This window comes from Aquila chrysaetos, chromosome 14, assembly GCF_900496995.4.
Source record: "Aquila chrysaetos chrysaetos chromosome 14, bAquChr1.4, whole genome shotgun sequence".
Classification (NCBI taxonomy): domain Eukaryota; kingdom Metazoa; phylum Chordata; class Aves; order Accipitriformes; family Accipitridae; genus Aquila; species Aquila chrysaetos.
The window spans coordinates 14,315,730-14,387,818 of NC_044017.1; positions in this window are offsets into that span (position 1 = coordinate 14,315,730).

The window sequence follows — 72,089 nt, forward strand, 5'->3', positions numbered from 1 at the left end:
CTTCTTGTACTTTACTGCAGTACATATTCCTTCACCAAAACTTTTGGAACTAGTACCTATACAGTTACAAGAAAGAAACTGAAAAAAATAGGATCAAAACCATACAAAATGTTTGCTGTAAAAATGACACCTAAGAGACTCTTCAGTTATACCATATGATTTACTGACATTATTAGAGAACTCTGGAATGGTTAATAGCAGGCTAAAGTCAATGAGGTCTGGTTTTATTCTTAGGGCTCCTTACATATTAAGTCATGAATAAAATAGTTTTACTTCAGTCACATTTCTAGGGTTATTACACTTATGATACATTTAGTCATTCATTTTTCAGATTAAGGAGTTAATCTTTAGAACATTTAAATTAGAAATTAATTATATTAAATCTTCATATATCAAATATGAAATTTTGCATTCCAAAACTGAAAATAATACACTTAATACATTGCTATTTCTTAAGAACTTGAATTTCACTACTCTTCTCAACACCGAGTAGTAGATCTGATTTTTTAATAGGCCACTGAAATAAACAACTCCAACATAGTGAACATTTGCTTAACAATGTCATTGATTATTATTCAAGCATTACTTAAACATATTTATGTATTATAAAAATCCCTTACTATAAAAGAGGCAGAAGAAAAAAAACAATGTCCCCTTGTACTAGCTTATATATTCATTAATTTAATTTAAAATAAAAATTTCAGTTTGTTAGTAGCCTGCTTTAATGAAACAAATGAAACATAAAGGAACCGAAACCTATACTCATAAATTAGGTACTTACAGTGAACTTTACTAGGTATTGGATCTTATCTGTTTACAACATTAGTGTTACACAGTCTCAGGCAGTGCTTTGGTTATAACAGCTAGCATCATCCCAAGAAACTCCCAAGTGTGGTTCAAGAGTAGCAGACAGTGATCACTGTGCAATAATGAAAAGAACCAGGTTTATTTGAGGCAATATCTAAATGAGAAAGAGTACGTTTTTCATCAAGAAAGCTTTTCCTACGAGCAAGGTGTCGAAAACTGGAAGGAAAAAACAGGGCAGTCCCTTTTCCTGAGTTCCATTTGAAAGAATAGGAAAATAAAAGCAAGCAGAAAATAAGAATTACTCTATGACAATCTGTTTATTTTATAGAGGAGGTGACAGTTTCACCACATCTTAAACTAAGCTAGACGCCACCTACAAAAATTGTAAAACCATTGTAAGCCTATCTGCAAACCCAACGTATTCCTTGCTTTACCTCAAAACAGAAGCTTTACTAGGTAGTAAAACCTGTCTTGAGTAAGCTCATGTTGAGATAATGATACCCTGTCAGACCTTTGACTACCCAAACTAACTATTTGTATTATGATGGCTGTTGTGGTTTAACCCTGGTAGGCAGTGAAGCCCCATACAGGCACTTGCTCACTCACTTCCCCCACAGTGGGATGGGGGAGAGAATCAGAAGGGTAAAAGTGAGAAAACTCCTGGGCTGAGATAAAGACAGGTTAATAGGGAAAGCAAAAGCCACACACACAAGCAAAGCAAAACAAGGAATTAATTCCCTACTTTCCATCTGCAGGCAGGTGTTCAGCCATCTCCAGGAAAGCAGGGCTCCATCACACGTAACGGTTACTTGGGGAGACAAATGCTGTAACTCTGAGCACCGCAACCCCCCTGCCCTGCCCCCGCCTTCTTCTTCCCCAGCTTTATATGCTGAGCATGACATCATACTGTCTGGAATATCCCTTGGGTCAGTTGGGGTCAGCTGTCCCAGCTGTGTCCTCTCCCAACTTCTTGTGCCCCCCCAGCCTCCTCGCTGGTGGGGTGGGGTGAGAAGCAGAAAAGGCCTTGGCTCTGTGTAAGCACTGCTCAGCAGTAACTAAAACATCCCTGTGTTATCAACACTGTTTTCAGCACAAATCCAAAACATAGCCCCATACAAGCTACTATGAAGAAAATTAACTATCCCATCTAAAAAACAGTGCAAGGGTATATAGGATTGGAAACAAAAGTTGTGATTCTTTTCACTAGTGACCATCAAAAAATACAGTTGTGATGAGATTCAACATCAGAAATGGAATTTAGCTCAATGTTAAGGCACTTGCATTTAGGTGTCAGTATTGGTGATTAGGTGTCCAAGTTCTTGTTATAGTCAGTGGAAATCTGAGCTCAGTTCCATCATCCATAATGCCCTTTCAGATGCCCTAGGGTAACTGAGACATCCTCTTAGGGCTGATATATCAGAGCCTGCAAGGTGACTTGTACCTTTTCAGAGACATAAAGAGTTGAGACAGGTTACTCTATGGCTGTTTGAGTCACTCATCCATTTTGTCACTGGACCCCAAATAGGTCAAATGACCAAATGCTGGGATAGGACACAGCTGTCTAAACAATGACATTAATGCCATTTTAGATTTCATTAGATAATCCCACCTAATCCCCCGATGATTCTCTGCTAAGACTTATGTCTCCTTTAGGTGCTGTCTTATAACTGACAGCCCCAAACACTTGTCTGGGATAACTTAAAACATCTCCAAAACCACTAGACAACATTATTAAGTATCTAAATTGCATCCCAGGTGTCTGTTAGTATGAGATGAGTCCCATGAGGAATTACCAGTCTGCAAATGGGTGAGGTTGAGCACAGCCTTGTGACAGTCTGATGAGGGTTTATAAAGAAAGTTGTCCAGACAAAGCACAAATAAAGATTAGGACACTTATGCAAGACACCTTTTCTATAGAAGTAGTATGATTGTGGGCCAAGAAAGCTTGCCTGAATTCAGGAATGTCCCTCAAATTCATAAGTGTGTGGACACACACCCAAAACCTCTATGATCTGGGGAGCTGAACTGAAAGTAACACTATGCAAATATTTTGTAGAACTCTTCCAAGAGATTCAGATATCTCCTGGTCAATGTTTTACCTCCCCTCTTTTGGATCAATCTGGTCACTTTCAGCCTTGAACAAAGACAGTCTGGCAGGAGACTATACTCAACTGAAAAATATAAAGGAATTATTTATTGGTTTACATGCACAAGAGATAGGTAGTATCTAATGAGCTACTAAAGTAAACTTTGGTGTGCTTACCACTTTTGATAAGACATCTGAGTAACTGTTGGCCTCTACAGCTCCTAGGAATGAGTATTCTCAGTGTTAGTGAGTTGCCATCTTCCATAAACACCAGCACGGTGATGACAATAATGACTCAATTTTCTGATAACTCAAGCCAATGATCCAGTGACTCCTGGCTTACCTTTGTGTTGGCTTGTTTGGGTTTGAGGATTTTTTTTTCATTCATTGGGGTTTTTTTGGTTCATTGGTTTTTAGGATATTATACCTTTCTTTCCTTCTTAAGTCCTTGAGATACTAACAATCCCAGGTCATCTATCGAACCTCTGTCTTTAATTTTGCCTTTCTTATCTCTACAGATTTCCTTGGAGCTCTTTCTCATAATTTAATGTTTTTCTCAGAAGACTGGGCCAGAAGCTTGCAGTAGTGTTGTATCAGATCTAGGCTTTGTATTATTGGAGAAGAGGCAGCTCCATCCCTAGGAGGGAAAAGGAAGGTTTCAGGGGGTCTAAGAGAAAAGAAAGGCTACAGATGGTACCAGGGAGCCAACTGGTTTCTGAAGCTCAAAAATGATAAAGCGGTAACCAAAAAGAAGAGTTCAGAGCTTAAATGCCCAAAGAAATTGTATGTTTATTCTGCAAGGACTGAGTACTTCATGTCATATGAATAGAGTGAAAAGGAGGGGAAATGCAGGATAGCTGAGAAAAAGCATTGGAATAAAAACCAAGCAATGAACTGAAGTCAAGTGGCTTCCATGCTCTGCTGCAGAATGATTTGCCCTGTACACCCAATAATGTTTTGGAAGCCAGAAGAAAGAAGCAATGTTAAGGAAGGCAAAAGCTGTCAGTAGAGAAAACAGCATCAAATGAAGATGATGTCATGGAAAGAGCAGACAGATACCATAAAATGTTAAGGATAGTGAAGTCTGTGATCCCATTTTAATAAAAGCTTACTGATTTCTGCCCCCCTTAAGGTACATTGGAAAGAAGAAATTAAAAACACTGGCATAGGATCTTATTCTTAGGAGGTTCTAAGTTCATTGAAACAGAAAGGAGAAGCTGTTGGCCTTACAAACAAAACAGAAGTCAGAAAAAACAATTTATAGATGACCTATACCGCAGATTAGAGATGCTCTGCAAGTGTTATTTTGAGTTTGTAAGAGTCAAAGAAACTGTATGTTTACACTGTGGGAGTTGAATAAATCATGTTTTATATGTTAGAGAAAAGGGTAAATCCTGGATGCATAATTCAATAACAGTTTCTGTATAGTTGATGAGCTACAAAGGAAATAAGGTAATTTCATTTTCCTTTTAGAGATGTTTTCCCACCAGCTTTTCTGTATTCATGCATTTGCTTCTGCACATAGGTGAGAAACCAATGGTAAAACCGTGCACTTGGGGTCCAGGGAAGAAGGAGGTGAAGATTTTGGCTGGAGAAAAGATCCTGAGAACAAAAAGCTGCATGAAGACTAATGCCAGGGGATGCCCAGGGACCTTGGCCGGTGACACCCAAGACTGGTAACTGTGAGCAGTTCCACAGCAGAGTGACACAACCTTCTGCCTGACCTTCCCGGAGCAGCAGTGATGTCCCTGCAGCAAAGGGAAGTCAAGATCTAGTGAATGTAATGCTGTGAGAGAGAGTGAGCAAGCGAGTGTGTGATTTAACCAAGCAGGGTGAAAGCTTTAATCTTGTTGATTCTTAATTAAATCCCAGTATTCAGATCCACTAAAGGTTTTCATTTACTCTGTCTCACTTGTGACAATAACACAAGTCACATTCTCAGTATAGTATAATTTCTGAAACTAGCATCTCATTCTCAGAAAGTTTAGAAATAAACTAAAAAAAATTATAAAAATTAATCTACAAGAAATATCAACTATTAGTGTTACTGGATGCTCAAGAGACACATTTTGGTGATTTATTTATCATGACAATTAACAAGATTCACACCTGTTTCCAGTTGCTAATATTTTGTATAATTTTCCATTACAATAATTATGAGACTAAAGAAGAAAAAGAAAAGAAGAAATAGATTATCTACTGGTCTTAGGCAGACCACCAGGAGATATGGTTTACTTTTCGTCTTTTTTTTTTTTTTCTTCTTTTACTAATGAAATGTTGATATGAAATACCTGCTAGGGGATATTTCTGCTTGTCACCCTTTACCTGTCAGTACCATTCTTTAACAGTAACTCAGAGGAATATGGTAAATCTTGAAATCTTCTATGGTTTTATCTGCAAAGACTGGTCTGCAAGGAGCTGTTAATTCTGGAGAAGGCATACATATTGTTTGCCAATGTAATGTAAACTCCTAAAACCAGACAAGCTTACAAGAGAAAATAGACATTTAGTCCATAAAAGCAAAATTACAACTATTTTTCAGCTACAGTGTTACAAGAGAGCAAAATCCAACAATGAAAAGTAATTTTAGAGTGTATCTGACAAAAAAAAAGCTATTTCCTGTCCACTTAAAGTTTGCTAAGACATCATTCAGTCATGGAAAATGAAGAAACAGCTCAGCAGGCAACTATTCTGTAGATGTTTTACTTCTCATAGTAATAGTGATACAGAGATTCCAAATCATGCCTGGAAAGAAAACCCTTTGTTTGAGTGGATATGTCTCAAAGGAGTTTTTTAATTTTGCAGAACTATATACTTTGAGGGAAAAAAGTAGTTGGAAAATGAAAAAACATCATCCTAATTTTTATTTTTTCTACAAAATTACACCCAGTACTGTCAGTAACTGTCCTAAAAGACAAAAGATGATGGTACAAAAGTGGAAAAAAGTTCATTTGTTCAAGTTGAAGAATATAATTTCAGTGACTTTACTGCCTGTTATATCACAAAAATTATATGCAATAAAAATACCAGGGAATACTGACAAATAATTACAGGACAATGGTATAAATATTGTATCCCAGGAAAGGTCATACTTATATTAAAACATGCAAGTATTATATTCCATGGCATTATTTATATTTATGTGTTTAAGAGATAGGTAATTCCTCCTAATTTTTTCAAGACATATAATTTAATTATTTCAAAGCTATAAACCCATGTCCTTTTATCTTATAACTGTTCAGTTCGATATCAGACAGGCAGCAGTAAAAATTCCAAGAATCTGTAATATGTGAAAAAGGAACTGTGCTTTAGAATAAATATATATTCAGTGTGCCCAGGTGGACATGAAGGCCAACGGCATCCTGGCCTGTATCAGAAATAGTGTGGCCAGCAGGACTATGGAAGTGATCATCCCCCTGTTCTCAGCACTAGTGAGGCCGCACCTCGAGTGCTGTGTTCAGTTTTGGGCCCCTCACTACAGGAAAGACATTGAGGTGCTGGAGCGTGTCCAGGGAAGGGCAACCGAGTTGGTGAAGGGCCTGGAGCACAAGTCTTATGAGGAGCGGCTGAGGGAACTGGGGTTGTTTAGCCCGGAGAAAAGGAGGCTGAGGAGAGACCTTATCGCTCTACAACTACCTGAAAGGAGGTTGTAGCGAGGTGGGTGCTGGTCTCTTCAATCAAGTAACTAGTGATAGAACAAGAGGAAACTGCCTCAAGTTGCGCCAGGAGGGGTTTAGATTGGATATTAGGAAAAATTTCTTCACCAAAAGGGTTGTCAAGCATTGGAACAGGCTGCCCAGGGAAGTGGTGGAGTCACCATCCCTGGAGGTATTTAAAAGATGTGTACATGTGGCACTTAGGGACATGGTTTAGTGGTGGACTTGGCAGTGTTAGGTTTACAGTTGGACTTGATGATCCCAAGGGTCTTTTCCAACTTAAATGATTCTATGATCCTATGATTCTATGACACTTCCCACCCTCACATCCACCCCTTTTTACAATACCTGAGAAGATTGTCTGTCTTGTCAGATCCAACACAGATTCTCCATTCTGTATGACATAACTTAAAATAAAGTAAAAAAAAAGCTTAAAAGTAAAATTTTCACCAAAAAAACCCAGGGCCTAACTAAATACACTTTATGTCTGATCACCAATGAAGTCAAGCAAAATCAAATAACTCCTCTAACTACAATACAATGAACTTACGTAGTCAAAGAAAAGAATTACTTTTCCTTGAAAAGTAAAGAAAAAGAAATTATATGACTTACATGATACTTTCCTTCCATACCCTTACATTTTCTATGTAGAAACAACTCATTATTCCATTTTTTCTTCACTTCCTTTTATGCTTCAAACTCAGCTCTTTACTTTTAAACCGTATATGGCAACCGCCAGCTCAATCTTACTTTTGCATTTTTGTGACATTCTAAAAATTTCACTCTCTCTGTAGTTCTTCCACATGTTAATTTTGGAGACTGTCACTTCTTGCAACCATGTGAGATGAACAGCACACAATATGGTTTTAAAAGTGTATTTTCACAAAATAAACCAGTGAAAATCAATCCTAGTTATGACTTTTGCATTTTTTAGGAATATTTATTTAAAAAAAAGACTAGATTCCCCATTTTAGTCACTGCATTTTTCTGACATCTCTTTTAGTAAAAAAGCTTTTTGCTGATATATTGATGTTGCAGCAGATTAATTTTCTTTTCTCCTATTTGCTCTTGTCAGAAGAGACCTAGAATAACAAAGATCAGAGCTGGAAAAGAAAACATCCCTACCAGTATGCTGATACCTGTATGTAGCACTGAGAGCTCCCATACTTACAGAGACCTAAATTAATGGGCAGGAAAAAATTCTACACATCAGGGAAACCTACTTATGTTATGTACTAAACAAAACAAAACAAAACAAAACAAAAACCAACCCATCCCCCCAAAAAAAACCCAATACATCAAATGACTTGCTGTCAAAAAAGGATCTTAAACAAGATAAACCTTTAGAAAGACCTGATATCCTTAAAAAATAAATCACGAAGAGATAATCTGAATTTTTGATAGAAAAAGTTACAGCACTTGAGTCTTCTGCTAATAAAGAATATATGATATCAGGAGATAGAGAAATTGTTGATCTCTGCCATCTCAATTGATTTCTTAACACAAGCCAGTTATAACTGCAAAGAGCAAGACCAGCATTTTTGCTGTCTAGCCTATGAATAACGTACAACTTACAGAATTCCAAGATTTTTCGTGTGATATGAAGGAAATAAATTTGTAAGCAAAGCTGACCTACAGTTTCTGAACTTAACAACCGTATATTTATAATTACTTCCTTAATTCATGTCACTTTGATTAGATATATAGGATTTTTTTTATCTCCATGTGCTCCCTTAAAAATGTATCATGCATTCTTAGTTAATATGAAAAAATGTTTATGCTATTTATACACAAATTATGTCATGCCTTATTGTAAACAGCAAAATCTTGAATTACTATAATCATTATGTTAAAAAAAAAAACTAGAGAGAAAAAATGGAACAAAACAGACACCCCCCCTCAAGCATTTAATCCATAGTGCATTACCATTGACCCATTTAGTGCAGGGAGGACACAATAAATCAATGTTTGTTAACATATGCATAAGTAGAAAAAGGCAATTTCATGGGTCAGGCAGCATAGTCATGAAACATCTCTGAGGCAGTGGTGCATCGACTGTTGAGAAGGACAAAGGCAAAATGACAAAAATTCTTTTACTTTCGTGTGCATTCTGAATTCCTTTTTGTTATGATTTTGGTCAAACTCTCACTTTTGCATCAATAGCAATTGTTAGCAACATATCCATAAAAACTTGGATAAGTGTTTAAAAGATTTGAAGTAGTATTGTTTAAGTGATTGGGGTGGTGAAGAAAGAAAAGAAAAACAACAGCATAAAATACAATACAATCCACAAAGTTTTGTTATAGAAAGTTTCATTCCAGGGCTGGATCTGAACCTTCTCTGGTCCAAAGAGATAGTTTATTTTCAAAGTGAGTGGAGATCTGGATAGAAAAAAGTCACCATTTTGCCAAATTTGAGATCAACTCTCACCTGGTGAAACAGATGGCAGAGAATGAAGCAGTGTGTGTATACACGTTAGTATTAGATGTGTCCACAAGATGCATACATTCCTAAAGCAAAAAATCAACCATAAAATTGGATCCCTCTCCTGTAAACCAGGAATTACACAAGAAATATATCTGTGTCTTAATCTCTTCCCTACTATGTTAACTTTATGCAGGTCCAAATCCTCTTTGAAATTTTTCAAGCGCTGTGTTTCTAGTAAGGCTCAGCTGACTACTTAATTCATAATAGAACGTTCTTCAGCTAAAAATATTAAACCTTTTATCCACCTACCTTGACCTTCACATTAGCATGTAAGGAATATGACAGTGAAAAGCAGATGCTGAATGTTTATTAGACATCCTAGCATTTTCAGTTCTGTTAATTTAGAGCTGAACAAAGGTATCAAGAAGTTGCCTTTTTCTATTATTTAGAGGGAATCATTTATGCATTATTAAAATACAGCGTATCCTGGCAGAATTTTAAAAAGAGGAAAAAAAGGAAAAAAAGAAAAAATCTTATGCATGTATGCTCTTTAATGATTTACTGTAAAAAAAAAAAAAGATTTCACTGCCCTTCTAGTAAAACAAACTAGCTGGGTTTTCCTTCCCGAGTAGAGGGTGTTTAGTTTCATCTCAGAGTTTTCAAAAGCATTTAATGGATATTTAAAATGATAACGCCTAAGGTTTGAACTCTTCAATCCTCATTCATATAAATGAATACCATATAAATCATATAAACGTATAAATGTTTTCAAATTGAGTTAAGTTTGTTGAAGTAAAAAGACAAAAACTTGGCCATATTTTAGTTTTGGCTTTAAATATTAAGTAATATCACAATTAAAGTCTCTTCATAACAGATTTACATTTACTGTTAAAGTGTATTTGTATTTGAATGGTATTTTTAAGTTAAGGTTTAATTATCACGTAGTTATTTCTATAATGTTGTTCATGGAAAAGTACATTACTATCATGATACTGATCTTCAATGAGTAAAGATTACTTCAGGAGCAAACATATACCAACTTGTCTATTAAAGTAACTTCTAATGACTGTATTAACATTGTGTCCAAATTACTGGTAGTTATGTCATACAAATTATAGTGTATGGGAGAGAAAAAAAAGAAAGAAATTAAAATGTGTACTATTTTTTTGGCATTTCCTTCTACATGCTAGAAAAAATTAAAAAAAACAAACCAACCAATCAACCAACCAGAGCTGGGTAGGCATACTCAAGGTGTCTTTCTTTTGGAAGGTGCTTTGGGTTGGTTTCACCCTCTGACAGGGCGTTCATTATAGGGTAGACAATCATTCTGTTATGTAGTGGAATGTAAGGGAATACAGATTCCTTCAAAGAGCAGCATTAAATAATTGAATGAGGTGAACAGTATCAATCTTCTGTCTCCCGTGCTCCCTTCTTTTTTTCCCCTCTCAATTACTTTACCACTATCATTCTGTTTTAAGACGAACCACAGCAGGAATAAGTGCAAAAGCAAAAATTCCAAAGACAAGAAGAAATCAGTTTTAGGTAAGCCATTATCAAATCATCTGCACATTTCATAATAGGGGCTTTACACTTCCAGGCCCCATGAGCTATGCAAGCTATGCAGGTAGCACATGATCTAGTTTCTAAAATGGTATAGAAATAGGGTCTTACTGGACACCTGTTTCTGCTTATAGACCAACTCATGTCACTACTTTTTCACTATTGTGTCCTGCTTTATGAAGACGTTGCAGATGTTTGTTCAGAAATCAGTACTAAGATTTATTCACATCTCATTGGGTAGAGGTAAGCTGGGAAGGGAGAAGCAGCACATTAGACTTCAAACTCAGCACTCTGAAGGGCCTAAAGGAAAGGACAATGGCCTTCATATTGTTAGGGTAGCCCTAGTAGCTAATCTGTGCTCACAAGGATAATTTAAACTATCAGCACAGGCCAATTTCTAATGCATCAAGGCATACACACAGGAATATTTGTTGATTTTTAAGTAGGCTATAGTGTTCTAATTTTGAATGGAATCAATAGTCTCAACAGAAGTAAGGAAACTTAGGCTATCTTATCTCTATTTTTATTTTCTAGTGCATGTTCTAAAATAGGTTCAATACATGATAATTTAATGTCTCACTTTATATATAGATTGCAAAAAAATGGACTTAAACACTAGTCTGTAAACTCCAGATTTTTACAAAGCAATTGCTTTGACTTCTGAAGACAAAAATGTGCATCTAGTAATTAAGCAGTTAAGATGAACAGCACCTGAATTATTCTTAGATAACATCACACCTTGAGGACCCTGTAAGAGATGAAACACAGCAGATTTTTTTTTCCACTGTTGCAGATCTGGTATTAACAGACTCTCTTGATTTTCTAAGATAATGGTAAATTAAAACTATTGCAAGAGATAATTAAAAGTACAAACATATACAGATGTACACATACAAACTGCAGCATATAAGAACTCTGTACTATTAATTTAAATAGTTCAAAATCCCTCTGACAACCCTAGTAAGCCTTACTGTCATTAATCACAACTGACCTGATCAAAAAAAACCCAGTTCCACCCAAAACACCAAACTGCTACAGTTTTAGTATACACATGCATTAAGCTTTTACTTTTTATACAAAATGGTTATTTGCATTCTAACACTCTGCTGTAGTTGCTTCAGCTTATGAATGCTGTTTCAAGTACAACCCCCCTCATTTTATTTATATCTATCTATCTATATACACACGTATACATATATGCATGTGTGTGTGGTAGTTTAAGCCCAGCCAGCAACAAAGCACCAAGAGGCTGCTTGCTCACTCCTCCCCCCTCCCCACCCCAACACCCTCGCCCACTCCCCCATTATATACTGAGCATGACGTCACATGGTATGGAATAACCCCTTGGCTAGTTCAGGTCAGCTGTCCTGGCTGTGGCCCCTCCCGGCTTCCTGTGAAAATTGACTCCATCCCAGCTGAACCCAGGACATTATATATGCAAAAGCAGAGACTGAAACCATAATTAATATATCTTTTAATGGGATATATACATATGACTCAATTTGCCCCATTCAATTCTAGCAATACATCCAAGATCGTTAAATTGCATTCAGTCACCCCTGGCACTTTTAAAGTCAAAGGACAGAAAAAGTAGTGTCTGTCTCTGTTGATTGTAGTCATATTCTGGAGAAACCAGTTCTTAATAGAGATGTGATGTATCTATGTCTTCGTTTAGTAAAATTACTCAAAATCAGAGTCGGATTACATTATATAATAGTACAGAGAAGTCCACTAGCTATTGCTAAAGAGAAAGATGAGGTACTTAGCAAAAAAATTGCTGGTGCTGCTTGTTTTCTTCTAAAAGAAGAGGAAAAAATTTAAAATGTATTTCAAAGTAAATATTATGGTTCATGAAAATAATTCAGGACTTCAACTTCTTGGTTTGTGAAGAATAGCATGTCTTTTTTGTTTGTCTGTCCACTGTTTCTATGGTATGTTCTATTAAAAGAATTCACCAGGTCATAGAGAGGAAGGCGCTCTCCTTCTGGCTGGTCAAAGTCAGATAGAAACCTCTAGAAAGAGAAAGAGAGCAAACTCTGCAAGAGCAAATGAATAGCCCAGTTGGAAAACAGGTACGTAGTTTTCCAGAGGCACAGAAGAAATGATGCTTTACTCCAGGAACATATTGAGGCCTATTAAAGACTGTGGCTCCTCAAAGTGATCCTAAAAGTTGCTAGTTTAAGAAAAAAAGGAGAGGTGTCATTCTGCAAGGGGCCAGTGGAATTTTTAGCATGCCCTTTGTATTACACTCTATCTTGACTATATCTAATTTTCTCTGTGTTAAAAGTTCATTCCAAAGTCCTTAGGGTGTTGTTTGTTTGTTTGTTTGTTTTTTTCTGGGAGGGAGGAGGGTTTGTTGTTTTGTTTTGTTTTGTTTTCTTATAAATCAGTGTATTCGAGATTAGAAGCCCTTTCAGCATTTCTGACATGCTTACTGAAGACAGATGAGCAGGCATATCCAGGTTAAAAATCAGCATGACTTGCAGGCTGGTCACAAAACTCATGTATCTATGAATAACAGCTGTGTGATAGTTAGTACAATGGGTTTAGTAGATATCATCATCACCAGAGCATATGCGGTGTGTTCCAGCCAGAACAAAAATGGCTTGAAGCAGCATCCAGAAGAAAAGTTGAGCTGAATAGTTATGGAAACTTAAAACCATATAAACTCTGTAACAACTGTATTTCTGTAGGTCCAAAAATTTTACATAAGCAAGATTTTGTTATGTTGCAGTTTCTATTTTTTCCAAAGCATTAGTGGAAGCTGGAACCCAAATCAGAGACTAAGAAAAAGAACCTTGGGTGTTTTGCTAATTACAAAGAATTCATGGCCAGCTGGAAGTCAGAGCAATGTGTGCTTAACAGCTCTGAATAGTCTATGTTTTACATGTGGTAGTCTGTGCATATTTGCTCTGATTGCTCAAGGGGAAATAATTACTGTTTATGAAAGATTGTCCATTATTCCCCAATTAGAGAGAAAATACATTCTATAACAGGGAAAATCTGGCTGCTATTCTGTAGACTTTGAGGGAAACCCTTCCTAAATAATCCCAGTTATGTTATTCATGCAAGGTGCTACATAAGCAAGGGGTCCAAATCTCCTGAATTTTAAAATATAACTTGAATCACTATGAACTTACTGCAGAATTGTAATTGAACATAAGACAGCATACGAACTGTAAGGAATTCATATTCAGTTGTGATTTTCTTTCTTCCTCCATAATCTGGGGATCGAAAGGACAGGAACACAAAAAACACAGTACATGAAAGAATGCAGCCTACTTCTCAGTTTCTGACCCAGAAACAGACCAGACAAGGTTTCAACTTCTCCTTCCCCAGCAATTCTTTGTCTTGGGGGGAATATTTGGAAAACAGTAACAATGTCGCACATCCCCCTAGGACTGGTGTCTGCATGGGTCTAGCTGGTTGATTAAAGCAACCTTAGTGCTATTTACAGTTCAGTAAGGCAAAGAGACAATTGCTTCTATTCTTACTTTAATTGGTTAATTATAAAGTTTATATTAAAACTTAATTTAGATGGTAGTATACACAGATTTGGAGTAAGGAAATTCAGCAATATATGAAATCTCTTGCTCCAAGAAAGATCTAACAGAAAATATTTCTTAGTGATGATATTAAAAAAAATTGATAAACAACAAACAAGGTCACTATACCATCATCCAGAGGCAATGCTGCAAAAGCATTGTGTCTATTCTGAGACTTAATTAAAGATGAAAGATGCCCCCCAGTTTCTATTAGGAATGTGCCTTAAAAGAAGTAGTATTTCTGGGTCTGGTATTTCTGGTATTAATTTTCATTTTACTAATGTTTGTCCCTCATTATTTTACAGATAATAGTATTTTAGTCCAAGGTTTTGAACTCTCCATGGGTCAGTCTGTGCTGTTCACATTGGAGTTGTTTGTGGTATATAGAGGCAAGAATATTTGTTCCTTGACAAAATAGAAGAAACAGTATTCCAAGTATGAACTGTCAATTGTACATTTTCAACTTTTTTGTGTTTTTATGACAAATATTATCTGGGTTTACCTAATCTTGTAAGGCCTTTTCCTGTTTGAATAAAGCTATGGCCTAACTCAGAGAGCCAAGTCACTTCCCATCTACCCACACTAACTTCATACTGGCTCCAGATTTGGACACAAATGAGGCCAAGATCTACACCTTGATTTCTACTGAAAAGGAGCCTGTGTATGCAAGTATGAAAGTTGGATCAGTCTCTGGATACTGCAACCAGCCTGCTGGAAGCCTCGGCATGCACTGAAAAGTCAATTAAGATATAATTAAAAAGCCTTTCACCAACTAAAAAACCCAACCCAACCCAAACCAAAAAAACCAATGTATTTTTAAGAAAGATGTTAAGATCAGCTTAAACTATTACATGTCTCCTGTCAATTAAATAGCTATGGAGACAAGCAGATGTCTGCAAGCACATATGATCAAATAAATTTCCACAAAGTTTTCTCTTAAGGAAAAACAAATAAATGCAAATTTTTGAGAGTGGGAGATCCTAAACAATCAAATAAAAAAATATTACGTTGCAGGTACAGGCCTGGTCATATTCTATAGTGTATTGATGTAATTCCATACAACTTCACAACAGAAGATATAGGTGGTTAACCTCAGGTCCCTCAGGCTTGTAAAATTGTACATTTCTCTATCTAAATTATTTTTACAAGAATTAGTATATATTTTCTTTTTTTACATAAAAGATTTGTAATCCAGATACGGAGCTGAAGAAGGGAAACAACAGTAATTTCTTTCAGTTTATAACTGTGAAATACTTATTCTGCTTATCTGACAAGAGTAAAACATGTATTATTCTTGCTGTTCCTCTGGGCTATTTTACTGTTCAGAAATAGTTATTCAGGGTATCTTTCTGTCTTGTTCTGTGATCACTCTATGGCTTACCAGGTTGCATTTCTATGCTAGACATCAAATTTCTAAAGCTTTTTAAAGTATCTGTAGAAATCATCTGCATATGATCCCCAAAGAGAGACAGGAATAAATGTGACATAGCTATATAAACAGTATCTTCTCCATAGGAAGAGATAAGTATTCCTAGGGTATTAGGCCACTGCAGCACAATTTTTCACTCCAGTGTACCTGCATGTGCACTGTGGTCTTTAGTGTGTTATCAGTACAAGAAAGAGCCTACTTTGCAAATAAATGTTTAACTTCAGGCACATTAACAAACCAATTCATGCTAATAGACCTATTCATGTAAGTATACATGTGAAGGGTTGCAGAATTAAAATAAATTCCTCAGATTAAATATTCTACATTTATGTTTGTGAGTTAGTGGATCCTCACAAAAATGAAGTGAGCTTAATTTTCCTTTTGGTTTTAAACAAGATTTTTTTGATCCATGAGAAAAAAAAAAAAGCAAAGCAGTATAGCAATGATAAAAAAAAAAATCAAGTTAACTTAAAAGGACAAAGGGAGAAGAGAGATTTAGGTCCGAGTGCTAGATACATATCTGAACTCTTCAGGGTCATGAAATCTATGCCAGCACTGATATGTCCTTTGGCTGAAAGCACAGCACATTACTTTAGTACTGTCTCTCAGTCTATTAAAAATCCAACTGTGAAAAAAAGGTCAAATGAGAGCTGACAAAATGACTTAGATGCTTCATTTAATGTTGCAGTTGTTTCTTTAGTTCAACTATTATTTTTTATCACCTCGGTTTCATGGTCCAATTATTTTGGTAACAGTGGTAGAAAATAATAAGTATATCATAATACTAGGCTCATTTTGTAAACTCAGTGTAGGCTGAATGTGCTACATTATTACAAGGGTTTTTTTAAATAATTAAACTAAAAACAGGACAAGATCTCAGTTCCCTGAATTTCAGGTGCCTGAAGCCTGCTGGAATGGCTAAAAGCAGAGCTCAAACAGTACTGGACTAGCACTTTATTAAGAACCCAGACTCTATATCATTTCCGTCTGCCTCCAATACCTGTATTGTATCCAATCCCAGTGCAGTCGATTATTCTCAGACTTTCTCCAAGGCCACGAAGTATGGGTATTGGAGCTTTCCTAATTTCTAGCTCCACAGAAGACAAATCCACAAATACCTTTTCTATGTTCTCTCAAGACTGTAGACATGAGCCAGCTTCCTTTCCATTACTGAGGCTGAGAGTCTGCCTCAGATTCTGTCAAAAAATGTGCAGGCTGCCAATTTTAGAAAAGACAAGAGATTCCAGCTGCCATAACTTTTTGGATTCCTTGCTGCACAGAGATAAGGACAGTTATGCTGACTGTCAAGTGCAAATTATTTTTTTTTTCTGTTTTGCTGACGTTGCTTTGCCTGGGAGAGAAATAGATAACCACATGATATTGTTCTGAGGTCTTTTTCCTATACAGGATTTTTATTTTGTGCGAGTTTTCTTCATTATCTCTAAGCTGAAGCTGCTTGACTTTGATAAACAATATAATAAGCAAACAGAACTGGAGACAGGTGACATTATGACAGCCATGTTGCTTATTCTCTTGCACTTCCCATCAGAAGCTGTTATACTGTAAAGGAGCTAGATGTGCCTCCCTGCAAATTAGGCTGTCCTGCAGCTGGCCCTGCAACCCTACAAGAGCATGCTCAGGCTCTGAACTTGTCCAGGTCTCACTCTGACCTCTGGTCAGCTTGTGGCCAAGGTCACCTCAGACCTGGGAGCTGCAAAGCTCTTCCAGCTCCAGGGTTCAGACATGGATATGGACTCAAGCAGGCGGCTGAGGTTTCCTTGAGTTTGAGTGTTCTTTCTTCTGGCACAGTTCTATCTTAGTGTTTTAGATATTCCAGTATCCCTTTTCTCACTTCTGAAGCCATATTCACTGATCCAAGAAGAAAACTGACATGGATTCCATGATCCTGTAAGTGATAAGACTGATCTCAAATTTACAAAATTTACCAAAAAAAAAAAAAAAAAAAAAGAAGTATATCTAGAAAAAAGGCAGATGTGATTCAAGTGTTATCATGACATTTCTCCTGGGAAGGTATATTTTCTTCTTTGAGGCACTAGGTCCCTTGACCATGGCAGGAGTCTGAGGAATACTTTGATGAGATGTTACTTGCTGAAGCCATTTATGCCAGGATCATCGAACATTTTAGTTGTTTGCAGCTTAAACATCATATCTACTGATCAGCCACGGCAATCTCTAGAGGAAATATTTATTGAGCTGAATCATCCTCTGGAGATGCCTCTTTTTCTTAATTAATTAGTGAGTTGTGGATGCCAATGAGTTATTAGGTCCCTACTTCCCTCTCCCCTACTTCTCTGCCCCCTGCCCTCTGGCACCATGGCCATGGTAGGGGCAAGACAGGGCTTGCTCAGGGGGCCAGGATGGCCTTGACAAGTTGGAGTCAGTCCCCTCTGCTGCCACTCTCCTGTGACTGTTGCTGTTGTGGATTAATGTACATATAGGTGAGAAAAAAAGAAACTGGTGAAATCTGAATACTAAGTGTAAGGAAGCAGAAGGAATCAGAACACTGGTGAACAAAAGCATTAAAAAAACCCTTCCTCCTATGGATTAAGGCTGTGGAAGAAGAGTAAGGAGGCAAGAGCAATTGCATGAATAGAAAGAGTGCAAGCAATTCTTCATTCTGTTATGAAGACTACTGGAATTAAACTGCAGTTTATGTATGCAGTTATATCGTCCTGGAAATACAGGGTGGCAAGACGTCTAGCAGCTTCTCGAATTTTAGAGAGACAGCTTCTTTTCTTTTTTTAATCAGAAAAAATTTACCTGATTAAAAATTTAATCAGAAAAATATTTACCTGAGCAATAGTCTGTTCTGGTTCTCCCCTTCTCACTCTTTCTCCCACTTCCTGAGGGGGTAGAGGAAATAAAAAAAAAAAAGAAAAAAGAAAAGTAGTAGACTTGAGTAACAAAAAAGATTGGCTCCAGTGATCCAATGTACTGTTTTTATGGAAACTGGCTATCTCTTAAGGTTTTCACAGAGCTATTCACTGAAAACCCCAAATCTGTACTGCAGGGCATATAACCACATCATAAGAAACCATGGTGTTCTGCTAGTGATATATCATAGAATGCTTTTCTTGGCAGGCACTTTGATGTGTTGTCTTACAAGAAAGATTGAGTAGGATAAAAGTCTTCAGTCTTTATGCAGCCATGGGAGACTGATTTCCATCTCATATGGAAAAAATAATTTTATGCCTCACAGGTCTATTTCAACATAAGCCATAATGCCACACAGTAAAGAGAGTTTTTAATTTTAATACTTTAAAGCTGTCATTTTTGGGTTTGCTTTGTTTAGGTTATCATCCTTCTAGCATATTTCTGGATCAGTTTCAATATCAAAAGCAAAAGCTGCTTTAATAACCAGAGGACAAAATCAGCTATGCAGTTCTTCATGTGCAATGCCATTAAGCAAATGTAGGCAAACCTAATTTATATAAAGTCTAAACCACCTACATGGTAGACAGAGTAGTCTACAAGAAAGTTGAAAGAGTTTGACCCTGCTTACAGACCTCCACTACAGTAGCTGCACAGAATTAACTGGAGGCTCAGTACTCATGGTTTGTCTGAAACATTTTGGAGTTTCTTTTCTCCTCCCTGAAACCAAAATATGCTTTTTGTTTAAGACTTAATTATAGAAGATCATTTGAGTGCAAGCCTGCTAGGAGACAAAACACAGAAAATATCATTTTAAAAATACAAATATTTCAGGCTGAAAATTAAGAGATCAGGCTCATTTGCTTTTGACATATACTTCTTACTATACCTTGAGTAACTTCCTCAATTTATCTGATACATTTACCCCATTAAATCTGCAAGATAATAGCAAGCATTTTCTTTGCTTTTTCCTTCTCAGTATCCTTCCTATAACATTCCAGTCTTCTTTTTAAAACTGCTTTCTGAATTAGTTATATTAATATCTTTTTCTATCTATAGGAAAAACATCACAGCCTTTCAGTAATTTCCCTGGTCTCCTTTTATCTCTTTCACCCCTGCACATACAGAGACACAATCACACACACTATTTTTTTTTAGCTGGAAAATGTGAAAATATGTCACAAAATCAGAGAGCTTTATACCCAATATGCAGTGCTGTAACAAGTAAAGTGTTGCCCAGTTAAGAAACAGGTTCCATAGTCCTTTTCTGTGGTTTCTTTGCATTTTCATCATAAATCTAATCCACAGTGAAAGTCATCACGTATAATTTGGAAGAATGTTCTCATTTGGGAGCTCTTACTGTTGTGGAGAGGGAAACTGGAATGACAGATGACCTTGGCAATGAATCCGAGGAACAGCTGTGCTGGTTTCTTGGAAGATATACATTCACATACAGTTGAAAATATTCCTATCAGATACTTCATAAATGCCATAGCTTCCAAAAAAGGATATATAGCTCAGTAGCTGCAAGAATATTTAAGCTATGACCCCCATGAAATATATTTTTTCCCCAAATGATCCTACTAATGAACACTGAATAGATCTGGATATTTTCAAGTCTTTCATCAAGTGCATTATTTTGCACTTTGCAGCATTGTTATTTTTGAATAGGTATTTAAACTTTTTCATTCAGCTCTTTAAGGATGCTGAATAATAGGGGAAAAAAAATAATTTAGCTTACTTCAATAAGTATGTTGTTTGATAAATATTCTACAGTCATCTCTGAACACCTCAAAAATTAAAGAAAAAATCTGAAATCTTCTCCAGATGTCTGATATTTCATCTAAACCAGTCATTAGAAGTATTTTCCTTCTATGTGTTCTGAAGCTTAAGACCAGTTACCATGATTGGATTGACACATTTATACTTGATACATTTACACTATTTATCTTCAAGAATTCTGTTTGTTGTCTGACAAATAATAGATGCTGTGAAACAACAGATATAAATAAATAAATACTGTAAAATCGCCTTTTGTCACAAAATAAGGTATGTTTTGAAGATTAATGTTTAAGACATTCTTCACTGCATAAAGAAGGTGCTTAAGGATAAAAAGAACAGTCATGTAGTATATTAGTCAAATCTACTTGACCATAAATGATATAATTTTGATCAGATACTCTATTCTTCATGCAATCAAAAAGACCACTTTTTAGAGAAGAACTACTTAACATAGCTGATAGCATGAGAGATTTTGTATTGTATTTGTTTTGATGGGAGAAGCTTGTCTTAAATGAGCATATCAGTAGATTGATATGGACCATTTATGAAATACATTCTTGATATATTTTCAAGTCAAGTTGAAGATAGCGAATCATTAAATCTGTTATTTCACCTGCATGTAGTGATTATGAACTTTGGAATGACAGCATTGTACACTTTTGATCTGACAGTCTAGGTGAGCAGCTAAAAAAGATGAACACTTCTTTGTACTGAGGGAGACATCAAATGCAAATACAAATTCACGCAATCTTGCTATTACAACAAGGACTTTAAAAGTATTGGTTATCTTGTCCAATGCTTTTAAAATTCTGCTTTGATTTCTGGTGGACAATATCAGTCAATGCTTTTAAAATTCTGCTTTGATTTCTGGTGGAAAATATTAGTCAACTCTAAACCATAGAAGAATAAATATATGGAAAAATACATGCAATGGGACAGCATTATTAAATTTGTGCAAAGATACTGATGTTAGTCTTCATAGGCAATTACAAGAGTACCTCTGTTACTCATATAATTGTATGGAGCATTTCTTTAAATGAAGCAAAACAAAATACCCACCAAAACTAAGCTAAGGAAAATTCCATAGATAAAAAAAAAAAAAATAATCCACCTTTATCTACACTAAACTGAGGAAGTGTTTCTTATGCAAAAAATAAAGTAAATTATGTAGAATAGTTATTCCATTCTCTTTTTTAATTCATGGTCAAAAAGCACAGAGAAAGATTGCCTTTTTAAGACTTTTCAGAAAATGTTAGCAGAAAACTCAAAGTTGCTGTATTTACATGTAGCATATTTGCTGGGTTAATTGTTCTGACTTGCCTTGTGATCAAGAGAGCACAGCTATGTGTCATTATATGCATATTTGCATTTCATAACAAGAAAACAAGTAATTTACATTGTGATAGAACTATTCTTGTAATCTTTTTAAAATAAAAGCTTCTTAGTGGGACATAAACTTAATTTTCCCAGTCTTTTAAAATATTAACTGGCTTGACATTGAAAATTATTGCAAGGATGATACACTCTTAACACAAAATGTTAGCATAACATTAATACTCCTATTTAAAGGTACCATTAATGTTCTCTTGTTCTGGTTTTCTTTAGAGTTATTCCTTATGTTTGGACTATCAAAAAACCTCACTTATAATACTAGATAGCTATCTTGTAGGAGATATTTAAGCAGTAAAGAAAAAGACAGTTCTTTTCCAGGGAATTTTGAAACTGCCTTGTTTCATACTGTGATCCACTAACTGCATTAAGTTATCTCTAGTCTTCATGTGCCGGATGACAACAGTATTATTTACCCATATACAAACATTTGAGTCATAACCAAAAGCTGAAAGGATGCCTACTTCCCATTCATTGTTTTGCTCTCATTAACTTGCTAAGAAACTCTGTTGCAAGTTTTTGTACACTGGGACACTAAATTATTCAGAGTCGGAGATATCTGTATGCCTTTTTGTTATATGGTACTAAACTGTTTTCTGAAATTCAGCTTATGTCAAATGAAGAATATACAACCACTCATACAGTAAATACATATATATATTTATAACAATAATAATAACAAGTTAATCTAGTAAGCAGTCATGCCTTTGTATATCTGTTTTTAACATTTAGAATGAGGAATTACCTAGATCAGGTGATACACTGTATCCTACTTAAGTTGCTACACTTCTTTACCAGTCTGAATTTTCATGGCGTGCCATGTATTACATTAGACACAGGGGTAATATAACCTCCTTATCTTGAAAGGACATTGCACCACTTCCTGGATACAATATCATAATAACAAATTCTACTCTTCTCCAACCCACTGTTTATCTTTCTCTTTTGACTTAGGCAAATAAAGATTGCACAACAGAATGGCATGTGTTGTACACAGCACCTTCAAAGTGATTGTGATTATATTATTTTGAATTTGTCCTTGCAGAAAAATAATCTTACTGGGAAAATTTTTAAGTACTGATGCAACTATGCTGCAAAACAATTTATAGAGATTGCAATAATTGTTTTGTCTTTCAAACCCTCTTGGTATAAGAACCACACTGCACTTATTGCTTTCCTTTAAAAAGTGTGAAGATGCAATTCAGTCATAGAAGGAATGCTAAACAACTAAAAATGTTTTTGTCAGACTTCGTTCTCAATGAACACCTAGTGTTTTTCTTTCATAATTACATTGCCCTCAATATCTGTAGTGTTTTTCAGAAATGGAAGAGGAGTATTTTTATTTACTTCAAATTAATGGTGCAGTAGAGACAGCTACTTAGAATTCTGGAAATATCTGCTGAGCTGCTACTTTGGCAGACAAAAGTAAATAGGGGGGAGATGGTTTTAGACAAACTGATGTAAAGGACTTTTCCATTAAACTAAATCTGTATCTTGGGAACAAAGCCATATTGGTGCTCATGTGCACTAACAATCTAAAATTATTTTCTGAATAGGAAGGAGTCACTTGTCTAAATGTTTGGAAGTATCCACTCTATTTTCTTACAACCATGAGGTTACAGTCTATTAGTATTTCATTATGAAAGCAAGTCAGAATCTGATGCCTGATTATCAATGTGACTGTGATCTGAGACCCACACTAAATCAGAGCAAATGTCTCTTAGCCACTCTGACATGGCCTTATGATATGGGCCACACATGCATTTCAGTCAGCACTTTAGTTTTGTAGAGTTTTATTCTAATTTGCATTTATTTAGTTGACCACAAATTGGGAGAAAGTTGAGTCTAGATGTCAGTGAAGTCAGTGCTAATCACACCATCCTTGTTTCCTCTACCTTGCACAACCAAGGAGAGCGGGATTTAAATAGGCAAGGTGGTGTCCTTTGGGTTTGGTACACCCAGCCTGGCCTCATTGTCCCCTTGCAGCCTGTTAACAGAGACAGTATGGAAGTGTAAGAGGTCATCTGCATCTGACTCCTGTGGTAGGTACCCACAACTACTCACATGAACAGTGATGTAGACAAGCACCAAAGTCTCTGGGACTTACCAAATGAGAACCGCTAAAAACAGATTTGGCTACTGCTGTTCCATTCACCAGCAGTTCTCACACCCTGAAAAGAACATCACTGTTAACAAAACATTGGGTACTCTCACAGCCACAGGTATAAGTGACTGTACCTATGATTCTTTATAAAGGAAATATGAAGAAACTCAATAAAATGTGCATGCAAATGAAATTAAATAGGTGTAGCTGCCAGTTCACATAAGCAAGTACATGAATCAGATATTGCTATGGAAGTCTGTTCAAAATGTCTTTGATTCTGAGAATTTCCATTTAATTTTTTTTCAAGACAGAACTTTCCTGTAGTGACATTTAATTTTGACTTAATTTTTCAAATGGATATAGAACGTCTCTCTTTGTTTTGGTATTTTTTCAGGTGAAAAATATATGTAGTAGAACCTCTTCCTGTGTTAAGATATTCTAAAGCAAATGAAAATGCAAATAGCTACAATGCAGCTGTCAGCAATACCCTTAGGCTGGTGTTCAGCAAACTGCATAGGAACCCAGTGATATTTAGTTGGAATTTAATTTTTGTATTGGAGAAGTGATTCAGGAAACTCCTGTCTAAGCAGACAGCTGAAGTTTTAGGGACAAATGCTGCTGGGCCCCAGCAGTGGTGCTATGGGGCTGTTCAGTACTATGTAAGACTTTTAATAAATATTGGAGGATGGACAAAGTAAAGACTTAGAGATTTTATAGAAAATAAAGTGAAAAACCAAAGATTAATCATACTTGGTTTTGATAATGACTTCCCCAGAGAAAGGAACTACAGCAGACCATATATCTCTGTTAGAAAAAAATAGTGGAGACAGCACTATATAACCATTAGTTGAACTGGAAAAAAAAAAAAAAAAAGAAAAAAGAAAGAAGGGATGATCATTATGATGTGAAGAAAAACGACTTGTATAAAAATGAAAATGTTTTAGATGGTTGGAATGCTGTGGGGGTTTTTTTCCAAGGGGTGGTCTTCAAATTGATCTTGTTTTATGTTTTCCTCCTGTTATCTTCATGTAAAATGCAGGGCTTTGCTGGCGAAGTTGAAACACAAATAATATAGACAAGAAACAGAATATCACATAGGAAGAACAAAAATAATATAAATAAGACAAAATACAGAAACTCTTATAGAGTAATACCAACCATCTGTTCTCTAAGCTAGAACCTAACTATAAGTGTCTAAATAAAAGGATTATCATTTGATCACAGAACAAGTGTTAAACAGCAGTGTCAGAGAGCTTTTGAAAAAGCCAGCTGATGGCCAGGATATATCAGTGAGGTATTTCTGGTAAGGACCACTAAGTTGTAAGTGGAAGTAACACAGCCTCCTGGGCTGCATTAAAACAGTGTTGCAAGCAGCTCGAGGGAGATGATCCTGTATACTCAGCGCTGATGAGACCACATCTGGAATACCGTGCCCAGTTCTGGGCTCCTCAGTACAAGGGAGATGTACATACCAGACCAAGTCCATGAAGATAAGGGATTGGAGAATCTGTCATACAAGGAGAGGCTAAGAGAGCTGTGACTGTTCAGCCTGGGAAGAAGGCGGCTCAGGGGGATATCTTATCAGTTTCTATAAATATCCAATGACAGGGAAAAAGGAAGATAGAGTCAAACTCTTCTTAGTGTTGCCCACTGACAGGACAAGGGGCAATCAGCACAAATTGAAATGCAGGAAATTCTGTTTAAACATATATTTAAAAAAAAATTATTGTGATAATGGTCAAACACTGGAACAGCTTGCCCAGGGAGGTTATGGAGTCCCCACAGCTGGAGACAATCAAAACCTACTGGACGAGGCTCTGAGGTAGCTTCTATAGCTGACCCTGCTCTGACATGCACAGCTGGCCTACGTGATCTCCAAAGATGCCTTGCTACCTCAACAGTTCTGTGGTTCTGGGAAACTGAATAATTGGAAGTGGAAAACTATAAGAAGGTTTTGAATCTTCAGTAGAATGATTTGTGACATGAAGGGGATGAATGCAATGGTCTACAAATTCCCATTCACTTGTATTTCTTACTTTCCCATAAAGGAGCTATCTAGTTTTGAAAATTCTTAGTTAAAGTTACATACTGGTATGTTCAGCTGGCTTCTGGAGTCTGAAAAGACTATGTTTTTAGCCTTTTATATTCTTACTGTTCCAGCCTTGAGCCTTCAAACCACCTGTGACATCTTTAACTTAAATAAATATCTTTTCTCTTAAACATTGCAGCCATATTCTTCCAGGATGTTTTGATCAGCCTCTGAGGTTGTGTCCTTTGTAGTAATTTGGATGTGTCCTGGACTGTTTCCTGGCAATGAGACTGGCTGTTATAGAATGGCTTATATCTATAATACTGAATTCTCTCACCCTCCAAAACAGATTGGCAGTTACTAAACTGCCTGTTGAGAATGGTCTGTTCTCCATGATACTCTTTAAACCATGGCATGGGCAATAGTTAAATGCTGCAGGACATCATATTCTTTCATTCCTGTTTACCTCTTGGCCAGTTTAGTTTACCAACACAGACATAGCCACAGTATCTCTAGTCTTCTTTCTTAACAGAAACACCCATTCTGAGTTTTGCTTTATTCACGATATCACAATATCATTTTAGGGATAGGCAACAGCTTCTGCACTTGATAATCCTGTAACAATGTTTACATATTCCAAAATGCCTCTAATCTAAGTGGGAAATGGGACAATGCTGGGCTATATAAGTGTCTTAAAGTGCCACTATAGTTGCTAAAGCTTCTGTAATGCTTCTGTTGAAAAGATGTAGGGACAGAGAGAAAAGGAGACAATAAACAATACTGAGCTTCGTAACTATGCCACAGTTAAGAATTCTTCCTTCAATATATTACGTTTGTTATATACAATATGGGCTTTTTCACCTCTATTTTGATTAAACATTTATTTAGTGGGGACAGGAGGAGGTGTATTTTGGCAATTCTCTTCTGATTACACAATTTCTTTCTGTCAGCAGAGATTTCTTCTGTTCCAGGTCTTCCTTTCAGATAGTGGATGCTATACCTTTTCAGCTAGATGTTTTTTGTTTCTACTACTTGTTTTCTTTTAAGTTTAGATAAATTTAATTTGATTATATTGCTCTATAAAATTTCATAATTCATGCATGTCATCGTATTGGTAAAATCTGTTGTTAAAGTTCACATGTCTAAAAAAGATAAAATTTTCTGATTTTATATATATTTAGGATTGATTTTTTATTTGTTTTCTTAGTCTCACTCACACTTTTTTCTTTTTTCTTTTCTCAGCCTAATGTCTGTTATTAAATTTTTATTTGACATTAAATTTTTCTGTAGTTATGGAAGTCTTAACATTCATCATTCCAAATACTTCTGTTTTTATCATATTCTATTTGCTCTTTTAATATTTTGCCCTATGTGGTGGGTTGACCCTGGCTGGATGCCAGGTGCCCACCAAAGCTGTTCTATCACTCCCCCCACCACAGCTGGACAGGGGAGAGAAAAATATAACAAAGGGCTTGTGGATCAAGATAAGGACAGGGAAAGATCACTCACCAATTACCGTCATGGGCAAAACAGACTCAACTTGGGTAAAATTAACTCAATTTATTGCCAATCAACCAGAGTAGGGTAATAAGAAAAAAAAAAAAAAACAAATTTCAAAACAGCTTTCCTCCACCCTTCCCTTCTTCCCAGGCACAACTTCACTCCTGGATTCTCTATCTATCCCCCCCCAGCAGCGCAGGGGGATGGGGAATGGGGTTTATGGTCAGTTCATCACATGTTATCTCTGCTGCTTCATCCTCTTCAGGGGGAGGACTCATCACACTCTTCCCTGCTCCAGCGTGGGGTCCCTCCCATGGGAGACAGTCCTCTATGAACTGCTCCAGCATGGGTCCCTTCCACGGGCTGCAGTCTTTCAGGAACAGACTGCTCCAGCGTGGGTCTTCTGCGGGGTCACAAGTCCTGCCAGAAAACCTGCTCCAGCATGGGCTCCTTTCTCCATGGGGCCACAGGTCCTGGCAGGAGCCTGCTCCAGCGCGGGCTTCCCACGGGGTCACAGCCTCCTTCGGGCATCCACCTGCTCCGGCGTGGGGTCCTCCCTGGGATACAGGTGGAGATCTGCTCCACCGTGGACCTCCCTGGGCTGCAGGGGGACAGCCTGCCTCACCATGGTCTTCACCACAGGCTGCAGGGGAACCTCTGCTCTGGTGCCTGGAGCACCTCCTTCCCCTCCTTCTTCACTGACCTTGGTGTCTGCAGGGTTGTTTCTCTTACATGTTTTCACTCTTCTCTCCGGTTGCCATTTCTGTGTGCCCCGCAAGTTTTTTTCCTTCTTAATTATGTTATCACAGAGGCACTACCACTATTGCTGATGGGCTTGGCCTTGGCTGGCGGCGGGTCCGTCTTGGAGCCACGTGGTATTCGCTCTGTCGGACATAGGGGAAGCTTCCAGCAGCTTCTCACAGAAGCCACCCCTGTAGCGCCCCACTACCAAAACCTTGCCACACAAACCCAATATAACCTATGAAAAATTATTTTTGAAATTATTATATTAATGTTCATATATTTTAATATGAGAGAGAAATCCACTAAGGGAATGGAAAAAATACAGCAACCTTAGTTGAAATAAATTATTGTTAACTCGTCAGTTTGAAGAGCAATATAGGAAAATCATATTAAAAAATCCATCACTTCAGCCATGATTACATATAAAGCAGAAAAGAAATGTAATATACCCTTCAATTGTTTAAAAAGTATTAGCAAGTCCAGTAATAATGTTTAGTCCAAAAAGTTGCAATCATTTCTTCAACCAGAAAAAAACAAACACACAAAGCAAAGAAAAAAATGCTTAGGCTTTGAGTATAGCTCATTGGTAATTTTGTTCTTGCATATAATTCATTGGGATTTATTGATAAATCTGGTCAATAAGTTCTCAGAAATGAATATCTCAAATTTTGCCAAGATGTACTCTTGGCTTTCACCACAAAAATCTGTATTTTTTTTCACTCTTATTTTCTTGATTTTAATTCGCTTAAAGATAGCTAAGTCTTGTGTTGTTTTAACAGCCCAGTTTTCCATCTCTGAACTCAAGGTAATTTAGTGTTTATTTATTGGAACCCCAAGCTTTGAAGTCTTCAATCTGGTGTTTTACCTGAATATTTATTGTGCATCAAAAAGTGCCTTGGAAAACAAAAGTCAACTGTTCAAGAATACCAAAATTAAAAGTAAGAAAAAATACTACCATTTAATAATGTGATAATGCCTGAATATCTAAAAAGGTGAGAAGTTTTCCTATCTTCTTTTCCTCCCAAAGCCTTTTTCTTCTCCAGATACTTAATCCCCATCAGCACTTTTTTTTTATCCAATCAGAAAAAAATGAATTATCTTTTTGTGCCATTCTATGGAAAAATTCCATTTTATTCTCACATTGAACACATGAATCTGCATGAGTCCAAGGTTTACTTTGCAATATGTTTATTACTGATATTTGTTAATATCTTAATGTGATTCAGGTCTACAAATTAGATTTTTAGGAGAGATAGTCATTGACCTAGTATCACTGCTATTGATGTTAATATCAACTGCAAATTAATATAGACAACTCAACAATAAGATTAAAAAGTCATTAACACATTCCATCAGAGAGGTAGTTTAAGCCTGTATTCTTCCCACTGACTAGCTCCTGCAAATCCAGATAGACATTAAAGGAGTAAAATAATGGTTGTAATGTTACTGATAGTTGATCTTTTGTTTTCTAATAGTGCGCAACATGGATCTCACTGTACCTCCATTCATTGACTGAACATTACTAGGATAGGATTTTTTGTTGAGATGTGTGTAACCCACTGCCACACCTTAATTCTATCTATTAAAGTTATGCAGCTTATTTTACTGATAGATACTACCAAGATCAGCCTCACCACCTTTATCACATTAAATCATATGTACATTCATATTTGTTAGGAACCTCAGATATAAGATACAGTTTGTAAAGTCTGCTAGTTAAATTGAGTCAGAAATAAAGTGGACAAGCTGGGAATTAACTGTATATTATCTTTGGTGGCATTCAAATTATTTCTGCACCATTAAGCATTTTTCTAATTTCAATTGCTCTTTATTATTTAGAAAAAAAAGGAGCTAGAGTTTATGTCCAAACGGTTTTCCATTTCACTTAGACCCAGCATCATTTTACCTTTTGTTATCTATGATGTACTGGCATTTCAAGCATGAAATTATGAAGCTAAATGTACAGGAAACTTTCTTTGTGTTGAATATATTCCCCTCCCCCGCCAGCATGAATTGCCCTTTCTGTACTTCTTTTTGTTTGGGTACTTAGTATGAAATTCTGACACTTTTTATACAGTACAGTGAATAGGTCACTAACTGTATACCCTGACTTCTCCAAAGTACTGTGGCTTCTCTCAAGATTAAATCCATTCACACTTTGAATTAATCAATCTAATTACTTCAGAAAGCTATTTTTTTTCCCCACAGTTGTCACTTCAGAAAGGCAATTAGGTATACTTACCTAGTGATCAGTTGCTACAGAAATCCTTTATAAATTTGTTAAAAAGCCATTCTTGCGCACAAGTAGCTAAACTTAGCTAGATAAAACCATTCTATATTTTACATGGTAACTTATTTCAAATGTTACAACTGTCCAATACCTTTCAAAAAATCTAGAGCCTATTCAATTACATTTCACTCCATATTTTCTGTAACTTTTGAGTTAGCTTAGTTTACATTATCCTTTACCATCTTAATGTGCAGAAGTATAAAAAGTCTGAGTAAATCGATGGCTTTTTTTTCTCTCATTGAGTACACTTTAGAGCCCTCTTTGTTTGACTAACAATACTAGAATTTTATTTCACAACCTCCTTCTATATTTGGGGTTTAGCTTTTGCTTTTATATACATCATTCTTTTAACAGTAGTCAGTGTCACTTATCCTTGGACTGTTATATAGATATCCTAGACTTCTGTGAAGTGGATGAACCAGCTTGGATCTAGCTGCTTTTGAAGTCAAACTCTGGGATTGAATTCAATTAAGTTCTGTTAGAGAGGGATTCTTTAGATTTTCCACTTCAGATTATACAGATTGAACTCTCTACAACTTTCCTTTGATCTTTAAAGGGCAATCTAGTGAATATTCTAAATTAATAAATTTTTTTGCCAGAGAAATTTCTTTAAGTCTAATTTTGCAGGTCAAATAAATGCAATAGATTTATCTGAATTTATATGGCCTATAACTATCATTAAATAAATGCCTGCACAAAATGGTTTGTATCTCTTAGTGGTCAACAACTGAAGCTGAAAAGCCTAGCTCAAGTTCTTGATCATTGTTCATATTTTGCAAAATTCAGGTCAAACCTTCATATAACACTTTGTACATAGACTGAGAAAAGGTATGCTTGAGAATAGTATAGAATATGAAGCACAGATATTTTCTGCAGTGTAAACTATTCCTAGATTTATTGTTTGATATCTGTGAACTAAAAGCAAAACAAAGTTTCTTCCGTGAAGTGGAAATAAACCTTTCAAACTAAGGTATAGTTTAAACAGTAGTCTCATTTTTATTTCGTTTGCCTGTTTGTCTCAACCATCTACTACAGAAAAGAGAGTGAGTAAACCTTCTTTTTGTAATTTTATTTATTCAATACTTCATAACTTGTCTCAAGAAAAACGACTGTGCTGTCTTTTATTACTTTTTACATATTATTTGCACATATGCAATTATTTACATGCTCACTGTGTATCAAAAGCAGAGACCAATGACCTGCTATATTCCATGGCCATATTTTGCAATAACCATGTCTAAGGAAGTGAAAATAAAACAAAAATAATATTTTAAATAAGAAACAGACTGTCTCCTAGATAAGGAAGAAATAGAATGCATTGCACTGTGAAAGACTAAATCTCTCTGGGCTTCAGAGGACACTGTAATGGACACACAATGGGCCGTAAGACCTAGTTGACTCCAGAAGCAGATGAAAGGATGACATAAGATCCATCCAAAGGAGCATACTGAACAGTGCTCAATAAGGTGTGAAACTTTCTCAAATAAGGGAGTTGTCTAATGGCAGATGCTGAAAGGCTCTGGGTAGACCATCTCAAAGGTCACCAGAGACAGATGGTACGCATACAGACAGATTACTTCCTCACAAGTAACAAGGTGAAGGGGGGGGATATTTCTGGTCTAAATGTAGTGTAAACACATTAAACATAAATTTTTTTTAATATCACTTACATCCTCAACAACTATTCATAACAGTGTTCTCTATCTCTATATGTTGATATCTATCTATCTATCTACCTACCTATATTGGGTGTATGTGTTAAGGTGTTGGTATTAGAGGACGGAGCGGGGCTGCGGGGCGGCCTCTGTGAGGAGCGGCCGGGGCTGCCCCGTGCCGGACACAGCCGGTTCCAGCCGGTTCCAGCTGGCTCCAACCCGCCCACCCCAGGGCACCGCTCAGCCCCGCAGCCAAGGTGCTGGTGCCTTGGGGAAACATATTTAAGAAAGGGCAGAAAGCACTACAAAAAGAGGAGAAGGGAACAAAAAGAGTGAGAAAGAGCAAAGGGAAGAGAACAAGGCGGAGGAGGCAGTGCTCCATGGTGCTAGAGCAGAGATTCCCCTGTGGTCCACAGAGGGCTTGTGCTGGAGCAGATAGATAGTTCCAAAGGAACTGCCACCAGTAGAGAGCCCACCTGGAATAGAAGAAAAGTTTGGGAAGGAAGGAGTGGCAGAGAGGAATTGTTATATACCCATTGTAAACAACACACCCCCCCCCCCCATCCCCCACTGCATCTCCTGGGGAGGGACGACATGAATCTTGAGTGAAGGAGTGAAGTTGAGCTTGGGAAAGGGAAAGAGGAAAGCTGTCATTTTAATGTTTGTCTTTTTGTTTTCCATGAACCAAAATATTTATTTTAAATAGCAATAAATTTAATTAATTTCACCAGGTGAAGTCTGTTTTGCCTGCAATGGTAATTGGTAAATGATCTCCCTGCCTTCATCTTTCTTGTCCCACAAGCTTTCTTGTCCCTCTTCTTCCTATTTTCTCTCCCTTCCCACTGAATGGGGAGGAGTGTGCAAGCAGCTAGGTAGGTTTTTGGCTGCTAGCCAAGAGTAACCCACCACTCACACTATCATCTATCTATCCATCTATCAGTTGTCTTAAGTAAGACTTAAGAATAAATGGATAACATCAAGCCATTCCCCCTTTACATTTGAGGGGACGTGCCCATGGAACTGGGACTGCAATATCATTGTCATGACCAATCTCATTATTTGCCTGATGCCTTAATGTTTTCTACTGGTAACAGATCTAGGCTCTCATTTCAGCTACACACACAGATACGGTACCTCAAAGACCAGAGGGAAGGCATCATTTTGGATTTGTTTTTGTTTGTTTCTTTGTTTTTGTTTTTCCCACGAGGACTCTTACTAAGACAGAAGGCTCTCTGTTACCCAAAAAATGTCCTAATTCCACAGGAAATAAGTGACAGTGTAAAATCAAAATAAAGAAAGCATCCTGCTACTGTATTTGAAGGCATATGAAACTAAGTTTAAAGTAGCATTTAGTCATCAATGAATTCTAAATTTAATGTTAAAATAAGGTTTTAATTAGAGAAAATAAACTGTTTCCTCCAAGTATACAACATGTATTTTTCCATCTTTTATTTATGCATCAATAACAAAGAGTAGATCCACTGCACTAATGACTAAAAACTGAACGGATGGTCATTAATATCTAAAAAAGCTGGGCTCACAGTCCAGCTGTACTGAAGCTAAATCAGCTTAGTTTTACCTGTATTTTGACATTGATCATATTTCTTGGCAGCAATAGCAAAGTTCATGAAAAACACATCAATTACATGACAACAAGTGTTTTACATGACAGCTGAAAATAGATGTCATTTTGCAGGATGTGAAAATATCTGTGGAGGAGAAACTAGATTTCTTATCTCTAGAAATCAAACTCACTGAAGAACTAATAAAATCAAAGAACTATTAACTAATAACGAACTGTTAACAATCAAATAACTAATAATAAACAGAAAAATATTCCCTGTTTCCACAATTTCAAGCATTACAGAAATTATTTTAAAAATATGCTTTTTTTTTTTTTTTTTTTGAGATATAACAGGGAAATAAAGGGAACAACATTAGGAAAAAAAGATGGGTTTATGGTCAAGATTTGGGCTAGGATTACGGTTTCTTCGGGAAAAAAAACAGAATATGCCTCATTACATTTGATGCTTGAAGTGATGTCTGGGTTAAGATGAAGGACACTGAGATTCATGCTAAAACCAGGAATCCAAACAGGGTCATCAAGGTCAGCCCTGTAGCTCCCTCTCAAGATCAGTGCCTCAGCTTAGGATTAAAGTAGGGTTAGAACTATGGGAAAGAAGACTAGATGAATGGTGTCTCTTGTGAAATTTTCCAACAGTCTTAGGCTCAAAACAAGGCCATCATTCCCAGGTGTTTCAGCTAACCCTGGCACTCTTGGATGCAGCCTATGCGTAGTGTTCTTGAAGATGATATGCCTGAGAAATTAGATGCAAGGCAAGTGACATGGATGGTGCTGCTTTCAGCATCAGCAAGAAGAGGAGAAGTGGCCGGGGACAGGGTCTGACTGATCTGTAGGCTTTCTAGTGGTGCAGCTGAGGAGCAAGTTACAGTCAGCAGAAAGAGATCTTGGAGAGTGTTAGAGTTGCAGCCTTTTTAAGTTCTTCTGTGGCTCAGCTGAAAGCTGAGTTTACTTACTTTACCACCATCTTTTAGCTTGAAGAGGGGGAGGGCAGAGAAAGAGGGGGAGAGATGGTAAGAGAGCAGGGGGAGAGAGAGGGAAGGAGAGAGGAAGAGGGAGGATTGGGTAAAAAAGCAAGACTGAAGCAGGAAACTAAAAAGAAGGTAAGGTATGTAACTTCCTCCTACATGTTCTGCTTTGTGTGATCCAAGGCTCAGCTCTGATGGGGCACAACCGTATAACCTGGATTCAGACTTCTAAGAAAACTGCTAGATTATAAGAAAATTCTGTGAGAAATTCTCTAGAGTATACCTATGCCAAGTAAGAAAGGTAAGATTTCAGACAGTTAAGGTCATTGATAACAAGGATCACTAACATTTCAAAGAGGAAAGAGAGAAAATACAAACATGAGAGGTATAAATTCTTAAAAGAAAGAACAGGGACTCAGAACATGGCAAATGAAGAACACTTATAATCAACCTATTCTAAGGAGCAGTAGAAACCTTTCCTCTCCTGGTTGATGACTAATGGTCAGCAAAGTTTCTTTATGGAATTATAAAAATATTAATGTTTTGCCTAGCTTGTTAATGTCTCTCTGATGTGTTAACCAATAAATAATAGGTTTGTTTTGGTTTTGGTGTTTTTTGGGTTTTTTTTTTTACTTTTCAGTCATGTACATTTTCCTTGCAGAATCTCTCTGTGCATGACCAAAATTGCCTAAACAAAGTGCCTAGGAGAAGGAGTTTCCCAGCTTGGTGGAAAATGAGAGCAGCTCAGGTCTTTTTGATGGGGCTCTGGGAATCCCAGGTGCTTTGGGATTCTGCAGAATGGGAACAGCAGCCAGAGACTATGAAAGTAGAATGGAATAGTAAGGAAAATTGAAAACACATATTCAGAATTTCACCATGTTGACTGTGGTGATCTGAGGCTTCTTGGTAGGATTTTAGAGATGGTTGCTATCAGATTTACAGATGACCACCTTCCCCCTCCAGGGTAGGCAGGGAAATGACCTTCTCTCATCCAAAGGAAAGTTTAGGGATGTGGGTCATCCAGAAGGTACTTTGTCTATGGTAGCAGGAAACATGAAGATGAATTGAGAGAAGTAGAAACAAAAAAGCATTCACAGTCTGTCAGGAAAACACTAAAATTAAAGTAGATATTGAGGTTGGTATAGTATGTAGAGAGTGGTAACCTTGACTACTCTATTAAGGCAATAAAAGGGGAACTTGTCACTGTAGAGTGCAAAATCATGTCTTTGAAGTCAGTGATTGAATTGATAGAACAGAAATAGAAATCTAGCACTGAAGTGGTGGGAAGGAATGGGAATACAGTGAATGTTCAAGTGCAGAAAAATAGTGCTGAGTAGGACGTGTCTGCTGCAGAGGGTTTGCATTCAGCATCAACAATAGACCAAGACCATCTGTGGTGAATGGCTTAAAAATATGGCAAAATAGAAATTCAAACCTGGGACTAAGGCAGTCAAGAGAAGCTGAGACATCTCTGAGAGTAATCATGAAAGAGCAACAATGCCATGGATCAAGTAATTTGACTTGTGGGAACATGACTCAGTCTTTGAAAAGAGCATTTCAGGAGAAGCAGGGTGAGTTGCAGCCCTCAGTGCAGGTATCTTTCAAGCAGAAGACACTGAACTTGGGACCAAAATGGGGTAACTGATATGACCTATATCTTTTTGATTGAAACCTACCAGATTACCCATGAAGCACATAAGCCTTCTTTGTGTACCTTCCTTTGCAGGAAGAGCTGGAATAGTTAACACTCTTCACAGATCTAATAGCTCTCTTTTATATCAAAGCAGTCACGAGAACTAATGATGATGGATATGAACCAGTCTAAGCAGTTATCTCTGCTATCAATGGGCTTTCTATATGGAACAAGCAAGGTGATGGAGAAAAGTCAATATTTCAAGGTCAAAGCAGAGACCAAAAGTTTAGCTTGACTACTGGAGGTCATAGTCAATAGTGAAATGCACTTCATGGTCTTCAGCGCCTAGACACATAAGTGTTAATTATGCATTTAGCAAGTTAAAGGTATGGGACAATAGATTATATCTGGAATATCTTACTCTTAAATGAGTAAAACTCCTTCCTTTGTCACAGATTTGGTACTCTTTAATGATGCAGAATCACATAGAAACAAGCTGTGATTAGTTAGTTCAGTTAAAAGTAGAATCAGAAGCAACAATCATAACCCACGGCAAAGAAAATGATAAATAATAGCCTCCTGAAAAAGATGTCTAGCCCTTTAGCATAGCAGATTAGGAACAGAAAATTGAAAGGATTGTGAATCAAAACTGAAATACACTTCAGTGGCACGGAACTGAAGTTCTAGAGCAAAGGGGTGGCCCTGAGGCCTCTGAGAAGTTTAAGGGCATTTTACTCTACAACACTCCTTACAGTTGACTTGTCTGTTGTTTTGACTACTCCTGTGCTACATTTTACAGCGGGTTTATTAATCAGTTTCTATACTACCAGTTCAGTGAAAAGATTACACAATTTTCTGCCTCATTTGTTTATTAATGCCAATTAGTAGCATAGATTTAATAGAAGGGAAATATTTCTTTGCACAACAGTCTTCTGACATTACAGTCAGGAAAAAAAATATCTCTGGGCATGATTAAATACTGTGAGTAGCCACTGTCTATTTTATAAATTCTGTTCCTTGGACATTTTCTGGTTTTGCTCCTACACATATCAAAATTTAGATGAAAGCTAAATAGCAAATTTGCAGTCTACTTTATTAGTCATCTGTATTTATGTGGCAAGTACTCACAAGAAAAAAAATCTGTATTTTTACAGTAGCAGTGGTCAAAAAAAGCTGATTCACAAGTTCTATTCAACTTCAGTTTATATGAGAAAAAAATACTTGATTCAATAACATAAGCTTCATTTTGCTTGAATGAACCTCAATTGTTTTCATTATTAATGTATAGAGCAAAATTCCCATGGATCATGACCCCTCACAATAATAAAATCAAATTAATAAATCAATAAATAATGTACAAGAATATAAATTCAAAGTATTCTGAGACCATGGAATGAATTATTAGATATGTATCCATGCTTTACTATACAGTAGGTTTATCTGGGATGACTAAACTTACATGATTTTGAAACGCAATAACCTATTCATGAGTGAATTCCACAGGTCCCAGCTAAACATGAAATGAATGTATTTAGCAGAGATTAACATGAGTAACAATTTTGTCCAAGACAGTAATTTTCTTCGGCACCGTAATTTTAAAGTAGGAAGCCAAGATTTAATATTTCTGATAGTAAGTGATATAAAGGGCTACTTAATTTATTTTTCCTGTTGTTTATTAATGTTTACCTGGAAGTAGATATCAAAGATGGTAACTAAAATATTTTGAAGAAATAATAATTCACATTATCCCTATAATTATATGGAAAACTATTTTTTTATAGCCTTGGAAAGAATTATAATAGAATTTTCTCCTCTTCCCTTTCTACTCTATGCTTTCTTTTTAGTTTTTTCTATTTTTCAGAATTATCTAAAGAGGATTCTTTCGCACATATAGTTCTTACTGTATTTGTCTGTGCATCTGTTCTGTTAATAATTTTGGATGTCATTGTCTACATCTGAACTGGGGGACAGAGAAACATTTTTCCCTTCTTCCATACTGAGAGATTCACCCTACCTGCATTAGCACAAGTGGGTCCTGTTTAATTTATAATTATTAAGTTTTCAGAGAAGAGGTCTCCCAGGTCTGTCCTTTATGGAAAATCACCTTCTCAACTGGTTAGAAAGTCAAACTCCCCTTTGTTCCTTCTTCATAACTGAATGAATTCTGAATTATTTTGTCTGTGCAGCATTACAACTTCTTTAAGAGGAATGGAAAATTTATGCTCCCTAACTTAACCTCCCTTTTAAGGATGGCATACTATTACAGGAAGAAAACATGCTGTCCAATGACTCTCAAGACAAAACCAACTTACAATTAGGGGTCTGGTTATATTTTAACTGCATACCTAGGCAGTGCTTTCCTGAGACAAATTTGAATGAATACCTCAACGTTTTTCTTCTTTTCACCCTTTGACATGGTCAGCACACTTCCTAAACAAGGAATATTGGTAGATAAATAGTTAATTTTGGGGTTACATGACAAGCTAAGACACATCTGCCATACATAGGTCAATTGTTAATAACTTGTATTTGGGGAGTGGTCATTGCGAGCCAGTCTGACCAGAAGTACCTTTAGCAATTCTGAGTGAAAACTGTCTCTTGTAGAGATCCAGCAGGTATTTTATTAGTATAGCTTGTCATATGTATTCTTTCAGGGTATTCTTTCACCCTGGAATAATAATCAGATAAACAAATAACTGTGTGTAGCAGTACACATTGGTATTTATCAAGACGCCATATTAATGAAGATATTTAGAGAAGATAGAACATTTCTGTCTTTCTTCCACTTTTCCAAATACATGACTTTTTCATTCCTAAAGGAAAGGTAATATATTTATTTATTTTGCTGAGTAACTTAAACTCACTTTGATAAGAAAATCACTATGTCATCTTGATATTTTCAGGTACAAATAACATATTATGGAGTAATACAGTTTTATCTGTATGTTGCAGGGAAGTTTGTGGTTTTATACTCAACAGCTGTTCTGTCACTTCTTTTCTAGCATTATAGAAACATTATTAATTTGGTCAGTAACCTCGCACAGTTGACAAGGACAAAAAAGGAACACTTCTGCCTGTCACATAAAACATCATCATTTTATTAGCTGACAGCAGCTCCTCAAGGTCACATCAAACACAGCTGACACAACAGATGCATTTCTTTACCGAGAGGGTGGTCAAAGACTAGAACAGGCTTCTTAGAGAAGAACAATGCCCTTAATAACATGCTTCAACTTTTGGTCAGCCCTGAATTGGTGTGGCAGTTGGCCTAGATGATCGTTGTAGGTCCCTTCCAACTGAAGTAGTCCATTCTATTCTAGCGGTCCTAAATTAATAACTTAAAGGACTTCCCCCTGCCCCTTAAATACAGTATTAGTTACATATTATAGAGGTTTTGTGTTTGGGTCTTTTTAATAATGACCTTTCTTCAAAGAAAGATATTTTCCTCTAGTATTTACTTTCATGTCTGAAAAATATTACCCTATTATACCCCACTTCTTTTGTCATTGTTATTAATGTGCTATGGGCATTAATGTAACATTTTGTTTTCTAATATTAGGTTCTTTTGACTGCTTTAAGAATGTAATGAAAATAATTGTTAATGACTGATAATGTGAAACAACTATTAGCATGACGATGTTGCAAGACCAGGTAAGGAGAGGACTGAGGTCATAATATATTTTAAACAAGCACTTTATATATTCTTCTGGTCAATAAGGTCAATGTTATAGGTTAGTTTTGAATTAGTAACCAAGAGATGAAAGGCTCCCAACATTATTATATTCCTCCATCCTTCATCTATTATTCAGAGTGGTCTTTACATCTTCAAAAGGAAGATGCTGCAGCTGCTCAGTTTTCAGCATCTTTGAAACTGCTTGGTTTTGCTGAATTCCTCACAGTTAAAATGTTAATAAAACATTATAATTACTTCATATAATGTTTTCTAGACTCTATAGATCTAAGACTCCATAGGTTTTCATGCTCATTATTCTGCCCATAATGAGAAGAATAAATGGCTGCTAAAATATTGTTTTGAAGACAAAATCCAACAAAAGAGGAAGGGAAGGCACAGGGTCTCATTTAAAGAACCTCTCAACTTCTACAGTGCGGCAAAGGGAATACAAGAGGGGACTGTGTGGACTTGGAACAACTGCTACATGTAAAATAAGGTTCAGAGTAGAAAAGTGAAGCACAACATAGCTAAAAAAATCTTTGAAGTATATATGCTATATACCACATTAAAAAGATATGAAGAAATTACTGTAGGAGGAGATATTAAGAATATTTTCAGCTTGAAATAGTGTATTCTAACTGTTCCCCAAGAGTTTCCCTGGCTGTAAGATAATTTTCAAGGAAGATTAAGGCATTATTTTCCTAAATGATTTTGGCCCTGCTGGGCTTTAATATTATGGAAAAAAATAGATGCAGAACTTCAATGCAATAAAGGAACTAGGCCCTCAAACATTATGTATTCGAAAAATCTCTGCCTTGGGAAGTGGTATCCACCTTATGATGGAAAGTGCATTATAACTCCAGAGGAGTGATAGACAAATTGCTATACTTATTTACAGAAAGCAAGAAGCTGCGAAGACTTACTTAGGAGAGATTTCAAGGACAATTCTACTTTGAAATCTCAGAAAGTTATTCAAAGCTGAAGCACCTGGCTCATATATAAGGAGCAAGAGCTGTTATTCTCTCCAGAAGTCCTTATGGTTATTCATCGGGAAAACAGCATGAAGATTTTTAATTTAAGAGGTAATGCTGATAGTTTTATTTCATAGGGTTGTGCTTGTAACCTTTCTTATTCTTTCCCCTCACAAAGAAAATGCTTTAAACAGACATTAGCTAAATATATAAGCAAACACCTGAGTAGAAATCCTGAATCCAGACGTGCCTCTTTCTGCTGTATGGTGTAACTATTAAGTTAAATAGCTATGCTTTCTTTCATTTACTCTGCCTCCTCAAAATTTTGTGTTCTTTTTCTGCATTACAGTTCAGCTTCACCAGAATACCGGAGAGACTTGAGATTTCAAGGTCCGTGAAAAGCTTTCTATGAAGGTGCTTCCAATGGAAAGGAATCCAGGCTTGCTCTTTATACATAAAGACACGATAGCAACAAACCCAAGTGTCAGAGTTTAACACTCTCCAGCCAGATTCTTTCAGACATTCCTCATATGGAGGGTTTAAAGTTCAGTACTGAATTTACTTGCTTGAAGATATTTGATGTTACATAGGATTTTGATTTAGCAGAGCAATACAGCAATGTACTTAAATCACAATACAAGCACAAGTTACGCTTAGTGGAGTATAGTAATTGCAATGTACATTTGAGTTACCATATGAACGTGATTCTCATTATCATTCTCTATAATATACTCACCATCACAATGCTGGGTATCCCCAAAATCTGGGAAGGAATGTATGTGTTTAAACCAGCTCAAGCCCATTGTTCTCTTCCACCTTCCTTTTGATGATTGTTCATTTTCTATACTGCACATTTGACTAAGCCATATATACAATCTCCCTCACCATCCTGGTCTGATTAACTCAGGAAGACATTTATAATCTTTTGGTTAACTCAGGGACAAACAGTAACACAACTGGCTGATTCATTCAGCTGATATAACTGCTTGATGTGGTCAGCTAATATAGCCAGTTGATCTACTTAACTGTTGTAGCCACTTATCTAAAATGAAAGCCACCACGGGTTTCCTTTGTGCTGAGATAATTTCAGCTTTATTTGCAACAGATGCGGTCAGTCATTCCCTACAATTTTCCCTGAGCTTCATGGCCACTCTTGTTCTTGTCTATCTTTCTTCCACTGTAGGGGTTTATTGATCAGTCACACCAAGAAAGCACAGTGTATTGGGAAATGGTAACTTGGCTGAAATTTATGAAAAAGGAGATTATCCATTTGAGCCCAGCTATTCTAATAGATAATTCTTCATATTTTTAAAACAAAGAACTTATACTGAGAAATACTTTTACATTTCACTGCCAGTCACACTGCTATCTGTGAATTTACTTGAAATGAAATGTCCCCAAATCTAACATTTTTCTAGAAAGAAACAAGGGAAAAAGCTGGCCTATATAGGTCCAAAATGAGTTCTATGATGGATTCCAGGCTAAATTACAGATATATTTTTTTTTTCATGGCATTTCATTTTTGGTATTTGTGTAGAAACATAGATACTACCTTGAGTCTTGCACAACACTGCCTTTCCTACTTACTATTTCCATTTTCGCAAGCGTGCCAGGAGTTCTTAGCAGCTCCGTCAATGAGTGAACTAAGTCACGTAGCCTAAAGCTTTCATCAAGGAAAACAGTTTGCTGTGCAGCTCTTGATTCCATGATTCCTTCGCAGTTATTTCAACATTCAAGAGCCCCAGATAAAGAAAGAATTCATATGACAGTGCCAAAGCTATTTTCAATAGAGTTCACCGTATCAATGCAAAATATATTTCTGAATCCTTACTTTTAAATTGTAATTGAGCTAACTGGGATAAGTTAAGATCCAATACTCTCAATGCCAAGGTATGAGTAAATGATTTGGGGCATCATTAGTAGCTCAGCATTAAGGTTTTCACTACTACCATTAGTAAATACAGGTTTCTCTGTCTTAAGTAAATGAAATAGTGCTGGGTGTAAACATATATCAACATTTAATAGTCAACCTGACAGATGAAAAGGAACATGGGAATAAAAACTTCAGATAATAAATCACTGAGAATCTGAAATCCTGGTAAAAGATGTCTTTTTGTAAAATGTCACAGTATTGTACCTAGAGGCAACATTTGCTCTGTGTTATAGAAAGGATCTATTCCCATTTGTTCTGTGACAGGAGACTTAAGGGATATAATATCAGAGAGTCTGAAGGACAGGTTGTTTTAGGTGGGTGACAGTTTTGATCTTGTATCTTCTTACATCATAATGTTATTTGAAAAAATCTTCTACACAAAAGACTGATCCCCACACTTGTATACATACGGGAGCATACACACAGGCAAAAATCTTTTTTTCTGAAGTTTATTTATACCAAAAAATTCCATATGAAGCAAAAGCAAAATTAGACACAGAAAACTCTATCTTCTCTCCACAAGATCCTCACAGGATAGCTGGCTAAGAAAGCTAAGCCACTCAACAAAAAGGATGGCAAGATCTGAAAGTCTACTGAAAGAAGCACACAGTGCCTTCTTTTAAGAACCAATATATTAGTATGTCTTCTCATAAAAAAAAAAACCATTCGTAGCTTAGGTAGGTGGTGTTGTTTAACCCCATTCAGCAACTAAGCAGCACACAGCCGCTCACTCACTCCCCCGCAGCAGGATGGGGGGAGAGAATCGGAAGGGTAAAAGTGAGAAAACTAATGGATTGAGATAAAAAAGTTTAATAAATTAATAATAATAATAATAATAATGATGATGATGATGATGTAATGAAAAGGAAAATAACAGAGAAAGAAATAAAACCCAAGAAAGACAAATGATGCAAAAGAAAACAATTGGTTCCCACCAACCGACTGATGTCTAGCCAGTCCCCACACAGCGGCCCCCCTGCCAACCTCCCCCCTAGTTTTATTGCTGAGCATGACATCATACGGTCTGGAATATCCCTTGGGTCAGCTGGGGTCAGCTGTCCCGGCTGTGTCCCCTCCCAACTTCTTGTGCACCCGCAGCCTCCTTGCTGGTGGGGTGGAGTGAGAAGCAGAAAAGGCCTTGGCTCTGTGTAAGCCCTGCTCAGCAATAGCTAAAACATCCCTGTATTATCAACACTGTTTCCAACACAAATCCAAAACATAGCCCCATACTAGCTACTGTGAAGAAAATTAACTCTACCCCAGCCAAAACCAGCACAGTAGGTCAATATTTGTTCAAAGTAACACCACCTATGATTATGGTTACATTCAACATTATATATCACAAACCTAGTTTGATTATTAATATGTTTTAAAATAGGAATTGTATAAGAGCAGAACCTAACACAAGCATGAAGTGACTTTATATTTTGTTAAACCAAAAAGAAATTACATTTCTCTGACAGAATGTTTATTTGTAAATTCATGTTGTTGAAATTTGCCAGATGAGTGGTTTCAACAAGGATTTAGCAGGTGAAAACATGTTTTAAGTCTCCAGCTAGCACATGAAGAATGGACGTTGTCTCAGGTTGGTCCATCATCTGGAATCCATCCATTTCTTCACAAATGCAGAGACAAACTGGGGAGCTCCTGGGCCACCCAGGAATTAATGACTTCAGTGCACCTGGTTTTAGTCTGAATCCAGCAGCACCACAATTTTAACTGTAGGACAAAGTGGACTTTCATCCTTAAATCTCACACATAAATTCCACAGCTCTTGCCACAATGCAGGAATATAATTCTCTTTACTGATGGTAAGAACCAGCATGGTTCCCTGTGGCTGGAGGACAGCATCCCTCTCAGGTGAGGCAGTACACCAGGTTGGGCCCACAGCAAATCCCTCTGGCAGGGTCTGGGTGCTGTTACCATCCCTTGGCGCTGCCACAAGCCCCAACGTGCAGAGCTGCCAAGGGGAGTCTGGTTGAGGTGGGGAAGTGCTGGCTCTTCAGGGCCATTTGTAAGGATTTTGTGGCCAGCATTGTAGCTGGGAGTGGCCTGGCCATTGGTCTGGCCCGGTCTGGTCTGACCAGCTGCTGCTTTCAGGAGCTGGAGAGGTGTGGGATGAGGCAGTGTGGCTGGCTGTGCTGGTGCTGGCCAGCTCTGACTGTGTGCTGGGGGCTGCCAAGTGAGGCAGAAAGGTCAGCAGTACAGTCCCACGCAGGCAGGAGAGGCCAGAGTGGTGCCCCCAGCCCTCCCGTGGGCAGAGAGAGTCTGCCAACCCCACCCGAGGCACCTATTGCCAGACCTTGCCTGACCACTGGCTCTAGCCTGGGGGGCTCTGACTGGACCCAAGTCTCTCCTTACTGGTGCCCAGGCCAGCACAGTGGGTGCCCAGACTTCTACACGACAGCAGTGCCCCTCAAGGCAGAGCAGCACCAGTGGGTTGGCTTTGGCACCACAGGAAGAGCAAAGAAGGAGGTGCTGTGGCCTGGAGAAGCAAACAGGCTGCTGGCCACAGCAGCTGAGGCTGACAGTGACACCAAAGGAGGTAACCAAAGGCAAATGGACCTAAGTAAGAGAGCATCTGGCAGAGGTCTCTGACATGACCGCAGATGGCAGCCGCCCAGCTTGGCACTGAGTGCCAAGAGTCCTTGCTATGAGAGAGCGTTGTGAGGTGAGGAGCATGGTCAGAGCCCCAGCACATCCTCTGTTGCTCAGAGGACCACTTGGCCAGTGCTAGCAGGAGTCACCCTCCCTCCTGTTCATGCAGCATCCCCATGTTCTTTTCCCTGTCCCTTATCCCCTGGAGGTGTCCCTTTACATCTTGGTAAGACCTTCAGAGATCTGTCAGACCGTGACTAGGGCATCTGCAGCCACACGGTCAGCAAGGAAATTTCTGCTTTGGTGACTTATCTTGCTTCTTCTGCCTGTTCCCTGCCTCAAGCATAATGGCATTGGCCAGCATCACACCAGCTAGCCTCTGACAGAGGTCTGTGAAAGCACCATCTGCCTCTGGTGCCACTACTCTGCAGGTGAGCCTCTCCTATTCCTAGGCAAAAGCAGATCCAGGACATCCCTGCCCTTCAGGCACTGATAGTTTATCATTAAGTGTTTTTTCCCACATATAGAACCTGGATCAAGATCTGATGTCAGCTGACATCTCTATTACCACCAAGTTCTGATTAGCCAATGCAGTAGTCCTTGTTAAATATGATCAGGACAGTCAGTGAAAGAGTATTCAGACTATTATCTACAAGTGAAATAAATGCTTTTTTCCATTACTGAACAGGTTTATTTCTGTCTGTCCTATCAACTGCAAGTGTTGCTTCCCTTTCCTCTCAAACTTTTTTCCAGTTTGTCATGGATAAAAAGTGATAATGTAAGCTGAATGATGAAGAATGAGAAAGTGGGAAGGCCTACCATAAAGCTCAGCTGATCCCTATAAACAGAGAGAGACAGTATAAAGGTTTAATCAAACTGGAATTTAGAGATTAAATGATTGGATAGAGGGAACTGAATTGTAATCTTCATTTGTAATACTGGGCCAGGAAAGTGGAAAGTTTACCATACTATACTGCTGAAACACTGAGGCGCAACACTAGGAGCTTGGTAATCTTTTGAGAAGAAAACTTATGTGTCATGAAATGTGGCTTTCATTTTTTTGCCAGCAGGTATCAAAATGCAACAATGCATTAGAAAATCAATGCCCGGGAATCTATTGGTATGTCTGGAAAGTGAATGTGAACACATGGGGGAAAAATATCAATGGGATAAGGGTTATAAAAATGTCATGTGTTGCTAACATTTACAGTAGCAGGTCAAGAAGACCCTAGCACACTGCTGTCTGCAATTGCTCAGGACAACAAGATCTGAAGCAGAGAAATCCTGACGACTCACAGAGGTGAGGAAAGACAGAGAGATAAATCACTGTCAGCTCCTAAAGGGTATAATGAGACACATCCAAAACCAGCACGCTCCCAGGAGGAACCCAGGAAGTGTGGGGAGGGGCTCAACACCTGACACCCCTGCTCCTCCATGTTACTGCAAGCAACCCTGCACAGACTACCTGGATAGTCATCTTAGTACCTGCACGCTCGCAAACTGCTTACACGTATCTTGGGGCTTGTGGGTATGAGCACGTGAGAGACTGAAATAGGTTGTGTTTTAAAAACGCATTCATCTTTCCTTCCTATGAGGTTTTCCACTGAGCTACATTGCTGCTACAGTGTTGGAACATTATTTCCTTCAGGGCTGTCTGGAAATTTTTATGTTTTCCAGAGTCTGTAAGAGATATGTATACTGCTGTAAGCAATTCAACATTTGTTCATGTAATTACAACCTGTGAGATTAAAGGCTTTGTCTGTCAAAACACGGGTTCATCTTTAGTGCTAAAGTGCAAAAGAAAACCAACATTTTTAGGACTGGGTTCATTTCATCCTGACACAGAGTTCAAAAATAGTTCAGATGAATTGAATCCTCTAGAGGACAGAACTGAATTCCTGATAGTATTTCTCCATATCGGACTATATACAACTAAATTTAGATGTATCAATGTAGAAAAGCAATTAAAATGCCTAAACATATATATTTAGAGCAATTTTAGATGCCCTAGAATACTTGAGATATTTGCATAGACCTGGCATCGCAGACACAGCATCTATGGGAGATCTGTGAAGTTGCATCTTGAAATCAGGAAGGATACCCTATGACATCTCAAATGCCTCTAGACACCTAACTTCAAACACTTAAATTACTCTGTACAGAGAGCTTTCAGATACCTACACAACAATGTTCAGTGTTATGTGGGAGTTCATGGGGCACTTGAGACATCCAGATAGAGCAGGCACATGCTCTCCAGCTGGAGATGACGTTGACCATTGCAACACAGACTTCTGTCACCATCCGTCCAGCAGCTGACCATTCTGTTTGAGAAAGCTGATTCCCCATGCAAAAATCCCAATCAATTACTTTTTTAACAAACACTCTGCCCGTGAATACCTGTGTAATTGTGTCCAGTCCATTGGTTTGTTGATTCTGTCTCGTTGTCTGGTCTCCCATCCTTGAAAATAGCCTGGTTGTTATCCAGACTCAACAGTTGCTTAGTTTTAGTATGTCTTTGGCAGTACCAAGCATTCAAAAATCTTATTCTTACAGCAAACGGTAATTTGACAGGATCCATGGAAATGTCCTAATGTCCTCTACTCATGACATATTTATTGTGTGATGGGCCAGCTGACTGTTGTCATAAACGCACTGTATTTTATTTTACAAACCTTCTGACGTATCTTGATGATTCATAATTAACATGGTCCATAAAAAGTCTGAGGTCTTTTGTGGGAACGAGGACCACATAGCTGTTCATTTTAAATTAATGAAGTGACATACTTGCATATAAGTGTATTCAGTACACATGGGGTTAGCAATTTATTAAAATTAAACGTTTAACAATGAGGTTTAAGCATCTGTTCTTTATAAAGTCTTAGCAAAGAGTTCAGGCTATGCAAAGAGGTCACTGTTCTTGTCAAAACTGGATTCTTGTTATCACTGCCAGGAGTGCATCCTCTGGCTGTTTCTATACTTCATAAGTATCAGTGTTCTCTCTAATTGGTGTTCCATCCTCCTTCTCCCACATGCAAAGGTTCAACCAGTGGGTGCACCTGGCTGAAAGTTTTTTCACCTTTACCCTGACAACAAAATAATTTACCAGTGATATGGGAGATACTCGGAAATGCAACAACCATACTGACAATGTCAAAGATTTTAAAAATCCTGCAAAACTGGGAATTTGGTTTAGTTTGTTACAAAGATCTTAAAATCCAGTGCTGAGTTGAATCATCAGTACCTTGTAGGTGTGGGAATTGAATGAATGAATAAAGCCAGAAAGTTAATATTTCAATGTTAAGATATTAACAATCACCCACTCATAGCCTCTCCTACAGAAAGAAAAGAGTGGGATCTGAATTTAATCATGAAATCAAGCATTAATTACAATTAGTGAAAATGTCAGAGCAATAGATGTATAGGTACTCAAGCACAGTGACAGAAAAGATGTCTTCACATTTCTACAGCAATAAAGACTCATTTAATTTTGAAGATAATTTTTTTGTCCTTGGTGTAAGTAAATATGAGGATAATAGCATATAATAAATTAACTTTAGTCAGTCTAAAATACAACAATAAGAGAGAGGCACGCACATAAGATTGTACAACCTATCTTAAAATAGTTTCTTAATTTTATATGTAGGATTATTTGCCCTTTGGAGGAATTTTTGTGTCTCCATTGTCTATGGAAGGAGACTGGATGACTAAGAAATTATGAGTAGCTTTTAGATGGTAGCCATTGAGATTCATCCACCTTTTAGTAAGGATTCCCTCTGCTTTTCTGTGAGGCAACCTTCTGACCTACTACCAGAAACGTCCTGTGGACACAATTCATTACATTCAGGAGAGTAAGAAGAGTTTTATGCTATGTTTCAGTGACATTGCGTAGCAGTTCACTGCAACATGAGGTGTCACTAGAGGGATCAGCGTGCACCATTGTGGCCTGCTTGCAGCCAAGAGAAAATTCTTGCCTGAAGGCTGGTTATAAATCCTCTGTGTTCAAATGTGAATGACAGTAAGGGTGGAGGTTGATTGTGTCCCCTGCACATAGTGATCTAGTGCCCTCTTTGTTTTCCTGAAGTACCTCATCTATCCTCCAGTCCTGGTCCAGGGGTAGCATAGGTTTTCCAAAGTCCTTCCAGGCCTGTTGCAACAGCATCTCAAAGTCTGCTATACATTTCAGCAGATGCATCAAGCCTGATGTTGCTGGCAAAGGAGAGGGAAAATAAAACTGGAATCCTAATTACCCACAGAATAAAGCACTTAAGCGTGACAAGAATGTAGGTGTGCATTTTCAATGGCTTCAATGTGTGTGATTCACACTTAACCTAAAGGAGGGGCTTACACGTTCTGATAGACTGACGTCCTCTGGGCAATCTGGCCCATTCCATATTCGTGTAATTACTTCCTCTAGGAAACCATAATGTGTGGCTGCTGCAATATAATAAGGGACATTTAGTTTCTGTGAGGATAAATTGGGCTTCAGTTTTCATATGAAATTTTCATTGTGTAAAGAACACAGAAAATTAATTGAATGTGATAATGTATATCCTATGTGCAAAAGGTAAAAGCAACCTTTCGTGACAGCCAAAACCCCTGAGCTTCTGAAGTTTTACATTTTGATTAAAATATTTTTGCTTCTGATGTATTTTATTGCAACCTCATTTTTTTATTTATATCAAATTACAGCACAGTGTTTTGTCCTCATTGTTATGCTTTTCCCTGCTCCTAAACATGATAATCATTATTATTAATAATAATAATAATTTTCCTCCCATCCTTTTAGCTAGTTAATTTCTTTTTATTCTGCATTTTAAAGTTTCATGATTTAAGAGATGATGAGGCGTAAGCTCATAAATATGCTAACTGAAGATTGTTGAGGGTATTAAAGACAGTTTTGTGATTTCAGTCTTTTAGACTCACATATTCTGTCTCTATAAATTTAACAACGTATTCTTTTTGCAAAGGAAAGCAGCTTTCTCATTTTTAATACCATTCAGCAAGTTATTAATTAGAGGTGGATACAACCACAGTTTTCAAGTCCAAATGTGTACTAAATTTATAATGATCCGTGGTAACTTGAAATATATTTTGTCTTTTTCCTTTTTTTGTTTTAAATAGTTTTTCATAACCAAAATGTGTTTCTTAGTAAACAAAAATAATTGGCCTTTTCTCTAAACCACGTTATCTTTAAGGTTAATACATGACTTGCAGTTATTGTCTTCTTTTCAGACCCTGACTGTGTATTTCAGGGCTATCCACTTAAAATGTACTTTTCATAAATTCCACACTTTTTAAAGTCTGTCAGGTAGCTGTTAGATCCCCAGCATTTCAACATTTAGGTACCTCACTATCTTCTGTTGTATATTTGTTTTCAAAACATCTCTGTGGGAATACTTGAAGTATGATTAACTCATTATGATGTACATACATATTTTTGCAGTGACCTATATGTTGAAACTGACAACCCATGGCTCTCAGAAATGAAGCACTTCAGGAATTATTTCCTGTTTAGTGATGTCAATAAAAGATGCATCTTCATTAGGGCTAATTGTGGGAAGATGATGGAGGTCAGTCTGCATATCTATCTTGCTAATGAAGAAAAAAAAAGAGAAAAAAAAAAAAGTATCAGGTAGGTTAATCCAAAACGTTGTCAGGATATGAGCTAACAACTGTGCAGTGTGGACAGCCTGTGATCTAGTGTTCAATTTCATTCACTGGCCCACTTTTTTCATAGCCTTGTAGACATACCCTAACGGCCTTTCTCCTGTTATTTACTGCAATGGTGGCAATTTCCATGTTGAGGCCAAGAACAGCTCCAGCTGTGAACTATACCTCATCTGTGCCAATACTGCAGGATTCAAAGCAAGCAAAGAAACTAAAAGCCCGACATGCTAGAGTCTCCAACTGAAACAGTCTGGGAGACTGAAAAGTGGTATTTTACAGAAAGAGAGGGTTTCTTGGGGCATTTAGAGACATTGTAGAGGCACTGTACAAAAGAAGATACACACGATAATTCTTGGGACTTCAAGGTGTTCAGCTCCCACACAGAATTTAAATCTCTGTGTAAGGTACCCTGTGTGAGTGAGGTTCATCTTGTACCACTTGAAAGACAGAATTAAACTCCACCCTTTGGTAACTAGAGGTATGCATGTAGGTACGAGCTAGGGGTGTTATTCATTTACCAACACAGAGGCATTTAACGATGCTTGTAATGCTGTTTAGCTGACCAAATGTAGAGCTGGGATTCAACTACCTAAACATATATATATACACACACATATATATTCCTATGCTTCTGGGGAGCTTGGTAGCTTTCAGAGTATAAAATCCCCTCTGAAGTCACGAACAGGAGAATTGCTGGTCTGAACATACGACTTGGCAACCTGACAACCAGGAAACTTACAGCTTAGACGAGGTGGCAAGAAAGCTCTTTAGAAGAAACAAGGTGATTGTGGCAGACATGGGTGCGCAATGGCAGGCAGACTGTGCCTGGGCCTTTGGTCTAAAAGGCAAAACAAGCTCTCAAGGTGCAGGGGCTTTTAAAACCATTTTAAAATAAATAATAAAAATTTAAATAGAATTATATAAATAAAAATATTTATAGATAACTTGTGCATCTTGTGGACCATCCAATCTCACAAAATCTGTTCAAATTTGAAACAGCCAACAGTGTGTTTTTTTTCTTCAGGTGAAGATTACCATTCTTTTAAGACATGGTCTTTTACTAATGTTTTGCCATGTATGGCTCAAGATAACTTTAATACATTCTGAGTCACACATACATTCTTACTCTGGAGTTCCCAGATTTTTCAAGGTCCCTGGAAATATGAATTATGTAGCAACTGTACATAAATACACATACACACACGCACACTCACAAACATATACGTATTTTTATGCATATGTACATGCATGTGTATATATTTACATACACACTTTCACACGTGTATCCATGTATTTTTCTAAACTGCTTCTTATTAACATTTTCACACATATCTAATTATGACAAAGTTAATGGCAGTAATGCAACTTGTTTACTTAAACCTGTTTCTCTTTAGACTCTAACATGACTTATCATCAACCATTTCAATGTCTTTTTTGAGAAGCCAGAACTTTGGGTATATAGATTGCCTTGAAAAAGATCCTGAGATGCTGAATCATACATAGTTCAACTTATATGCCTAGAAGTGACAAAATGGTGCAGCAGTCCAAAGAACATAAAGAAATCTGGTTTCAGAATCTCAGTATTTTGAATCTGAAACTGAGATCACTGAACAGTTTATCATTCTGAGGTAGCTATCCAAATGGAGTATTATTAAACTTCAAAAATAATTTTAATAATAAATCTGAATGTAATGAACATACTGTAGTGGAAGTTATACAAAGGACTACTCTGTAATATGAAGCTACAGTTGGGCATTTATTAATTTACAAATATTACTTCTCAAGGTAAACTCTAACGCAAAGTGTAATATTTATTAAAAATTGGATTTTAAAATGTCTCCTTAGAGAACCAAGAAAAGATTGTTTACAAATGTTAGAAAGAGTAATTAGTCAAAATAATATTGCACCTATATTCTTGACATCCATTAAGACTCTGACAGTGCTATTTGTAATACAAAAATAGCACAGATTAGCAAAGATATGTTTCCTGTCTTGAAGCCCTTACTGTCCAATTAAAATGAAGATTCAGCTATCACACACTAAAGAGTAATGGACACGTTTAAGACAAAAGAATAGTACCTAGAACAGCATTATGTGATTATGCCAGCTAGTCATATGCATCAGGCAATTATTCTGGATGGTTTCTTCTTTCTCTTTCAACTCAGGATTTCAAAAACTTTTAGAGTTTACATGGATTTATTCCAGTTGGAATTTATAGCAAAATTTGAACTGACTTTAATATGGGCATAACTGAGTGCTAAAGAAATGTAAGCTTAAAGATACAAGTTTAGTAATAAACAAAATTGTATCAGCTCTTTTCTGAGCATTAAAGTCTCTCTAGTGCCCACATTGGTACTTAAAGTGATGAAATAAATTGCTATGGAGTCCTTGTTCTAAGACTGTGCAGGATCATCTCACTTTTTGAGCTTTGGAAATCTGCACTTTAATTTCAATCATATTAGCCAAAAATTGCAACCATAAAAAAGTATTATTTCTATTCTTTTCCATTCTTGACTTATGAATAGACTAAAATTTATTACTATTCGTATTCATGCTGCTATTTTTAAATTCAATGGTAAAATTACATTTATATTTTATCCTGTTATAAATTAGTAAAAAAACACTGAAAAAAGAGTCGATAACTTGTGTTAAAGTAGATAGGAAAAGTTCATCACAGATTCATATATAACAAAACTTTGGTTTATGATTGAACAGTTAAATTTTTCTTATGGTTCTATCTTAAACCTACCATTGAAGGTAAGGGTTTCATTTTGCCAGACATCACACTTAAACAGGAAAAAAGAGAATCTCTTTTGAAAAAAACTGTGCAATCTAAATAGACAAGATGCAAAAAAAAAGGTAAAGTTAAATTATTTTTGTAATAGGCCTAAGGTGAAGAAGTGTTACCAGTCTTTTCCCATTCCCGATGAGAAATCTGTGGTAGAGTTAGAATGAAGCACAGGACAATCTGAGTTCACCAGCTTTATCAGAAAGGAATAATAGCTCTGTGGTTATCTTTGACCAATACAAAGATACACATATGTGTGATTAGCATGAGTCTGTAAATAGCTTTAAACAAATAGTTAACTACTAATGGTGACTCAAAATACCATTTGCAAGCTTTCCAAACCCAAAACTTAAAAGTACAGTAAAGCATAAGCACTTCGTTAGCAAAGTAGTGTCTGAAAACCTTTTCTGTTTCAGTCAGACACATGGAAATGCAAATAGTGTATTACATCAAGAAAAAAAATGTGTTTGCACCTCACTGTATGTCAACATATGGCAGCAGTTAAATACTTTCTATTGCCAAAGAAAGAAAATACCTCCACCCAACCAGGTATTAGATCACAGTATTTGAATATGTGCCTTAAGAACACAAAAATGTAGTTAACAGAGGAGCTACAACAAAGTTCCTTTGTCTCAGAATTACTTAACTTTATCTGGTATGAACTTTTTTAAACCTCAGTGTGTATCTTGTAATAGGCAACATTTAGTGACATACACTATAGTTACCATCAGCTTCCTTCTTTTTCTGGACACAGAATTCTATGAACGAGTGCACATTTAAAGGTCATAAGCAAAAGCTGAATAACTTTTTATCCTTATTGCAGCTCTCAGCTGAACCAACCTAGAGTATTGTACTGGTTTTGGCTCAGGTAGAGTTAATTTTCTTCACAGTGGCTAGTATGGGGCTATGTTTTGGGATTTGTGCTGAAAACAGTGTTGATAACACAGGGATGTTTTAGCTATTGCTGAGCAGGGCTTACACAGCGCCAAGGCCTTTTCTGCTTCTCACCCCACCCCACCAGCGAGGAGGCTGGGGGTGCACAAGGAGTTGGGAGGGGACACAGCTGGGACAGCTGACCCCAACTGACCCAAGGGATATTCCAGACCGTATGATGTCATGCTCAGCAATAAAAAAGAGGGGGGAAAGAAAAAGGAAGGAGGAACATTCGGAGTGATGGCATTTGTCTTCCCAAGTAACTGTTACATGTGATGGAGCCCTGCTTTCCTGGAGATGACTGAACACCTGCCTGTGGATGGGAAGTAGTGAATGAATTCCTTGTTTTGCTTTGCTTGTGCGCTTGGCTTTTACTTTACATATTAAACTGTCTTTATCTCAGCCCATGAGTTTTCTCACTTTTACCCTTCTGATTCTCTCCCCCATCCCACCAGTGGGGGAGTGAGCGAGTGGCTGTGTGCTGCTCAGCTACCAGCTGAGGTTAAGCCATAACAAGTATTTTAACCCACACTCTGGAGAAATAAAAAGTTGCCATATACCTGAAGAAGACTGTCTAAGAGAGTAACTTACTCTCTTTCATGAGTTTAGTAAGTCAAAATACTGAGGAACTCTATACTCAAGTAATTTTCCATCCAGCAATTTGTTCATACTTCCAACTAATGAAGGCTTAAAAACTATTGGAGATGAAAATAAATAATGAGGTACTTTGTTGACTTTGGTATATATTCACTCGGGGAAAAAATTCAGATGCCATAATAGTCTAGGAATATTTTAATTTTGTTTTTAAAGTAGAAGTGATTTAAACTGATGGGACTCAAAATCTCATTCAGTTTCTTAAATGAACTTCATTATCAGACTGTGGAATATGGTAATCAGGATCTTGGAAATGAAGCATACTAAATTCCCTAAATAGCAGATGGGTTCCTAGAATTAGTCCTTAAAAATTAATACTCCTTCCAATGAAATAAACAGTTTAGACTCAGAAGATAATGATCTTCTAAGGTATTTGTAATATTTTAAATTTTCCAAATAAGAATTATTCTTCTGTGTTAGGATAACACAACATTATCACATGAAAAGTGAATTGATTCCAACAGAGCACAGGTCTGCAAAATGAAGCCTGCAGGAGGTTGTCATGGTAAACTCAGCTTCTGTTGTGTCCTGAAAGTGATACACTTCTGTACCCTCATCAGAAAGATGGGTGTCTGGGTCAAATAGGAAGCGATAGACAAAATGACTTCTCTCTCCATCTGTTCAAGGAGCCAGGTAGCATAAGACTTTTAGGTTATGCTTATACTACATAAATTATGCATACTGAAATAAAATATATCTTAAACTTCTTATAAAGAGACCGTACCATGCCTGGCCTGAAGTCAATTCTCTTGGTGGTTTTCCCCCTTTTTTGTTAACAAAGTTGCTGCCTCTAAAATATTCTGTCTTGAGGCTTTGCTGATTGTATGTTCCATTGTTTACGTGTACTTCCTGGTATAGAACTGTTGCTCACATCAGTTTTAAAATTATTGTGCTCAGTAAGTATTTTAGTTCTCATCCCCTTCTTGGTCCCCAAAAGTCTTTAAGCACTCTCCCTCAAAGCTACACAAGTGTCTTCTCCTCTGTCTTCCTTCTATCCTTCTCACTATGTCCACACAGCTATGTGTTCTCAGCCATAGTCTAACACTTAAATATAAGGAACCAGGGTCCATTCTATAACCCTGAAATCAAGCCATATGGTGTGGCTTGACTTCTATACTTTTTTTTTTTTTTCTCTCAAAAAACAAAGTGGTTTCATCAGTACTTCTCCTCCCCATTTTATCCCCTGAAGTGTGCCAAAGTGTTATGTAGGGCTACTGAAACTCTGAACTGCAGGAATGATTACTGACTCATCACCAGAGGGCATGCTAACAGGTAATGGACTCACCAGTGCTTAATCCTGTGAATTGTCTACTGTAAAACTATTGCTAAGTAGTGCTGAGTCTAAGTGGCATGTGTGGTTGGCATTCACGCTGTTTAGGACTGCCTTCCTCTGGGACAGATCTGCCTGTTAAGAGAGTGAGTTGGACTGGTCTGGAAACGAGGAATGAGTTAATTTTTAATTCCAATTATGGAAAATCAGTGATCTACCACTTAAATTCACGCTGGGCTCCCTCTTCATTTTAGTAATACCATTTGGAGCCTCCTATCTAGGAGGACATGACACATTAGCTAAAAAAAAGTCTTTAAAAGAAAAAATTACCCCCCTTAATTCCTACAGGTTAGCAGTAGAAAACAAATTGATTGCAAGGAATGGTAAGCCATATTTTCATGAGATAGTCAGAAGTCTAAATAGGTAAGAATGTAACCAATAAACCACCCAAATTTTCTGAAAATACTAACAGCTTTTAACTTATGAAATCAGAAAGGATTGAAGAAGAGTAGGACTCTGGAGGTCAGATTTTCCTCTACAGCAATGTGTATGGCAGGGAGGGAAGAGCTCATTCCACTTATAGAAAGTTATGATTGAGAAAAGGAAAAATCAGAATGCTCAAACTGTAATTTGAGCAGACAATTAACCTTAATACCTCTCATCTGATGAAAAGGAGCAGAAAATTGTTTTTAATTAAGTCTTATTAGATAAAGCTGAATGAAATATTTGTCTTTATTTTTGTCCTCATACGCTTATAGATTAAGTTTCCTAAATTGAGTGAGACATTGTGCTTAGTGTCCTTTTGTTTACCTTAGTTTTAACCCATTTTGATGGAATTGCTTACAGATACAGCAGTATAAAATACTAGAAATTAGATGGTGTGAGTTTCCCCACTTTCACTTTCTAAAAGTAACTTTTTAAAATTTGTAAAGGCTTTCTGAGAGACAAAGGATTTGAAAAAGAAGATATAAATGACAATATTTCAATTCACTTAAATTTTTAACAGCTTAAATTGATCATTCTGTTTGTTCAGTAAACTATTTGACAGAAATTGGGGGTGATGGTTAAGCAATCCCCAAAATATACTTCCTTGCAATATAACAACTGTATTAAACTCAAGGAATTAAAACCCATCATTCACAATACTTCTGAGAAATGACTGCTGCTTTCGGCTTGATTTTATACATAAAACATATTCGTAAACATATGTACATACATGTATGTTTATTTATTTTCTCATACACAAGGGAAATGTCTACAAAAGACTATGCACATTTTTGGAAGTCTTTTAGAGACCTTTCTTTTAGACCCTTCATGACAGGGACAGATATACTTCAAAGATAAAATTAATTTGCCAGATGTGACAAGACACCTGAGATATTCTTTACTGGTTACAGTAACTGATGCAAAGGATGAGAAAATTCAAAGAAAATAACTTTGCAATTTAGCCAAACTTCTAAGTATGAAGTATCAATCAGGAGCTCTGAGAAGTTTAACATCTTTCTTTTCTGATTTTGATTAAAACTATCTGAACTGTAGAGGCATCAAATATTCTTAGAATATGTATCAGTTATAAGTCACCACAGCCCTCTTTTTGCTCACATAATCGGAGGTCACACACTCATGCTGCTCTTTTCTTAATAACAGCCAGGATTTCAGTAATCAGTTCTTCCAGATGTTAGTTCCTCCAAAGGGAACTAGAGGCAAGAGGAGATGAACATCATGTATCTTGGGGCATTACTCACTTTGATAAAAAGCCTCAAGCCATAAATACAAAGGGATGTTCAGTGAAATGATTTGTCCATTCTGAGTGCTATGGTCTCACTGTATCGAAATGAAGTGCATCTCCAACACTTGGGTATACCACCTTAAGGTATTTTACCCATAATACATGCACCTACTCAAAATCATGCATGTTTTCATTGACCATTTAGGCCCTGGACAGTTATTCTGAATTATATAAGCAGACTCTTCCTTTGCTTTTCAAAAACAGGATTTCTAGAATTACTACTTTGGTTTGAGTTTGAATCAAACTTTTAAAAATAATTAAGAACCTCTTAAACCTAAGAGTTTTGAAGAACTTTGCTTAAGAATTTTAATTTTACTGATTTTCAGATGAATATTTTTCTCTGGGACCACATTTAGTGCAATTGTTCCAAGACCAGAAACCATCAACTTTTAAGGTCCCCAACTGTATTTAAGACTTGTTAGTCCAGCTTCATCCAAGTATCCCTCAGGCTGCTGTAATCTACCTTTTGTATTAGGCTCTGTATATCTGGGGAGCAGCTGTGCTGAAATGGAACTGAGGGTCCTGGTGGTCAACAAGCTGGACATGAGTTAGCAGTGCGCCACAGCAGCAACAAAGGCAAATCAGATCCTGGGCTGCATCCGCAAGGGCATCACTAGCAGAGATAGAGACATGATCATCCCACTCTACTCAGCGCTTGTCAGGCCGCACCTGAAGCACTGTGTCCAGTTCTAGTTCCCACAATTAGAGAAAGACACAGCCAGACTGGAAAGGGTCCAAAGGAGGGCCACAAAGATGATCAAAGGTCTGGAGACCCCGCCTTATGAGGAAAGACTGAAGGAGCTAGGTCTTTTCTCCCTGGAGAAGAGAAGGCTCAGGGGGGAACTCATGACATTATTCCAGTACTACAGGAATCTACAAAGGGCATCTACAAAGACGACGGAGGCTCTTTCTTTGCAAGGAGCTACATGGAGAAGACAAGGGGCAATGGATACCAGCTGCACCGGGAGAGGTTTCATCCTGATATAAGAAATAATTTTTTTTTTTTTACAGTGAGAACAACCATTCACCAAAGCAACATTACTGGGGATGTGGTAGAGTCCCCATCACTGAAGGTTTTCAAGATGCAACTGGACAGGGTGCTAGATAATCTTATCTAGAGAGGTAATCTCTATGGACCAGATAATCTTTTTAAGTCCCTTCCAACCTGAGCTAGTCTATGATGATTCTAGTATACCTACTGAGAATCCAAAAAGGATTTTCTCAGAACCTATCTTAGATTAGGCTTAAAATATGTCTTGAATGATACTTGCTGAGATCAGTGAATTACTGTTTGCAACAAAAGGATTTACAGTTTTTTTCCAAGAAAAAATTCTGAAGTCTCTTGTTCACATAGGTGTAATTTCAGAGATCCAAATTTAATCTGAACCAAGAGTAGCTTCTAGATAGTATTAGGAAGGGAGCAATCTGTCTCACTTTTTAAGAAGAAGTGATGAGCTAGTGATTCCCTATACACTTCTCCTAAATGCATATGGGTAATAGTGTGGACAACAGTGGTGACTGATACTTCTCCACAGATGGTGTTCTCAATGGGAAGACAGGCAGATTCAGTACACTTCCTTTTCCAATGTGGTGCTGTACAGGGTTTAATGATAGTCTGCATGGACTGCACGTGCAGTCCATGCTTAGTGCCAGAGAGAAATAAGACTCAGGAAAATTTCACTGGTCTTATAACATTCTGGTGGGCACAGGCTCCCCTAGCCCCTAGGCAAGAGCTGCCTGTAATGCAGAATGCCACATGCAGATCCATGACACACCAGCAAAGATGCAACTTAGCTGAGCGAAGGGAAGACAATATTTGGCCTGGATGAGTTTTGGATGAACCTGTCCAAATCTTTTCTTTAACAGAGATTGCTGCAGCACTCTGTTCCTTGCAGAAACTGCTTTCCCTGAGTCGATATGCAGCAACAACTGGGAAAGAAGCCAGGGCATAAGGTTCCTACAGTGTTCTTGGATTAGAGTGAGTAGGAAATTTTATGAGGTAAGTATGACTGTAGATGCACTGAGAAAAAAAGTTTAAGTCCTGGCAGACTTTTTTTTGGCAGTGATGCTTAACAACGCTCTAGCTGTGACTCTCAGTGGTATGCTTTGCCTGCAAAGTCAAACATGAACGAGAGCACAGGTTTTCTTAGTTTAGGCCCAGCCGGCAACCAAGCACCACACGGCTGCTCACTCACTCCTCCCCTTCCCCCCGGTGGGATGGGGAGGAGAATCAGAAGAAAGAGGTAAAAACTCGTGGGTTGAGTTAAGGACAGTTTAATAGGACAACACAAAGAGAGAAGAAATAATAATAACAATAATACTAATAAAAGAGTATATGAGGCGAGTGATGTACAAAGCGATTGCTCACCACCCGGAACCCGATGCCCAGCCAGCTCCCGAGCCATAATCCCTCCTCACCCCGGCCAGCTCCCCCAGTTTATATACTGAGCATGATGTCATATGGTATCAAATATCCCCTTGGCTAGTTTGGGTCAGCTATGCTGGCTGTGTCCCCTCGCATCTTCTTATGAAAATTAACGCTATCCCAGCCAAAGCCAGGGCACAGGTGTTTGTTACATACCTAATAAGTGTCATCAGCAAAATGATGTCTTCTAATTTTTATGGTGAAAAACTGTTGAAAACAGTTGTGTTGTGTTTTTTTTTTCCACTGACATATCTGCATATGCAGTCTTTCCTCTTCAGCACAAACATATGACATTTGTCATAATATCATAACTGAAAATCTTCAGTCTTGAGGGGCCATTAGCAAATTTTATTTTGTCCTATGCATTTTTTATATATAATTAATTGCAGAAGAACATCCTGCCAAGCATTACCTGTCCTGTGTAGGAGAACAAAAGGCACAGTTCCCAAGGTAAGGCACAATGGATTGATTTTGGACTGTGCACATTGGCATGGGAGTAGAGGTAAAAAGACTGAATTACCTTCTAATGCAACTACTACTCTGAGATTTTACCAAGGCTACGCTGTGCAAAACAGATATGTTAGCTTATTCTAGAATAACTTCAGGGTCTCTAACATACTGATGCATTCTGCCATCAAGAAATGGCCTTATACATCTAAATCCATCTGGCTTTCAGATATAATAAAGAGATATTTTATAAAAATTACTCTCTAAATCATCTATGCCGTTATTCAGTTCTAATTTTTGCAATAAAAATGCAGAAAGCATGTATGATTTCTTTACCATTACAGACTACACATGTCCACTGGCATTCAGGGCTTCAAGCATGGAGCAACTACGCATGATGATTTATAAGGCTGAGTCTTATGACAACAGTAATCAAATTTTTACATTAACAAAAACTTGGTGATTAAATATATATCTCAAGCACAGATTCAACAGGGAATGAGGGGACATTAACCCCCCTATGCCCTTTTAATGCCGAGTATTTCTCCACTCTGCTTTTTCCATCCCTAGAAATTACTGAAGGATATATATGAATGGTTGGTTTTCTGGAATTTCTACTTAAGCATATATGACATTTTAAGGCTTGCTTAAAGCCACAGGAGCTACTAATCATCTTCCTAAAATTTATCATCAGAAAATAAGCAGCTCCTCTAGCAATTTGCAAGAATCAATCCTCAGCATCCTAGGCACATTCTTTTTCAGGGTACATGCATGTCCTTTCTTGATGAGATTTAATACCTCTTCTGGAGTAGCAATTTCTAGATTCACTGTGGATTCAACGTTTTTTAGTTTCATTTTGCCCTCATAGTACAGAACTGTCTCAACAGTATAGAAAAGATTTATTATTTGGTGGTTAAGGGCAGACATCTTGCTACAAAGTTGAAACAACAGGTCAAGCTTTTCGCTGTGTAAGCGAAAACAACAGAAACAAAGAAAATACCAAGCCAGAACCCTAGTCTAGTTTCCCCACGGCTTACATTTCTAGTGTTACTTATCTTGTGTCTATGTGTACCTCAGAGACTGCATTTCTTCATGCAGTTTACATCTGCTGAATACTTCCCTCAGCACTCACTGAGTACCACCGATTTTTAGTCTCAGCATGAAGGGCTGGTAACACATCCTTTGGGATCTGGACCTCTTCCCCCACCTCTTCTGTCTGTGGCATACAGGAGCTTTGAGGTCTGATGGCCTCATTTTCAAGACTGTAATGCTACAGGAACATTCTCTAGTCCTAGTGCAGTTTCCTCTCTCATTTCTTTCCAGTTGGTTTTCTCTATTGTTAGCTAGCAGAAATACAGATAACTTTGTCAGATCCTGAGTTTCTTAGAGAAATTTGGGCTATTGTCCATGATATTCAATCTCCTTTTTACCTACTCCCACTCCAGGCAGAACATTTAGCACAAACCACAGGCCCTGTGGATCTACCAATACCAAAGAAGAAAAATAAAACAAGTGTTATCTCCTAAGAATGTTCATGACACCTGTTACATTATTAACTTTCTGAAGCCATGATATATTACCAAGGAAGGTGACAGATTTTGTGATGAAGTATTTAATCCAACCTGCTTCTCCACAATGTAGTACTGTTTTAAGGGCCCTGATGTTGCAGCGTAACACCTACAATATAAGATCGTAAGCCCCTCGAACACTGCTTTTTGGAGACGAATTTATTTATTTATTTATTTTTCTAGCTTAGATTTTAGCTTAAGTAATAGAGATCTCTATCTACACCTCTCTTGTTGCTTGCATTCCTAATTACTAGCACAACACAGCAGGGAATCCAATGTGAAGTCTACTAATAGCCTTATGGCAATAAAGGATAAAGCTTAGGAAAAGTGCTTCTTAGAACATCCTTCTACATACATTTGCTCTTTCTGCTTTACGGTGGAGGGAATGGTAACATCTGCTGATAGGAGATTTTTTCTGTATATTCTCTCCAATAGACATATACATATAGAGCCTTAGGAAACTGGAGAATGGATTGCTTAATTTTCCTTAGAATTCAGCTATCTAGTCTGTCCAGGCACCAGATATTTGTTCTCTTGATGGTAAACTATTTTTATTAAAGTAAGTATTGAAGATGTCATTGATAGTACTTGAATGTCTTTGTAGAAGTAACTGGAACTGTGACTGTCACAGTTACAAGGTACTTTTTTTAATTGTTTGTATCTACAGTCCCAGCTTAACGAGTATAATTTTTAACTGCAAATTACAGTAACTGCTAAGCCTAAAAACCTCTTAGAAACACACCATCAATTAAGCTGAAAAATAATTGTCTTTCATTTTAAAGTTGTTAAACTTCCAAGTGGTTATCTTTAAACTGGTCCAAACTTATATAGATAGTATTAATATTCATGTCCATAACTTTACATATTCATTAATTTTCTTTAATTTTCTATTCTAAGCAGTAGGTTTTTGAACTTTAAAATGTCAGGATGGTTCATTAGAATTAATTCTCTAATAGTGTCTACCACAAGGTCAAAGTCATCAGCTGTTTTTGTGTCATTTATCCTGAATATCTAAAGAACTTTCTTTGAAAAACAAAAGGAATCACAGTATTGCTTCTAAGAAGTTTATAACAAATTCTCTGCAAAGCAGTCTAAACTGATGTTCAAAAATAGCTAAAAAAAAAGAGTCACAGAGAATTAACAGGAAAGGAGCAAAAACAAATGAAGAGAAGCCACTATTTCACTCCAAGTCACAATGTACCTGCAAGTTAAGTATCATATTCAGTTATTGTTACCCTGTTCTCAAAAAGGATTTAACAGACATAGAGTAGGCAGAAAAAGTCACTGATAGGGGCAAGAAGGACATAGAATTATTTCCATTCAAGGACCAACTAATAGATTAGGTCTCTTCAGCCTGGAAAAGAGACAACTGACTGGAAAGATGATCAAAGTTTTTAAATTGCAAGTGGCGTAGAAAGTCTGGTTAAGGAAGGTTTGTTTATTGTCTGCAGTACAAGAATATGAATGAGACTCGGGGTGCTGTGTTAGAACAAGTAAGAGGATGCATTTCCTTACATAGCAGTGCTCAGATATCTGCTTTCCATAGGGAACAGGAACAGCTTTCTGTAAGATGTTTTGGATATAAAAATTTTGCATGGGTTCAAAAGGTTATTGAATGAAATCTCATAGTAAAATACATTATTTGGTTTCTGCTGTTTCTGAGCCACAGAAAGCTGTCCCAAGACTGGCAGAGTGTACAGTTACACATTAGAAGCCTGCCTTGATCCTACATTCCTCCTCAGGTGTCACTGTCCATGTCAGAAACGGGACATAGATTTAGGTCTTTTAGTCTGATGTAGTAAAAAAACCAAATTATATTCTTATGCAATGTGTAAGCAGAGCATACAGCAGATATTTCTGTTTGTTTGCTAAAACTGTGGTTAAAAGCTAAGGTCATTATATATAACATTTTTCTTCTTCCCTCAATTGGCTAAGAACTGTATATTAAACTTATTTACTTTAACATATTGGATCCTACTTTTTCAAGTCTTGTTTTCTAAATGTGTATTGTAAGACATACTTTTTTCCCCTCTTCTTTTGTCTCTATAATTTGCATTGATTTGCCAATGACACATAAACTGCACAGTAATGTTATAGTAAAATGTTAGATGTTCCACTCTGGCATTTTTTCAATGAAATTGTATTATATTATTGTATATATTATTCTCTGGAGATGAGCAAAAATAAATAACTGAAAGTCTATTTTCCTAGGAAAATCTGATTTGTTGTTTTTTCTTCACATTTATAGTTTCGTCAGCAGTAGTTCATACCCAGATGGTCAGAGAGGAAATCTGAAAATAATCTGTCTCTGAACATGCTTAGAGTACCATGGGTCAAAGCAGTTATGAGGCCTGATCCAGAGAAAAAAATAGAAAAAACCCAAACCGAAACCCCACATACATTCACGTTTAGCTTTGTCTATGTGTATAGTCTGAAATACTTACACAAGAGACAGAAAGAGGGATTTAAGTCTTTACAGAATCAGAATTATAGTGCATCCTACTCCATAAACATTTTTGAAATGGCTAAGAAAAATAATAAAATATTAATTAAAAAAAAATTACAGTAAAGGAAATATAGCTCCAACCAGATATATATAAGATATGAATGTGACAAAAAAAAGGAAAATAAGTATGGTACAGTTTAAAACATCGCTATACAAAATCATTTGATTTCCAGTTCCTATTCCTGCTTGTCTGAATGCACAAATGCAAATTCTAAAAAGAAGCAAAATATTTAGTAAAAAGGTCAGACAGAAATGGGAATAACTAAGAGTATCTCTTCAGGCTGTTGTGCAACAAATAGTGCTGTTGAATCTATGTGATCTTGCCAAAACATATTTGAAACTTCTCAGTGAATGTATAGTTACGTGGTTGAGCTGCAAACAGTCACTGTGAATTAGTATAAGTGTGAGGCTGTGACTGGATGCTGGATGAGGCACTGGCATGACCTCTTAGTCCAGTATCCTATCCAGTGCTGTACCCTCCCATAAATAGTAGATATCATCCTTGTTGCTATGCAGGAATATTTCTGCAGCTTCTCTATTCCCAAGGTTAGCACCATCCTCATTAGTAAGCTTTTGCTGGACATAGACTCTTTTGTCAGAGCAACAAGTCTTTTGTTTCCCACATGGTCAGTTAGAATTAGCACTTCTCTTTGCTTGGTCATGGTCCAAGGACGATCACCCATACATCCTTAGAAAGAGAATGTGGGAAGAAACTTTTTCTCTGGCAAAGACTAACGGTGTACCCAGAAATTAACACTGCACAAAAACATGAATAAATAAACAAATATATAAGCTCATCAGAAGAACTTCTTACCTGGCCCAGCAGCTTTCTGCTCTTCATCTTGGTACTAGGAAAATTTGATCCTCCTTAATCAGCAAATATCTGTAATATTCATTATTTAACACAAATGCACATATATTTAAACTCTTACCAAGCATTAAATAATTCTCTATAGAAAATAGCTAGGTTTATTTACTGGATCTAAGCATTTTGCAAAAAGCTAAAATTGTAATGACAATATTCCTCAATGCCATGGCATGAATTTTTTTTTTAAAGCCTAGTAGCCAATAAAAATATCCTTCATGTTGTCTGTAATTAATGCAGTTACATCACCTAATGGATTTTTTCTTCCTTTAGTAGAGGCAAACTGATCATGTTTTCAATGCAAATCAAATAATTAAATAATGAAAATTTTAGGGATGCAATATGCTTAGGTGTCTAAAATGGCACTAGTTGCCCCTGTTTAGGCAGCTGACTAACTCCAGATATTTTTAATAGTCTGTAGCACCTAGACTTTTCACTGCACAGTTACCTTAGCTCTGAACACATGCATGTTTAGGTGTTTACCTTTTTTCAGTGTGAATTTGCTAAGTATAGGAAATAGAGTTATGTGTGCTCTCTAATGCAAATACTGGTCAAAGCCACCTCTAAAACTAAAAAAGACATCTCAGTGACTATCACTTTCTGTTATGTCTTCCAAGTTTCCTATTCCATGTTGTTCCAACTGAAATCCCCAGTTAAATTTTTAGGGAAATTCCACCACCATTTTATTAATTTGGTAATGATACTAATAGAATAGAATGGGGAGAGGAAAAAAAAGAATAAAAAGAATGGAAAAATACAACTTGGAATTTGAAATTTGAATGGGGATCCAAGTTCATTCAGCTTCAGCTTTGCTCCCCACTCCAACTGCAATATTATTTATATTTTCTTTTTTCCTGAAGTATCAAGCCATTTGTGACTACACAATATGAAAGCCTGAGGAAGGTGTTCAACACTAATGCATCTAAATCTATCTGACAATATTCAGTAGGATGCTAGCTACTGAATCTTTTTGTTTGTTTGTTTTGGGTTTTTTATTAAAATGTTTACTTGATTTTATTAGGAGTTATCCACATATATACCAGAGAATATATAACAAACAAAATACTTCAATTCAGACTTTTAAGACCTCTCTATATGGTTATTAAATCCATCGTAGGTATCATATTCTCATCAGGAAATTCTAGATTTAAAATATTCTAATCTTTTGGCAGTATAAGTATCACATTAGAACAGTTTTTGTACTCACCAATTCCATAAAGGGGTGTTCCTGGCTTCTGCATTAGAGGACTCATTCCATTACAAATTTTTCTTGTGGATTTACTTCTTTTTTTTTTCTTTTTTTTTTTAATGAAGAACAAAATCAATCCATCAATGAATTTGCCTGTTTAAATCACAAATGTTGGCAGTGTTGAAAACAGTATGGTGAAGGAAATGCACTAAAAACCAAAGAACTTGGGGGGGGGGGGGGCAGGACAGGAAAGCTGTGCGCCTTTACAAAAGCATTTTCTAAAACTTTTTTGTTCCCTGGATGTATTCCCATTGTTCCTTGACTGATCCTCATATTTCTAATTCAGCATCCCTGCCCGCCTGACAGTTCTGTGTATTTACTATTTGCTTTGGGTCTGTGTGGCGGGGTTGTGGTAGCGGGGTAGGGTCCGCAGGGCCGGCTCCTGCTGGAAGCTGCTGGAAGCTTCCCCGGCCGGGAGCCGGACCCGCCTCTGGGAGAACAGATTCCAGAGGGGAAACCTGCCGGGAGTCGGGGGATCGGGATGGGAGAGGAACCCCTGTGCGGATCCCGAGGGCAGGGAGGAAGGAGGGGATGCCCCTGCAGCCCGTGGGGAGACCAGGCGGCAGGCTGTCCACCCCCCAGCCCACGGAGGGGAGCGGGGGAGCAGATGCCCACCTGCAGCCCGGGGAGAGAGGAGCCCACGCCGGAGCAGGGGGTGGGTGCCCCCCAAGATGGCCGCCGCTCCCTGGGGAAGCCCGCGCTGGGGCAGCCTGGCACTGAAGGACCGCGGCCCGCGGGAGGGACCCGCGCCGGGGCAGTTTGTGCGGAACTGCAGCCTGCGGGAAGGACCCACGCCGGAGAAGTTGGTGGAGGACTGTCTCCCGTGGGAAGGACTCACGGCGGAGATGTTCGTGGAGGACTGTCTCCTGTGGGAAGGACTCATGCTGGAGCAGTTGGTGGAGGACCGTCTCCCGCGGGAGGGGCCCCCCGGCGGAGCAGGGGAGGAGTGCGGAGTCCTCCTCCCCCTGAGGAGGAAGGAGCGGCAGAGACAAGGTATGACAGACTGACCCCAACCGCCATTCCCCGTCCCCCTGCGCCGCCGGGGGAGGAGGGAGAGAGAACCGGGAGTGGGGCTGGGCCGGGACGGAGGGAGGGCTGGGGGAAGGTGTGCTGAGGTGTGGGTTTACTTCCCATCATCCTTGTTGTGGTTTGTTTGGTAGTAAATTAAATGGATTTTGTTGTTTTTTTTTTTCCCCAAGTTGAGCCTGTCTTTTGCCCGTGACCAAAAGTGGTGACTGATCCCTCCCTGTCCTTGTCTCGACCCACGCGCGTTTCTTTATATTTTCTCCTCATCCCACTGGGGCTGGGGGAGGGGGGGAAGGAGTAAGCGAGCGGCTTCGTGGTGCTGGGCTTAAACCACGACACTATTCTACAGGTGAAAAGGTACTTTTTAACATCTACTCTGCATTGTTTTTCTCATTTCTGCTTGTGGTCATTGAGCTTGTCATCTGCAATCATCTAGATATAGGGTTTTTTTGCTGTTATTAACCACTCCATTTAACAACGTGAGCACTTTAATATGGTCTTACTCTTTTCGAGTCATCTTTTCCTTTTTTTGGCATGAATGGGAAATTACTTTTAAAATCTCTACAATCACCATTTTCAACAGGGCAATGTTACTTTGAAATTTTTATCGTATCTACAAAAACACTACACTATAGTTTCTTGTGAAATACATGAAAGTATAAAAATGCTGTGATGACAAATGCACTGGTTAATCAGAGATATAATTAACATGTTTCAGATATTAAAGCACTCATTAACAGGAAATCAATGAAAGAGTTTTTTTCTGATTAGTTGGAATTGTTTTCCCATATTGTTATTATTTTAATTAATAATTTGACTAATAATAGATTTCAACACACAACTAACTCTGAAGATAAAAGCTTTTCTTTGAAGACTGAGAAAGGTTTCAAACATTTAAAACGTATCTTTTTTCTGTTTATGGTTAGAAGGCACCCAATACTATTTGGATGTAAAGGACAAACTGATTGCACAAATAGACTTCTGCTTATAAATATAAAGAGAAGGAAAGGCAAACCCACAGGAGGTTTGAAGCAAAAATGAAGAGTAATTGAAACTCAGTTGTTCCAATTGCTCTTCTTTTCTTGAAGAATAATAACTAAGAAATGAAGAGATGAACTATGAACAGGGTAGTGAGAACAATTTAGCTATCATCAGTGGGTTACTGTGGGTGAGGAGAATCTGGAGGGGGAGTGAAATGACTACTATGACCAACAAAGTGAGATTAAAAGGGTACATGGTAATTCATGTGGATTGGGATGCCTCAGGATTAAATAGGAAAGTTTATAACTACTGAAAGGAGTGAAAAAACCACAGTTCTTCTGGAAATTGTTCAATTAAATTGTATTTTAAGTGATGCTCCTCTCTGCAGTCCAGCATGGAAGGATATGGCTTAACATAAGTGCTAAAAATAAAAGGAAACCATATTTATCTCAGACTTTCCAAAACTGCTAAGAAAATTTTAAAATTAAAAAATAAGTTTTACTTTCCAGACATGCTATACTTCGTGCTGAATGAAGCATCAGTCTACTCTGCACATTTTGCAAGATTTACCATAATGAATGTTGAATGTGAAATAACGTTAAAAACCACTAGAACTAGGAACACAGGTGCAATTCCTGTATTCTGGTTTTAATCATGATGACTGTCAAATTAAAATGCAAATTAGGACTAATTTACAAAAAATGGTCTAGTGACTTTCAAAATATGAAAGAAACCCATCCACAAATCTATTAAGGTTGCCTCCAAATTACTTACTGAAAAGGAAGGAGAAGGGCAAGGGAAATGGATAGGGAAGGGAAAAGGAAGGGAAGGGGACATTTAAGAAAACTTCTGTCCATGTAATTTCTGTTTTGCATAATTCATCTGATATCTAAGCAGTAAATAGGTTTTTTAAGGGTCAGATTCTAAGGCTGTTTACAAGGAGTCTTCAAAGGATTTTCTTTGGGAGGGAGGGAAAATCTAGTTTTAATGATTCAAGCTCTTATACTTTAGTGTATGCTAGTTTCTGGGTTTCATACTTTATGGTTATTGCCTGAATAATGTCATTTGACAAGCAGCACTGAAATGTTCAATGGGGAAATTTTGCAACTAATTACTTAAATCATTAGAAATTTTTAGCTTTTGCAGCAACAACATTTTGGATATGTAATCTTACTTTACATCATCTAATTGGATTTTTATTGAGGTTGTATTAATATTGGACATAAAGCAAAATAAGATCTAATATATATTCAATAACAATTCAAGAATTCTCTTCCCAAATCAATAACATCCTTGTCTTATTCCATATCTGTTTATTGATTACTTCATGTTTGTTTATTTATAAAATCTCTAGAAAGATTTTGACACTGTGTATCACTTCAGACAAGGAATTTTACTGTTTGTTTAATTATGACACCCTGTTGATAAAAAGTATTTATTGGTTTTATTAGATATTATTGTTAAAAGAAAAACAATGAAGCAAAGGTGGAGGGAAAAAGAGGTAGAAAATCTTGACAAAAGTTGGAGGAACAAAAGTGTAAAATATTGGGGGAAGGTATCACAGCAGTTCAGACCACAGAATTAGTCAGAGAGTTAAATCCTTGGCAATGACTAATATTAGAAGGTGGAAAGAGACTGGTCCATGCACAATACTATGCCATGGGTAGTTTTTTATGGTCCATTCAAAGAAGAACACTATTGGTCAGAGTTTATTTACTTGTCAGATATGAATCTTGATGTTAAATATTAGGTAAGTATACAGGTATTTCTTCCATGATGTGGAATAGACAAGTAAATTTTTTTTTTGCCCTGTTTTCAGTTCTTCCACCTACAAACATAAAAAGGAAGAAACTGAAGCCTCCTTAATAACAAAATAACTTATTGAACAAAAATGGGATTCATCTCATCTACTTTTAGCTAAAATTTGGCGGCCTAGAGTATAACTTCTTTATTTTGTTTCAATTTTGGTGTTTGTTTGTTTAGGCTTGTCATTTTAGTGGCTAGGCTTGCAACACTTCCCTGAAGCAAATGTATAGCTATGCTATTCACAGGCAGCTGAGTGCTGGCATATGTAAGAGCAGATTAATTAAAAAAAAAAAAAAAAAAAAAAAAAAAAAGGAGATGTCTTAAATAAGTTTTACCAAGAGAAGAAAAATTACTTGTGGAATCATAGCCTGGCTTTGTGGAAATACGTCATCACCTTGTGAGTTCAGTTACACCTTGGAGTAATCCAAATGGATTGCAATTAGACTACATCTGGAGTAATTCCTACTCAGCATGAACAAGACTGAAGGGAACAAGCAACAGCTGTTCTACATTGTAGCTTTTTCCTGATGTTACTGTATTTATAGGACATTATAAATGAACAGTTTTCACATGGGTGTACCACATATATTAGTACTACTATTATCCTAAGCAAAACTTAGAAAATTTATGAAGCTTAAAGTAAATAATATTCACTTAATTGAGCACTAATAATATTCCAGTATTTTTATTTCTAAGCTTTTTGCATTATATTTCCCTGAAAATCTCAGGTTCTTTTATGTTGAAGGCTGTTCTCTTACATGTGTACAGTATACACTGAGCCATTGACTTAAACATTTAGAACATTTTAATCTTTAATTATCACTGAAGACAACTTTTAAACCATTTGGGCATTAAGTGTGAC